Source organism: Tenrec ecaudatus, chromosome 8, assembly GCF_050624435.1.
Source record: "Tenrec ecaudatus isolate mTenEca1 chromosome 8, mTenEca1.hap1, whole genome shotgun sequence".
NCBI lineage: Eukaryota > Metazoa > Chordata > Mammalia > Afrosoricida > Tenrecidae > Tenrec > Tenrec ecaudatus.
The window spans coordinates 134098343-134159290 of NC_134537.1; the positions used below are offsets into that span (position 1 = coordinate 134098343).

At 40.6% G+C, this 60948-nt stretch overlaps 1 protein-coding gene and 1 pseudogene across 1 annotated transcript; one reads left to right on the forward strand and one right to left on the reverse strand.

Moving 5' to 3' along the window:
* Positions 1 to 13807: 13807 nt before the first annotated feature.
* ADAM29 (ADAM metallopeptidase domain 29) lies at positions 13808 to 16093 on the reverse strand. Its single transcript, XM_075557243.1, has one exon. It carries the CDS (start codon positions 16091 to 16093, stop codon positions 13808 to 13810), a length of 2286 nt encoding a protein of 761 aa, XP_075413358.1.
* A 15-nt stretch (positions 16094 to 16108) lies between these two features.
* Positions 16109 to 59980, forward strand: LOC142455541 (rho GTPase-activating protein 17-like; annotated as a pseudogene).
* Positions 59981 to 60948: the final 968 nt, after the last annotated feature.

Consider the following 60948-nt stretch of genomic DNA (forward strand, 5'->3'; position numbering starts at 1 on the left):
TTGTCACTGAGTTGATTCCCAGGCATAGAGACTCTCTGAGAGAGAGTAGATCTGTCCCTGGGGTTTCTCTGATTTTAAACCTTTACCGGAAGAGAAGGCCTCGTTTTATTCCCCCAACAGTTTTAATGGCCCATAATTTACATATCATAAAATTGAATAATTCAGTCATTCAAACATATCAAATGGGAATTGTACAATCACCACCACATGCATCCTCCCCCATGGTGAATTTCACTTGCTTATTGAAAAGAAAAAGAAAAAACGAATCTGAAGAAATCAGTACTGAAAAGCATAACCTCTGTTGAATGTAGCTCATATATGTTGTTTTGTGCTCTCCTGTCATTTTCAGACAGAGTGAGTGAAAATAGGAAGCTTTAAGTGTGTCGATGACCAGGTTTTTCTATATAGAGCCCCTGGATGGATTCCAACTGCCAATCTTCAGGTTAATAGCTGAGCAATTAACCATAGCACCATCAAAGAATTTAAGAATGGGTTTAAATTTATTTATATATATACACACATATGAAGTGAGGTGTTTCTAAAGAGCAGTTTGCATGCACTCTTAGGACAAAAGAAGTTTTCTTACTTGAATTTTATCACATACCACTCTAGACCTTCCAAAATATGATCAATCAAATGAAATTGAAATGTCAATAGCTCGTAACCAAGGACAAAGTCCAACCTGTAATTCCTTATGGAAAGGGTTTATTTATGTAGAGTGCTATTTACTCCATTACACAAAATAGCAATATGTATATGCACTAATCTAAAAGAGATACAAAAAATAAAATAATGGGACAAGAGAAGTAATGTTATAAACCCAAACCTAATCCATTTTCACCAGTTGATTCAGACCCATTGTAACAAAATCTTGACAGGAACAGATAGTCTCCTCTTTCTTCCATGGGGTGGCTTGTCAACCTGAATTGCTGACCTTTGGTTAGCCCTCTACTGCTTCTAGGGACATACAGAATTTAAACGAAATAGAAATCCAGACTGACTGGCATAAATGTATTTCCTTCATTGAGCTGCTAACTACAAGGTCAGCAGTTCAGACTCTGCAGCTGCTCCAAAGGGGAAAGAAAATTGAGGAGGCTCATTCTACAGATTTATAGTCTCACCCTAAAGAATACATCCATCCTCTGCCCTGTGGATGCACTACGGGTCTTAGTTACCTCCATGACAGTGAGTGAGATGATAACATTGAATTGTATTGCAGTATTTAAATGCTCTCTAAGGACAGTTCATGGGTAAATGGGACTGAGAGAGTGTGAGACACCATGTGATCTACTGGTATGATAGGACCTATCCAGATTAGTTCGGGACCCCCCGTGGTGCGAGGCTGCTAATCCAGAGGTGGCAGTTCGGGGGGGGGGGGGGGCGGGGGGGGGAAGAAGGCTGACTAGAAACCCGACAGGCAGTCCCTTTGGGGCCTGAAAGGGCTGCTGTGAGTCCGATTTCGCTACAACAACAGGCTTGTGTTTGTTCTACTATGCATTTGTTCTTCTTCAGTACAGTTCTAGCAGAGTCCTACTTTTATTACACACACACACACACACACACACACACACATTAAGAACAGCAGACTATAAATCTCCTTGAATTGTTGTCTGACATCATCTTTTTATCTTAAACATAAATTTCAAATGATCATTTTTGATAGCAATATAGTAAATTTTATTCAAGAATCAGCGGTCTATAATTTGAAAAGAATATACGACATTTAGTTAGACCAAATTCTACCCAAACAATGTATCTAAATTTAGATAAAGTAACCTTTCACTGAATCCCTCTGTGTCTCAGCTTTATCTGTAAAATTAAGGAGTTGGCACACATTCATAATAACCCTGACATATCTAGATGTCTCCATTTAAAAATGTGCTAATTGAATTCTTACTTGAAAAATTATTTGAAATATATCATCAGTTCAGTACTCTATTTGATTTTTCTTTACTTTTAGTATTATTCAAAGTTTGTAGATATTTATATATTCTTTTAATGGAAAATTTCTTGGATTTGGGAGACTGACATTAATTTGTACCCAAAAGGTAGAGCAGTGTATATAAAAAGAACTGGGAAAATCAATACAATAAACTAATTAAGCCCAGAAAGAACTTAGAATCCGAGGTAACAGGGAATTTAAGGTTTCCAATATTCCACATTACTTGTCTGGATGTGTACAGGGGGAGTGATGGAGCCTGGATTTCATAGCTGAAGGAGGAGGACTGCCTAACCAAAAGACAGGAAACCCTAGGAGAAGGTGAACTTCTGTGAGAGGGAGCCACTTCCTTAGTGTTTGACAGGTTGAGGTTGAGTCATGTCATGACATGCACAGAGATGTCAACATGCACATAGATGTCAATAGAAAATTTGACGTGGTTCTACAGTCTAAAGAAAGTATATTGCTTGATTTTATTTACAAATAAAATAGTAAATGAACTGACCAGTTGAATAACATTTGCTAGGAAGAGTGCATCATTTGAAGAGAGTAAAGCAGAATATAACATTCTGGGGAAATGTCAGGTACAGGATGAAGAAGGTGAGGTCAGGAAATGAATGAGAATTACAAATAAGCCTCAGCGTTTGTTGTCTATTTTTATAAACATTACAACTCTGGGACCTCTATGGGACAGTTTAACTCTGTTCTACAGGGTTACTCTGAGTCCCAAGAAAATGGATGGCAGGTGGGGTTTTATTGTTTTGTTTGTTTGTTTTTAAAAGAATGTGTCCTTGGAGTAAGAATAATTTCAGTGCAGGGGACTCTGCACGCAGCTGCCAACCACAAGCTGCAGTTCTAATGCATCAACCATTCCGTGGGAGAAAGGTGAAGCTGATAGCGCCCATAAAGCTCTACAGTCCCAGAAACACGGAGGGAAGTTCTACCTTATACTATGGGGTCACTAGGAGTCTGATGTGACTCAGTGGTATTTAATTTGGTTTTTAAGGTAAACAATGCTGTCTCTCATTAGAAAGAGACATCATCAGGAGATAAAAACAGAGAATTGTAAGGGTGAACACATGTTTCAAGATGAGTCATTGAGAAAAACAGAAAAAATATATCAGCAAGAGATAAATGGGGAGTACTTATGTACTCAAGTATAAGCCAAGGCACCTAATTTTATCACAAAAAAACTGGGGGACCTTTTCAGCCTAAAAATGTGCTGAAAAAACTTCGCTTATACTCGAGTAGATATGGTAAGTGTTTCAATAGATTCTGTGTTTGTTTATTAAATTGGAGCATCTTGAGCCTGTTTAAATTTCTGATGGAAAAGAACTAGGTAGGAAAGTTGAAAATAAAGTAATTATGTGGTACAATACATGGAACATTCTCCGGAAGAACTTTGGACGGTTCGGGAGCCTGACTACTAGTGGCAGAGTAATTTAAGGGAGGAAAACACCTTCCTATGCAGTCACCAAAGGAAGGAAATACCAAGGGGCATCATCAAACACATTGATGCTTATAGAGAAGAGCAGCAAGGTGAGAAAGAACAAAGAGACACCTCTTTTTTATTGTCGTTTACATTTGAGCTAGATGATCTGCTAAATGTATGCAGAATGGTGCTATTATTGCTGTTGAGGTTGTTAGGCGACATAGAATTGAGTTGAATTCATAGGGAACCATGGAGAATGCAACACCACTCGGTCCTGTGCCCTCCTCACAATTGGTGTCATGTCTGAGCCCATTGTTGCAGCCATGGTGTCAATCTATCTTTATTTTTGTTAGCAGTCATAAAATCAGTTCCAGCTCCATGACAAGAACAACATGTTGCTCTTCTGTATTATCTTTATAATCATTGCTGTAGTTGGTGATGCATTCCAAAGGATGGGGGCTGAAAATAATGACTATACAGTTAGAGTAACTAAGGAAGCAGAGAATTCATGGGGAAGCCACAGGTTTCAGAAACAGTATATTGAGGGGAGCGTACGGGAAAAAAATCACTCATGATATGTAAACCCTCTGTCTCAACTGTTTTTCAGAGACAAAGACGGCTTAAAAGTCAAAACCAAACCCACTGCTGTTGAGTCAATTCCAACTCATAGCATCTTATTGGAAAGGTAGAAGTGTCTCTGTGAGTACCTGAAACTGTACCTCTCTCCAAGCATAGAAAGCCTCATCTTTCTCCTTCAGAGTGGCCTGTGATTTCAAAGCCTGACCTGCCAGTTTGGCCTACAATGCATAACCCACAACACCACCACTCTTTTTACTCAAAAAATCAAACTCACTGCCATTGAGTCCATTTCAACTTCTAGGACCCACAGGCAGGACAGAACCGCCCCTGCGAGGTTCTGGGAGTGTAACTGTTGTGAAGAGAAACCCCCATCTTTTTGAGCAGCAGATAGTCTTGAACAGCTGACCTTGCAGATAGCAGCCCAATGCTTTCTGCCTGACATGACAGTGCCGGTGCTAATATAGGAGTCTGAGAATAAAGAAGTTGTGCACCTGCCCAACTAGTTGTGTTAAATATCCCAGACACTCTTACTACAAATTACATTGTGAAGTTTGTGCTCCAAATTGGCCCAACATTGCAAACACATCCACTGAAAAGGAGGCCAAGAAAGAGTTCATCAGCTGTATGACTGTGCCAACTGTCCAAACGAGGAACCTTACCCCAAGAAACAATAATGATTTCTGATAAGAGAATAGCCCCACAGAAGACCCTCGCATTTGTAAGCTCTGAGAGACACTGTTGCTTTCAGTGTGTCTTCCCTGCCAGCCCTCTCTTTTTCAGTAAACTCTCCAATGCAGTCTTTCCAGGTGTGCTTTGTTTCCATCCCCCAGCGCTAACTTGGCTCTTCCCAGAGTGCCTCTTTTGGAGAAAGACTTAATGTTGCATTGAAGGTGCATTTTATTGTTTTATTTCCTACCTTTCCTTTGGCTTCAATGGCTGAGAGGACTTCTTTTAAATGTCAACAGGGCCAAGCCCTTTGAAGTTTCAAGGAGGTTTGTGTCCTTGAGCTTTTTTTGCTTGAATGAAGTTTGATTTCTCAGTTCTTAAAGGGAAACTTGTGACCTACTGAAGTATTTGAGGTAGTCGAGCCCAGAACAGATCACCCTGAACATGACCCATTCTGAGGGCCATTTTGAGAACACTTCCTTTAATCATTTACAGATTCAAGTCATGCACATGTTCAATCATATTTTAGTCTTCAACCTTTTTTTGTTTGTTTGAATGAAGTTCATTTCTTGGGTCTTAAGAATCTTACCTTCTTGAAAGACACCACTCTCAAATCCCTCCCCACCTTTATGGACCTGTTTGTCTGCCTTCTCCTTTGTAGATAGGTGCTTTGTGAACCTGATTTTTCTTTCTTTTGCCATCTCTGCTCATCCTTAAATAGGCAAGCTTCTTGTATCTTCTGTGATTTTGGTTCTGTATCCTAAACCTTAGCTCTTGATCTGTGGGTTAATTCTGATGAATCTTTTCAAACTTTCCGCTTCCTTGTCTGTCATTGTAATGCTTGTTAGGAACCCTTCTTGCCTGCCTTCAGTGGAAGAAGGCTGGTCTTGATGGTTTCCATTCTCTCTAGTCTAGAGTACTCACCTTTCTGGGAATTCCTATGCCCTTTGTAACATGAGCACTCATTTTCTCTTTTCCACCCTCCATTATTAGGACCAGAGGGGGAAATTTTACAAAGCCCAGGTGTTATCTGGCTCATCTCTCCACCACAGGATTTTATTTTTGAACACATAATTTATGTTCCCCACAGAGGTACACAGTGCCCTCTTGGGTGGCTGAGATATCAGTTAATAAAACATACTTTGGCTAACTTATTTTATTATGACCATTCAGGGCTGCTTATAATTTCTAACTTCTCTTGTGCTATGAGCAGTATTTTGAACCTCCCTTTCCTGTTTGCATCCATCCCTCCTCTTTATCCCAAATTAGATTTCTAGGTAAACAGAACTCTACAGCGGAGAAATTAGCCACTGCATTCTAAAAGGATTTGAGTCCCCTTCTTTTTCACAGTGAAGTCTGTGATCAGGATTCAGATTGCTTCTTTGTGCTTACGTGGGCCAAGTCTGCCTTTTGATCAAGTAGGCAGTATCACCAGAGTTCATCCCTATCTCTTGTGAATCAAAGTACTTAGCTAGTCATCAAGATTCTGTCAAATGATATGGAAGAAGCAAACCAGCCTACTGGACATGATCACTGAAGACAAAGCAGGTGCATAAGCAAATGCAGTGAAGAAAGCTGATGGTGCCCAGCTGTCAAAAGCTATAGAATCTGAGGTCCTATAGGCTGGAAGATAAACAAGTGGCCATCTAGATGAGAAACAACAAAATACAGATGGAAGAAGCACACCTGCTGTGAGATAACAAGGCTTGAAGGGATCAGGTATTAGGCATCAAAGACTATTAAAAAAAATCATAGCATTGTGAAAGAGGGGGAGTGTCGAGTGGGGACCCAGGGCCCATCTGTGGGAAATTGGATATCCCCTTGCCGAAGGGCTGTGGGGAGAAGACAAGCCAGTTAGGGTTTAGTGTAGCAATGATGAAACATACAACTCTCCTCTGGTTCTTAAATGCTTCCTCCCCTACCCCCACGCACTATCACGATCCCAATTCTACCTTACAAATCTGGCTAGAGCAGAGGATGCACACTGGTACAGATAGAAACTGAAAACACAGGGAATTCAGGACAGATGAACCCCTCAGGGCCAGTGGTGAGAATGGTGATACTGGGAGGCTGGAGGAAAGGTGAGGGAGAAAGGGAAAAGAGATTACAGGATCTACATATAACCTCCTCCCTGGGGGACAGGGACTGACAACGGAGAAGTGTGTGAAGGGAGACGTCAGTTGGTGTAAGATATCACAAAATAATAATAACTTATAAATTATCAAGGATTCATGGGGGACAGGAGGTCGGGGAGGGAGGGGAAAAATTAGGAGCTAATACCAAGGGCTCAAGTAGAAAGCAAATGCTTTGAGAATGATGATGGCAACATATGTACAAATGTGCTTGAAACAATGGATGTATGTATGGATTGAGAAAAGAATTGTACAAGCTCCCAATAAAATGATTTTTTAAAAAGCTAACAAAAAAGATTCTGCCTCACCTAGCTAAAATGAGCCATTATTGTAAATAATACATCAACTTCAAAAGCACCTGAGGTTTGCACCCCTTTGTTTATGGATGTTTTATTGTTGGTAATTAGATGGATACAAGATGGGGAGAAGCTGTAGCATCGTTATAATTCTCCTTGGGGACAATTTTCATCCATTAGAATGATCTCCCTCCAGAAGAGTTTTAGAGAAAGAAATAGATCTTTTCCCCCCTGCAACACAATGTGTATCCAGTATAGCCTTGGGGATCTGGGCCAGTGGCTGTGAAATGGCTCTCTCTCTTTCAATAAGACTTTGCAACTAGACATGTATTGAAAAAAGCAAGAGTCCATTGGGGGAAATGTCCTCTGTCACGATTTGTACGGCCTGACATCCACATTCGGATGAGGAAGGGCTGCTGCATGAGGGAGTAAAGCAAGGACATCTCCAAGGTTTGCTTTAAAAACCAGAAACCACGGACGCTCCCGAGGACCTGCTCTAGAGGTCTTGCTTACATGAGGGAAACAAAAACGTCTTGCTGTGAATCTAGACCCCAACCATCCTCAAGAAACTCCTGTAAATGCTCCTCTTCAAACTCTGATTCTTGATCTAGAAATTGTCCTTCCCCTTCTCCTCCCTCTGTGTACTACCCCTCTCCCCAACCCCACTACCTCTACTATGTAACTGCTCCTTCCATCTCAAGACCCAGAGACTGAATATGGACACTCACCAGTAACACTCAGGTTACAGGTAGAATCTACACAATCTGTATGATTTCTCTAATACCTTGGGTTTTGAATTGGATCCCCTAAAAAAGTGCCAAGTGCTACTGGAAATAGGGGTGGCAAGGGAACGTGTCCCCTTTTCTAGGTCAGAACTAAGCCAAGGTAAGGAAAGGTTAGAAAATGTGTCTGTGGATTCGTAAAAGTTTAGAGACAAATTTCAAAAACTATACCTCAATTTTACTTTCACCAAAAGAAAGATTGTGACCATCCTGATCCTTTTTTGCTCACACCTGATGAGAAGTATAAGATTAAAACCAAAGCGAGGGAGTACATGGATGCGGTGCACAAGGCTAATCCCACAGCAGCCTTTTTAGTACCACGATGAGCTGCGATGACAGATCACAACCCAGAGTGGGAAAACGACATTGGTGAGGATGGTGATCAGAGCAAACATCTAGTAACATGCATACTTGAGAGTACTGAGAGATGTACAGTGAAAGCTATTAATGATAATAAAACTAAAGAAGTTACCCAGAGTAGTGATGACAGAGCCAGGCTGATGGAAGCATTAAGAAAGTATACTAATGTGGACCTTGAATCTGACACTGAGAAAGCTGTCTTGAACATTCACTTTTTATCCCACACATGTCCCAGACATTAGGAGGAAATTAAAGAAAAATGACTTGTGACCTGACACCCCCTTGACTAAATTGACAAAAATTAATAAAAGGTCTTAAAAATAGAGATAGGGCAGAAAATGGAGGGAGGAAAGAAGATAGAAAAAGAAGCTCACCTACTGGCAGCCATTTTAATCCACCCAGAAATTCTTAAGGTGTCTTTCACCTGGAAATACCCCATCTTGCTTTTGAGGTAGAGGCAAAGGCAGATGAAGAAGCTATATGATGTTAACACCCTCCCTAGTGGCAGGCACCACGACTTGCCTGCCAGCTCGTCATTCTGCGATGTCTTGTATGTCGCTGTGATGCTGGGAGCTATGTCACTGGTATTTCAAGTGCCAACAGGATCACCCAAAGTGAATAGGTTTCAGTAGTTTCCAGACTAAGAACAAAATATGAAGAAGGAGTCTCTGCCAGCCTTATGCATAACTTGGAAGTGTTGCCAGTTACTGAATACCTAAAGAAAAGGACAAATGTCAGAGATAGGGTCAGAGGATGGGCCCCTTGAACCTGACCACACTAGAAACGTGACTGTGAGGTGGATTTCTCCTGGTGTCAGCCATGGTGACATGAATGGGGTAAAACCTGTGGCAGTGGAACCTTCAGGATCTTCTTTTGCTGATGGGCATCTGTTCCCCAAAAGTAAAGCGAAACAGTTACAAGAACTGCAGATTGGAGCTTGGAATGTGCAAAGTATGAATTTAGGAACATTGGAAGTCATCCAAAATGAAATGGAAAGCATAAAAATCAATATGCTAGGCATTAGTGACCTGAAATGGACTGGGATCGGACATTATGAATCAGAAAAGTATATGTTCCTATACTGAGACTAACATAATCAAGAGGAGTGGCGTGGTGTCCATTGTCAAAAATGACATTGCAATTTCAATCATGAAGTCCAATGCTGTCTACGATATAATATATTTATCTCCCTCCAAGGATCCAATCATTACAACCATTTTTCAATGTATGCACCAACCAAAAAAGATAGTAATAAAAAAAATTGAAGAATTCTACCAAGAACTTCAATCAGAAATGGATCAACCATGCAATCAAGATGCATGGTAAATGTTGGCAATTAGAATGCAGAATTTGAAAACAAAGAGGACAGAACGGTGATCGGAAATTATGAACTTGGTTATGGAAACTGAGATTGCATAATGGAGTTTTGAAAAACCAACTACTTGTTCATAGCAAATAGCTTTTTTGTAACAACAGAAAAAGTGACGGTACATATGTACTTTTCCGGATGGAAAGTACAGAAATCAACTTGACTGTATCTGTGGTATGAGACATTGGAGAAACTGATAATGAACAGCCTACAGCAGATCAGGGAGGACCTGACAATGGAAAAGATCATCAGCTGTCAATACGAAATTTCAGGATAAGACTGAAGAAAATGAAATGAGTCCTCAAGAGGCAAAATACTACCTTGAGTCTATGCTACCCGAATTTTGAGATATCTCAAGAACATATTTGCCGAATTGAACACTGACAGAAATTAGATGAGCTGTGGGAGTACATAAAGACCATCATTCATGAAGAAAGCAAAAGGCCAATAAAACACAGGGACGAAAGAAAGTATCAAGGTGGATTTCAGAAGAGAATTTGAAACTTGCGTTTAATCATAGGCAAATGGAAGAAATGATGAAGTCAAAGAGCAGAATAGAAAAATTCAAAGGGTAGCCTGAGAAGACAAAACAAACATTATAATGAAATGTGAAAAGGCCTAGAATTAGAAAAACAAAAAGGGAAGAACTCACCCAGAATATCTTAAACTGAAAGATTTCCAGAAAAAAAATTCAAGCCTGGAGTTGCAGTCTTGAAAGGGTCTGTGGACAAAATACTGAATGATGCAGGAAGCATCAGGAGAAGATGGGAAGAATACGCAGAGCCACCGTACCAGAAAACAGATCCAGAAAAACCTACTCAACATTTCACCCTGCCAAGAGGTAGCATATGAGCAAAACCATGCTGAAGATGTTCAAACTGCGCAGAATGCATTAGCGAAAAACAAGGCTCTAAGAATTGATGGAATGCCAAGCTGTTGGGGCACAGGGTGCACTGACTCTGGGAAATTTGGGAACTAACTACTTGGTCAACTGATTGGAAGAGATCCATCTTTATGCCCATTCTAATGAAAGGTGACCCAACAGAATGCTCAAACTGTAATAGAAGATTATCCAACAAGAGTTGCAGCAGTACATTGACGGAGAGCGGCCAGAGATTTAGGCCAAATTCAGCAGAGGACATGGAACAAGGGATATCATTGCTGATGTCAGTGGACTTCGACTGAAAGCAGGATGCTTATTTGTATTTAATTGATGATGCTGAGACATTCCACTATGTTGACACAATAAATATGTATGACCGTGAGAAGAACGGGAATCCCAGAACACTTCATTGTGCTCATTCAGAACTTGAGCATGGATCAAGAGGCAGTTGCGTGAACAGAACAAAGCAATGCTTCATGCTTTAAAATCAAGAAAGGTGTGTGCCAGAATGGTATCACCTCACCACATCTATTCTGTTTTTATGCTATGGAAATAATCAAAGAAGATGTATTCTATGAAGAAGAATTGGAGGAAGGATTATTAACACCCAGAGATATGCAGATAATGTGCACGACCTTGCTAATTGCAAGTGAGGATGACTTGAAGCACTTGCTGATTGAAAACCAAAGATTGCAACCTTCAATATGAATTACTACTTAATGTAAACACAGCCAAATCCCAACAAGTTGACCAATTGGTAACATCATGGAAAATGGAGAACTATAGAAGTTATCAAAGATTTTGTCTTGTCTGGGTCCACAATCAATGCTCATGGAAGCAGCAGTGAAGAGATCAAAGATGAGTTGCATTAGGCAAATCTGCTCTTTCAGACCTCTTTAAAGTGTTGAAAAGCAAGGATGTTACTTTGAGGACTAAGGTGTGCCTGACCCAAGCCATGGTGCTTTCAGCTGCCGCATATGCATGTGAAAGTTGGACACTGCACAGAAGTTTGAAGAATTGATGCATTTTAATGGTGGTGCTGGTACATAATATTGGAAGTACTATGGGCTGCTTAAATGACAGACACATCTGTCTTGGTAGAAGTAAGACCAGAGTCCTCCTTCTTACTGGCAAGTATGGTAAGACTGCGTCTTTCATATTTTGGATATATTGTTAGGAGAGACCAGTCCTGAGAGAAGGACACCACTTGGTAACGTGGAAGGCAGCTTAAAGGGGCAGGCCCTTGATGAGATGGATTGACACAGTTGCTCCCGCAATGAGCTCAGGCCTCAGAGCGGTTGTAAGGATGGTGCAGTGTAAGATCAAGTGGAGACTGGCTCTTATCTTTCAAATCAAGCGGGTTCAGGAAGGTATGCTCTAAAGAGAAAACATATATAAAAGAGACAGACAAAAGTTGGGGCAGCGGAGATGCCCCAGAGCTTTATGAGGGGCAGGCTTATGTAGTCTTTAGGCCACGTAGCCAGCATGCTCCTGCTAGGACTGCACAAAGGGCAGCGCACAGTCCTTGAGGCATACAAGGAAGCATCAGCGCTTCAGGGGAGTTGTACACAGACGGCATGGAAGGATAAGGCTGGGAGCATGAAGTAACTGGTAAGCCTGGAGGTGGCTGCTTTCTTCAGCCTTTGCCAGGGAACAGGAGCCAAAGGTCCATTTTATCTCAGGCGGGGAGAGGCAAACCAACAGCTGACTCAATCAGCTCCCCAGAATGAGCTGTCAGCATCCTTTCATGACTTGGGCCTAAGGAACAAACAACATCCCCCATACCAAAGTGCAGGCTGGGGCAGTTGCAGTTCTGTTGTGCACAGTGTTACGATGGGTCAGAACTGACTGGAAGCCATCTAACCATATCACTACTTTAAGATGTAACTGGTAATCAGAAAAATGGGTCTACCAAGACTTATTTTTATAAAAGAACATTTAAAAATGTAACTTAAATATTATATATAATGCACTGTTACCAGAATTTTTTTTTCTTTTTTTCTAACCAAAAGGTCAATATTCTCTGGTTAGATACAGATAATGCTTGAGATCTTTATTAGCAGCTCTTTGGAGGAAGGGACAAGAAAGATAAGCTTTCTACTCCCGTAAAGAGTTACAATCCCTAAGACCAACCAAAATCCTTCTACCCTGTCCTATAGGCTCACCATGGATCAGAATTGACTCCCAGGCAGTGGGCTGGGTTTGGTTTGAGGAGCAAGGAAGCCATATAACCATTCCAGTCAACATATTGGCTTCCCCGCCCACATATGTGTGAGGGGATCAAGAGAGTCTTACTGGGCACATACGATTCCTGAAACTTCTGTCCAACATGCTTCTGTTCCCACCAGATGACATGAGGTGCATTCTGGGGAATGTGGCCGAGGGTGAACTGTAGTCCAAAAATGGCACCGGCACCCAGGCGATGAGGCAATATCGATATGACATAGCTTAAAGACTTTGCCGGGGAGGATAGCCTGATTCTAGGCAGGTCTCTGGCCTCTGATCCCATCCATCCCATTGCCCAAGCAGACCTCTCTCACCTCTGTCCTCATGTGGTTAGCTCTACTCGTGCTGTCTGACCTGGTCTCAAATGATACCAATGATGATTTTTATGACAAGTGTTATTATCCTTTCTTTTCTGATTTCAATCTCGAAGGATTTCTAAGGTCAAAGCATTTCCCTGTGGTGAAAAATAAATGAAACAAATGCAAACTCGCATGCTGCAATCCCATCGTCTTTGTAGGTGGTTCAAAGCGCCTACATCAGCATCCTGAGGTGTAGTCACTGGCCAACTTTGCTTGTGTATCTGAGGTTTACAGTGGTTCTGTTTCTGATAGTTCTAAAACATAGCAGAAGTAGTCTGCTGTTTTCAACACCGGTACTGAGGCAGCATTGGATAAACAGGAATCAACTAGTACTTTCACCTTTCCAATCTCCACATAGCATCCTGTCTTGCCAAAACTATTAGTAGTACTGGCAAAGAAGACATTTGATTTATGACTTTCCAGTCTTGGTGTGATAGGGAAATCAATAGAAGAAGGAAGTTTGCAGCTGAGAAAAAAACATGTTCAAACCTTCATACCTGTCACATGTTATGCTTTTATTCATGAAACAAAAAAAATGTCTCACTTCATAAAAAATTAACTTAAAGTTGATTAAAATAATTAAGAACTTTTGGCATGCCTGGCAATTACTTTTGCCTAATGCTTTTTTATGGTCGTGAAGTAGAATATATGTATGGGATTTTCTGTCTAGGGTCTCTGACACATTTCAATGGACAGAAGACTAAGCTGAAGACATAACAAGTTTAATAAGGACTTTGTTAATTTTCAGTAATTATGGTTGGTGGCTCTTGTTTTCTGTTTGTTGTTAATTGATTTCTTCTGAAGGAAAGGAAGGTTTCTCTTCTTTTTCCTCAATTCTGTCTGAAGGTTTCAAAGGTTCCTCATTTGCTTTTCTTTCTTCCTGTCTATAGGCTTTGAATCCCCTTCTTCTTCTTTTGTGCTTTTTCCGAAGCAAATAGGCAGATAAACAATAGAAACATATGTAAAATAAAACAAAAAGTAACAATAGTATCACCAGGTATCTTATTGCCTTATTTTGTTTTCTGAATTTCTTCTGTTTTCCAGTGGGTGGACCGCTGTCAAGACTACCTCCATTGCCTGGTATTATGCAGTACGGTGGGGCCCAGTTCTCGTTGCAGTGGCAATGGCCTTTGTTGTTGCAGACTCCCCTGTTTCTACAGGTTCTAGTTGAGCAGTGACTTCTCAGGGCAGCCCTGTCAACACACTTCTTGTTGATGCACATACCATTTGGGCCACACTCTGTGCCATTTTTCACAACGCCAATATCCGGTATGGCTATCCCCAAATGAAAGTCTGTTCCCCAGCAGATGGCGCTGTTGAAAGAATTCGCTTGTACCTCAAAGTGCTCTCGCAAAGGGGGGATCTCTCTCACGTTCTCACACTGAACCCTCCCACACAGGATATCCGAGATATTGCATTTTACGTATTTAGAGTTTTTCATGCCACAGTTACCAAAGCGATCGCCTCGCGTGTTTACTTCTTTGTAGCACTGCTCATTTGCACTCTTTGCAGGTTCCCCAAAAATCTCCCTGCACTGTAAGTTGTGGGTGCTGCACGTTTTTTCGTAGCAATAGCCTCCTCCTTCACAAGGCACCCCGTTCTGCATATATACATCTTCGGGGCACTGGTGGGATGTCCCGTTGCACCACTCCGGAAGGTCACAGGCGTTGGCTTCTTGTCTACATAGTTCTCCAGTTGCCATGACCTTGCAGTGTTTGCAGCAAAGTCCAAAAGCACATTCAGCCCGAGGATCCAGAGTGCAGTTGGACAGACAACAGGGATCTTTTACACAACGACGCATGGATCCACAGTCACACTCTTCTCCTTCTTCAACCACGCCATTGCCACAGGACTTCAGGGTGAAGATGTCCACCGAGTTCGGTGTGTTGTAGACGCATGGTTTTTTGGTGACCATTTTCCACCAGTCAGCATAGCTACAGTTGCTGAATTTAGTACTAAAGGATATGACCTCACTCATGACACAATTCTTTTGTCCACATGTACACCACTCTTTATCTTGCCCTAACCCCAAAATGTGACCAAGAGCACGAACCACGCTGGCTGCAAAATGTCCTACCTTAGAATGTTTGTAACTTGAAATTCCACAGTTAAATGAATCCTTACACACCGTGGCCAAATAAACGAAGCCCGTGGAATTACCCAAGGACTGGTTTGTAAATAGAAATGCAATGTCATGGTGTACACGGAAATTAAAGTTACTTTTTTTCCAAACACAAAAATCCTTCAAAACTGACTTTTTGTCATGTATGACAAATGGATTTCCTTCATTCCAGATTTCAATTGTTAGTAAAATGATGCGGATATCCATGGCACCGTAAATGGAATCTACTGTATGGATAGTATTGAAAACAAATTGCTCCACTAATGAGATATTGCTTTCAAAATGTAGGAATAGACTGTAGTCTGCCACCACAGCTAATTCAACAAACCAATTGTGGGTCCGCCCGCCTTTATAAGCACGTTTCATCAGAGCATAACTATCACTCTGCTGAAGCATCAATTGTCTTGAATCCTCTTCTTCTGTTAAAACATAGCTGATGGAAGGAAGTTGTGTTTCCTCGAAGTCCACCTTATATATCAGGTGTTCAAATGTGGCAGAAAGCCTTTTGGGCTTGATTTCATATGTAAAGTCATTGATCTGTATCATTCCATGGAAGCCCCCCAAACAGTTACTAAGAACAACAAGAGATTCTGATTTCCCTTCTACATAGCCATGATAGTAGCAGTCTTTCTGGACAAAAGGATGATCTTCCAGGAGAGCACCCTGGTCTGTGTAGGTGAACACTGGTAGGTGTCTGGATACCAAAAGCTTCTTAATCTTCATGTGCATGATGTATCTCTGACCTCCAAAGTTCAGATGGTAGGAAAACCAATCAGAAGCCTTCATGCTTGACCCTGAGACAGCTACCTTCAAGGGAATCACCACTTCTGGGGAGGTTTGGTATTGGGGGGACCCCACCTGGGATAATTGAGAAAGGAATAGAAATACCCCAAGCCTGAACAACCAGAGAGTGATCATCGAATTCACTGGGGCCTTGCTCCCAGCCATTATGGAGCCGGCCTTATGGGGCCATTGGTGAGAGCAGAGGAAGGTGGGGCAGGAGGCTCTGCTGGTTGGGCTTCTCCCTCTGAGCTTTGGGTAGCAGGACAGACCTTAAAGAGCTTTCTCTTGACAGAGGTGAACCATCACAGCGTTAACACTAAAAGTGAAAAGAGAAGGATCATCAGTAAAGGAGTTTTGTATGAAAAGGGGAAAATGAGGGTAAAAGAAAAGGATATGGCATGAAAAGAGATGTGTTTGGTTCTAGATATGAACCTTATATTTTAACATCTATATTAGTGAAGAACAAAGCAGGGGGTGAATAATGACAACAACAAAGGTTACTGTCATATTGTCCTCTAATAAGGAGACCTAGTGGCACCGTTGTGTAATCACTGGACTGATAACAACAAGGGTCAAGCCTACATGCCATTCTGTCATAGAACTTTCTATCTCGACACCATCTAATCAATACCATCTAATCAATTCTGACTCACTTCTATTTTAACACCATCAAATCAACATCTGATCCTAGATGACAGGACAGAACTGCCCCTGTTGGCTTCTGAGTATGAAGGGTTTTTTGTTTTGTTCTGTTTTTATAGGAGTAGAAAGCCTCATCTTTCTCCTACAGAGTGCTGGTGAATTGAAATCACTCACCTTGCAACTAGCTTTCCCAAAGTGTAACCCACTAGGCTACCAGAGCTCCCCCATAAAATAAAGATAGGGGTATTTCTTCCTGAAAAGGTTTGAAGTCTCAGGAATCCTATATTGGATAATTATGAGTTTGAATTGATTCTGTGGCAAGAGAATTTTTTGGTCTTTGAAAAAAATGTCCTTTCTCTAAATTAAAAATATTTGTGAGCGTTCACGGAATGTTATTATTGTTGTCATATCTGACTTCAGTGTATCGCTAAGACTCCTGGGGCCACTATGTGTTATTGAGTAGAACTCACTCACAAGATCAGCTGGGCTCTAAGATTTATAGAAGTAAATGCCTAGGAATTTCTTCTGTCGAACCCCTGTTTGCTAGCCAACTAAGAATAGTTTGACCCACTTAGACTCCATACAGCAGGCTAGGCTGTCTTACAGAGAAAAAAGCATCAAAATCCCCAACAATTTTAAAGGATGTAGTGCAACATGTATCAAAATCAACCTTCAAATATATTTCTACATGGGAAATGAGAAATGTACTACTAGCTCGGTACCTGGTAGTTAAACCTGATAATTGCTTTATTCTTTCAATACAGAATTAAAAGAATTGTAATGGACAAGACAGTGTGGTAGGCATTGGGAAACCAATGATAGATACAGGTGTAAATAAAATCTTTAGAAATTGAATTCAGTATTGTACATAGAATATTCCAATTATTCCTATTGGTAAATAGAGAGGATTCAATGTCTCCATCAGATCAGTAAGCAATGAAATTATTAAAATATTGCTTAAGGCCTAATTGAAACCACAGAGTAAAGTGAATTCAACTGAGGAGAACTAAGACACACTGAGCAAACACTTCCCCCAGGAGGCACTATCTAAGATAAAGATGACTGAGTGAGCATGTGTTGTCTCTTGACTTTTACCCATTTTGGCTCCATTCTTCTATGGCGATCTGAGTGCCTTGATCTTTTCACTTTGAAATCCTTTTCTTTTGGTTCTGTAATCTTCCTTTCAGTAAATAAGGAGCAACAATCACCTTCTTCGTCGCATGTCTCATGAAACATCGTTTATATAAATTTTGATCCTAAGTTGTCGTCAAGTCTGCTGTACCCCATAGCAAGCCTGTGCGTAGCAGAAAGAAAGATTGCCCCGTTAGTTCTGTGCTATCCACACAATTCTTGCTGCTCTTTAGCTCATGGCTGCAATCATTGGTCAAGCTACCTCATTGCATCAATCTACCTCAATCTATCTCCTTAAGCATCTTCCTCATTTATACTGCTCTTCTACTTTCCAAATATGATGTCTTCCTCCAGGGACTGGTCCCTCCTGAAAGCATGTGCAGAATAAGCGAGATGGTATCTCACCACCCTTCCTTCCAAAGAGCCTTCTAGTTATACCTCACCCAAGACAATGGTATTCCTCTGATAGTTTATTTTATCTTCAATATTCTTCACAAACAACATAAGTGAAATGTATCAATTCTCCAGCCTTTCTTATTCATTGTTCAAATACCACTAGTTGGGTCAGGCTTGAATCCCTCCAAGTAATGTCTTTGAATTCTTTTTTAACACTTTAAAGAGGCCTTTGCCGGAGTTTAGGGGGCCCTGGTGAAAGGTCAGCAGTTTGAAACCACCAGCCGCGTTACAATCTTGGAAGCCCACAGGGACAGGTCTCCTTTCCCTATAGGGTCACTGAGAGTTAGAATGGACTCCTTGACAACCAATAATAGCAGATCTGTCTAAGGCAGTATGTTGTTACTTTCTTGGTTACTACTATCATGGGCGGTGAGTGGGGATCCAAGTAAAATAAGTCTTTGACAATTGCTATCTTTCATCTATTTATTATGATGTTTCTTATTAGTCCAATTATGAAGACTTTTCTTTCCTTATGTTGAGGTGTATCCAAATTTAAGACTGGCAATTTTGATCTTCAAGGTGATTAGTAACTTCTTCAAGTCCTTTTAACTTTCAACAAGCAAAGTTGTGTCATATGCCTATCATAGATTGTTATTATGTTTCTCTGTATATCATACACCTTCTCAGTCTTTCACCCCCCAACCAAACAGATCAAATAATGAAAAGATATAACTGTAATGCAAAACTTTTTTTAATTTTAAGCCTCACAATATCCTATTGTTCTGTTCAAACCACTCACTGCCTCTTGGTCTATGGACAGCGGAGTCAGTGCTCTGGGATTCCTATTCTTCACATTGTTATTCATTACATTTTTATGATCTATCCAATGTCTTTGAAAAATAAATGAAATATATATTTCTAGTATTATCTGCGTTTGGGCAAGATCTCTCTGACACAGACAATGTCATTTCACATCTTCTCCTAAAAGCAGCTTGACCTTTGGGCATTCCCCACTGAGGTACTGTTGTAACAGGTTTTGAATCACCATGGGTAAAAATTTACTTGCATGATTTATGAATAAAATTGTTCAGTAATTTCTGAATTATGTTGGATTTTTATTTGATATGGGTAAAAATACTTTACTCCAATTTATTGAAAAGGTAGCTACTTTCAAAATTTCTTGTCATAAGTGAAGGCTTACAGCATTTCATCAATTTTTTGAAACCCCTCAACTGGAATTGTCTTCATTCTGGGGTTTTCCTTCAGTCAATGCCTTCAGTGCGGTTTGAACTTTATTCTGTAGCAGCTGCTCATAACCAGTTTTTTGGGTGTGTGTGTTTTATAATGGCTCTGTGTATTTTGCCCATATTCCATGAATTGTTCAATATCTTTCTCACAGAATTCTCCATTTCTATTTGGTCTTGCATTTTTTTCTGCAGGTCATTCAGATTCAGAAATGCTAAACACGTTCTTCCCTTTAATTTTTCTAACCAAATCTTTAAACATCTCATTATAATAACTTTGTTCTCAAGCCGCTCTTTGAAATCTTCTGCTCATCTCTCTTACTGTCTTATTTTTCATTTCCCATCAGCTACTCTATGTTCAAGAACAAGTAACTAAATCCCTTCCAGCATCTATTTCACACCTTCATTTATAAATAATATGTGATAAGTTATATTAAAAATTTACTCTCAGCATTATGAAACCCTAGAGAGTGGAAACTCCCCATTGTCAGGAATCACCTGTGTGACCCAGATAATAAGTACTCAGTTGCTTTGATTACTAAACACATTGCAAATTCCTAACCTGTGGTCTTTCATTACACAATTGTTTACCTTTCTTTTTTACACTTATGCAATTCTGTTAAATCATTCCTACATATATCTCAAAAGGCTTGGTGTTTGATTCACCAATTTCTTCTCCAACAGTCATTCTAATCACATTCTGACCGTGCTTATCAAATATTTAGTCAACCTATATGGCCTTCATTTGATTTTACCGATGCAATGACCCAACACTAACCTTTAACCATTGTCCTACTTTTCTGACCTCTATCTATCAATTGTGTAAGATTGCAAAATAAGCATTATAAGAATGGGCTTACTTGTGCTAATTTAATCGTCTGTAGTGAACAATTCAACATGCTTTTCACCTTATATTTGTTTGCTATTGATTTGCATGTAATAACAAATGAAACTGTGCTTATCTTGCTTATTGAGTAACTTACTCCTAATTATTACTATTGACTGTGCATGTTTTGCATCTTAGTTAAAACCAGTTTTATTATTAATTAAAACTACTCATTAATCCTATAGACTGTCATATAGACAAATAATTTTCCATTTTGTTACATTTTAATTCAGTTAATTAGTTGTCTTACCATCTGTAAGAAAGATTATATATGTGTGTGCGCACGGATATATATATATATATATCCACACACAAACATAGAAACAAAAACCAACCCCCTGGCTGTTATGTTGATTCCTATTCACAGTGATGCTATAAACAGAGAAGAACTGCCCCATCGGGTTTCCAAAACAGGACATCCTTAGGGAATCAGACTGTTACACTTTGCTCCCACAGAGTGATTGGTGGATTCAAATCACTATACTTTCTGTTAATATCCCAGAGGTTAGCCACTGCGTCACCCAGTCACTTAACTTTATGCTAGACTCCAGCTATTCAATCATTATTATCCAAAATCTTCAACCCAGAGTGAATGGATTCTTTCCTTTCTATGCTCTACTATAACAAACTGCAAGCATTACTGAGAAAATAAATAGACTATGTTTACCCGATGCCATTGAGACAGTTCTGGTGCAAAGCAACCCTATACCGGGGAGTGGGGAATTGTGTCCCGACCCGTACATATTTAGGGAAGCAAACAGCCTTCTCTTCCTTGGAGTAGCAAGCGGTTTTGAATGGCCAACCTTGCCATTAACAGCCCAAGACTTACCACCCAGTGCCACCAGGGCTCGTGCAATGTGTAAAGAGATGCTAAAACTGGAAGAAGATTCCGAAATGGAATGAGACATCCAGACACCTCACCTCAAGGCAGACGTCTTGAACAGATATTTATTTTATACACTCAAATATCTTTAATTATGTATCTGTTATCTAAAATTGTTTCTTAACTTTCTCAATTTTAAATATCCTCATTTAAATGTAGTACCCTAGACTGAAAAGGAAATTATCTTTAGTTTTCCAAGTTTTTAAAAGCTGATTTGTACCCATGATCATTTAAATTATAAAAACCAAGAGCTCTTCATTTTACCGTGTTTTATTATAGGATTATATATTTGTCCTTTACATTTGACTCCAGACGCATAGGGTGATTTTGTTAAACATTATTCTCATCCTTATATTATAATGACAAAAATAAATAGTACTATGGCTACTTAAGAAGCCTAACTGGGTTATACTTTAGACTGCTATCTCAGGATCAGCAATTCAAAACCACCAGCCACTCTGCTGGAGAAAGAGGAGGCTTTCTATTATAAGAAAAATCTACAGTCTCAGAAACCCACAGGAGCAGTCTTATCCCATCCCATCAAGTGGCTATGGGTAGGAAATGTGTCCATGGCAGTGACCTTAAATGATTTCTCGGGCTAAAAATAAGGAATAGTAAGTTCTATGAATCCACAAGGAAAATTAAGTTCAACAAATATACTCTGAAAACCTATGTCTCTAAATTCTGAATCAAATCCTAATTTCCCAGGTGTGTTTCCTCGTTAAAACTAAACTCTCAAATGACTTACAAAGAGAAAAGTGAAGTTTCCATAGTCTTTTAGTTCTCACCATAAACACGGAGTGTTCAGACTATCTCACAGAGCAGATTTTTCTTAAGACCGCACATGACAAAGAGAAGGCCAGTCTTATTCCTCATTATTTGATTAAGTTCTAGATTCAGCTGCTTAGCAACAAGACCTTCAGTTCTATAGACCATGGCAACTAGTCTTCAAGTTCTCTTCCCTGTGACCCCTATATCTAGAGTGAGCACTGGAACTGAAGGTAATTACACAACTCATTTTAAAGGTGATTTCATCATGGGGGAAAAAGAGAAAATGTTCTGAAATTGATAGGGGCAATGATTACACAATTCTTATCAATATGGTTTGTGTTGGGCAGGGTTCTTTGGATAAATAAAACCAGGACACTGATGCTATTAGATAGATAGATAAATAGATAGAGCATGAAGGAATATAACAACTAATTAGTCCACATAACAGTACAGAGGGCTCAATTCAACTCACCTCCATGGAACAGTTAATATTCTGGACATCCTTTAACTCATGTGGACTGCCGGGCGGGTCACCAAGAGTCAGCAGCTCATGAGCTGAGCAAAGCAGGCCAGGGTGAGATATCGAACACAAGCAATGCAAGATGACAGGATGCACCAGCCTCAAGCTCAAGCGATGTTCACACCAGCAGTGTGGCAAAGCAGGTCTCAAAGGAACTTCAAGCTCTACTAACATCATCCATGGGTTGGCTGTCCCACAGGTAGTGAAGAGAACTCACTAAAGCAGCTGCATGCTGGTCCAATCACAAGAGAGCAAGAAAACATGGGAAAGGCCTTGCTGAGTCATTTTTCTCTTTGCCTTGTAATCAAACTGTCACCTGATTGATTAATCCCACACGTTCCTATTGACCGGGATGGCACAATAAACCGACCTATCACATGATTGAACTATTGAATTGTGTGATATGTGGATTAAGTGCCAATGAAACTGTTAAAAAATTCTCCAGTTCAACACATATTAAAAAAAAAAGGTTTACAGTCCTAGACACCCACAGGAACAGTTCTACTCTGAGTTCTAAATATTGAACAATGCATGAAGCATTAAAAGAAAAGGGGAGAGATATACAGTCATGTATATCTCAAGAACTGGTTGAATTTGAACAAATGCAAGAACTGGTTGACTTTGAACAAATTCAGGAGGTCTATCTGTACAATTTCACTTATTCAGTGTATGTAAGCACACATTTAGGGTGTTGTTTTTTTGTAACAAAGCAACTTGGACATGATTAATGTTTAAATCTGAACATCATCTTTCCTTTCCAGTGAAACAAAATCCACATGTCTATCTTTTCCTTAGACATGTAAGCTTCTGGTATCATCACCCATATCTGTTTTGTTTGTTATATTATGCCTTTTTTTTGTAGAGGATCCGGGTAGTGTACTTACCTACTCCATCATCTTCCTGGATGCCAAATAATGTTCCTTATTGTGTGAAAACTTTTACTTGGCATTTGGTGTCCACTGAGGCAATTGAATTCAAGGTAGGCAGGCAAGATGGGGTGATGATGACTTCCAAGGTAAGCAGGCAAGGCAGCCAGTTGAAGTCCAAGGAACAGGAGTTCCAAGCATAATCTAGATACAAACAAGCCTTTCCACAGTGTCCACAGACCACATTCATGAGAAAGATTCCTAACAATTAATTGGATGAATGCTGTGATCTGAATAAGTGTGTTTTGCTCCACCTTAAACATCTTATAACTGATTGACTGCTCATGACAGATCCCTTACAGAGGAGACTAGATTAAGGGAGATCACATCATTTTGGCGTTTACTGTCAAACCATTTAGACTCCTGTTCTAGTCATGTTGATATAGAACCTTCAAGTCACACCATACTGACTTGACATACAAGGAAATTTTGTTCTCCCACCTACAAGGGATCACTGTATTCTGTGCCTAGCACCTCAAGGATTCACATGTCTTGGTGGCATTGTGAGTTAATTATTGGACTGGTAGTGCATGATCATTGATTAGAATCTACTAGTTGCTCAACAGGAGAAAAATAAGGCTCTCTGTTCTCATAGATATTTACTGTCTTAGAAACCCAATGTAGCAGCTCTACTCTGTCATACAGAGTTGGGGCTTGATCATGTAAGCGGCTAATTAGGAAAACTGACTATAGGACACAGGAGGGCCATGTAAAATCCTTGCAGGTCTGCTATAAAATTAAAATTGTTTTACAAAATAAAGTTTACTTCTGTCACCTTTTGTGACCCCAAATTGTAACCCCACTCAGATGGTGTGGCAGCCCTCAGCCTATCACCTGTCTAGTATTTAATGAGGCCACGGAGACTGTATAGAGATTAATGACCCCAAATCGAGTCCAGCCTTTCTTTCTCCCTCTCTCTCTCTCATTCTCAATTGTATTAACATCCAGTACTATATAAATTAGTGGAGAACTTGGAATTAATGACACAAGGGTCCTCTCTTGACTTTGAGGTGACTTAAGTAAAGTGTTTGCTATTGTTGTGAATATGAAATGTTGGATAGTCAATAGGTGGGGAGGAGGGATACGTGATTTTCATGGAAGATCTGGAAACCTTACTTACTATGCCAGTTAATTACTTATAAAATTAACCTGAGTACTGAAATGTACTTAAAATGGTCTTAGGCAATCAAACAACATTGAAAATATCAAGCATATATTTGTAATTCTTCAGTTAGCCAACTGAAGAAATAGTCATAGTTGACTTTATTTCTCAGAAATTCCCCCCTTATGGAAGAATTGTACTTTGGAACTATTATCTTTCTAGTTAGTTAGAAATAAAACCAATTCCACATTCTAAATTAAGCGGGTTTAATTGAGTGTCTGATGATTATTTGTGTAGGACACATAGGGATCTTTGATGGTCTTCATGTAAGACTAGCAAAATCACAGTAAGTAAATATTTTTAAATGTACATGAAAAGAGGTATATCTCCCAATAAATTAAGTATTTTCTTCTTCCTAATTTAGCAGGGCCCTTTTAAAAGAAATTTTTGGACAAAAATTGAGAACCTGCCACTCTTAATGTGTGATCCTCCAATAAATGACTTGTGGACCTGTTGTGACCAATTCCATGCTCTTTTCTTTCTAATAATTTGAAGATCATCTGGAATCAATTAGTCTTTGTGCTACTCTGTTCAGGTCACTGTGGAAACAAATAATCTAACAGGAAGCAAGGACATCTTTTCAATTGCCCTGTGCCAATCTGATTTTTAAATAGCTCCAATTACCTAATTATCACCATTAAAGAAAGGTATTTTTAGAACTGATAGCAGGTATACATAATGTACCACTTCAAAGTGGTGGATTTTAGACAGCCTGCTTCAAAATGCTTCACTAAATAAAATATGTAAGCATTGATAAGAAACATAATTAAACAAAAATGTTTTAAAACAATGCGTGTTTTTAAAGGTAAAAAAAGATAATTCTGGTATTCCATACTACCGTATTTTTAGAAGAAAGCTTCTGCTTTGTTTTTCTCACCTGTATGTTCTTCTGGACATAATATACCTAATCTGTGTCTTGAGTATTTACAATTACTTGTAGCTACTCTCTCTCTAGCTAAAATAGCTCACCCAATGGTAGACACAGGTTCCAAGTTCATAGGCTAGATGTTAAGGAACCTACATCATGACCAAACAGGATTCATTAAATTAAAAAAAAAAAAAACCACCCCAACAGCCTTGGATTTGAAAGCCAATCAATGACTTCAGCATATGGACAGAATAAGGAAGAAAATCTGTATGTTCATCTCAGTAGATAAAGAAAAACATTTGACAAAATGGAAAACTCATTCATGCTACAAACTCTTAGCAAGCTTAGAAACGAATTTCTTTAATTCGACAGATTGCATGTAAATATCACCTAGTATTAACATTAGGGCTGGATAGGACAGAGGCTGTACACTGGTACATATGAGGGTTGGAGGTACAGGGAATCCAGGGTGGATGATTCCTTCAGGACCAAGGGTGTGAGGGACGATGCTGGGAGAGTGGAGGGTGAGTGGGTTGGAAAGGGGGAACTGATTACAAGGATCCACATGTGACCTCTTCCCTGGGAGAGGGACAGCAGAGAAGGGGGTAAGGGAGACTCCGGATAGGGCAAGATATGACAAAATAACGAGGTATAAATTACCAAGGGCATATGAGGGAAGGGGGAAAGGGGAGGGAGGGGGGGGAAATAAAGAGGACCTGATGCAAGGGGCTTAAGTGGAGAGCAAATGCCTTGAGAATGATTGGGGCAGGGAATGTATGGATGTGCTTTATACAATTGATGTATGTATATGTATGGATTGTGGTAAGAGTTGTTTGAGTCCCTAATAAAATGTAAAAGAAGAAAAGAGAAAAAAATGATTAGGGCAAAAACTGTACAGATGTGCTTTATACAATTGATGTATGTATATGTATGAACTGTGAAAAGAATTGTATCAGCCCCAATAAATTGTTAAAATAAAAAAAATAAATAAAATTAGGAAAAGATGCAAAAAAAAATTAAAGGTGAAAGACTGAATGCTTTCCCATTTGATTAGGTAAAAATCAAGGATGGATATGCTCCTCATGTCTACTCAACATTGCCAGAAGGTAAGAAAAAGAGAAAGGCACAGCGATTGGAAAAGGAGAAAAATAAGTAAAACTATAAAACAGATGTTAAGATTTCACTCATGAAAGTACATGAGGGGTTCTAATTTTTTGGTTAGAACACTATGAAACTTTTCATAAAAATAGATTAATTTTTTCAAGGAAAACAACTAATATGAATACAATGATGGATACAGTGAGCAAGCTATGTTTAAGTTGCCAATTAGATGTTTTTAAAATTAATATTCCTAAAGTCTGGATATACCTGAACAACTATTTCTGTAGTCTTATGTATATTCCTACTTCTCTCTTTTGCTTATGTTTTACTCGGTATGATAGTTACGTAATCTGGTGTTGATTTGGGACATGAGAGGATTAAGAGTGAAGGGGTGGAGTCTAGTCTGTCAATTGGGTCATAGTCAATGAGGTCTCTGTGTGAGTATGATCTTCTGAGAATTCTGGGAATTCCTGTATTTCCTCCTTGGAGGTGGAAGATACACTCTCTTTCTACTTAGTTCCTGAGAGACATCCCTGAGTAGAAGCCACATGGACCTACCCTGATGCAACCTTGGATGCTGGAGAAGCCACGTGGAGAGCTCTACCAGCGCTGATATGCTTACACCACTGGATCCAGGAGACTTTCTACCCACTGGCCTGTTGTCTTGCATTTGGCATCATTACATGTGTTTTGAGAGTCTGAAGAGGACTTTATAGATTGGTATTGGACATATGGGCTAATATTGGACTTATGGACTTGGACTGGAATGAGTTGGGTTGCTTTCTTAATGTAGTTACCCTTTATATAAACCTCTCTCTTATACACATATGAATTTCTATGGATTTGTTTCTCTGTCTAGACTGACACATAAAGACTAAACTAATATAGAATTACTAGAAGTCTTGTCTAAAAATTATTTTTCTGATCTTATCTAAAATTGTTTTTATGAACTATTTAGAATAATGACCTTGCAAATAAACAGAGAATACTGATATGATGTTTAATTATATTATATATCAATACAATGTACATATGAATCCTATCATTTCTCTTGGGCAGTCAAAACTTAATTCTCACAAGATTTTTACCCTTCCCACCGCCATTTTCCCCACCACCAGTCACATGATGTTTTCAAGCAGCATTTTTATTGTATGCATGGAGCCCTATTGTACAGTGGTTAGAGCGCTGCCGCTAAGTGAGAGTTCAGTCATTTAGCCTCACAAGTTGCTCCCCAGAAGAAGCAAGCTGCAGCACTTTGCTTCTGTAAAGATCCACAGCGTTGGGAAGCCTGTGGGGGATGGCGTTTGTCTGTCTTGGAAGACAGCTCTGAGTTGGGAATGACTCCATGGCAGTGGGTTGGACTTGGGTTTTACTTTACACGCAAAGTGCTGGTGGCGCAGCTGGTCAATGTTCTCTTGGTGTGCACAGGGAAAGGTTGGAGGGACCAACTCCCGCAAGCCACCATTGAAGACAGACCTGGTTATCACTTCTGAACAGAATCTACCAGACCATGACTTGGAATGAATAGGCTTACTAATTTACCCTCCACTCATTCTTAGGTTCTTTGTATAGGATTGATGACCAATATTTGAAAAGTTTCAAAATAAAATCACAAACAAAAGCATACCTCTGTTCTGCTTTCTAAACCCAATGGTTTTAGATTTGTGATCCCGTAGACACATTTACAGATTAATATGAACAGGTAGCGTTTTCCAAAATCACTTTATAAAAACAACCTTATCCCTTGATTTCAGAATCTAATTTATCTTTGAACTCAGCAATACATTAAACCATGTTTCCTTCTCAGCTGATGTTCAAACACAGATTTCCTGATGTCTTTAATGAATGATTTAGCATTTATTTCCCATTTATATTTAAGCTCTACTTACTTGGTTATGATGGGATAATCCTTATGCTGAGTCAAAGGAAATTATTTCTGAATTCATAAACATGTATAGAAAGATATATATGATCTGTTCTAGAGACAAGCCTGGCACCAGAGTACTGCCAATCAGGCCAATTTTATACCCTTTATTTTGGGCAGAAAAGGAACAGCTAATATTATTGAGTCCTTGTCTGGAGTTTATTCACTCACTGCCATTGGGGTGATGCCGATTCAGATCAGTTTCATAAAACAGGCTATCATTGTCCCTTGTGAGTTTCTGAGACTAACTATTTGTAGAAGTAGAAAATTCCTTCTTTCCCTGTAGAAGCTGACTGGTGGCACTGAACAGCTGACATTTCAAAGCACAGCACAATTTGTAACCACTATACCCCTAGGACTCCTTCTGAAATACACTGTAATCTGAAAAATATAAGGTAATGCTATATTTTTTAGCAGTAAAATGACACTTTAGTGATGGGGAGAGGGGAATCAAAAAAGAGATGAAGGGTAAAATACACTAACCTTATAGTTTTTTATATCACCTTGTAATTTTTTTACTGTAATTATTCTGCAACAATAGTTACAATGTTTTCTTTAAATTGTCAAGTTCTCATTAGGAGTTGAGACATCCATAGCATTCTCCCTTTGAAACATTATTAACTACAATAAAAATAGAAAGAGGTGGTTTGCTTCTGACTGAAATATCTCCTGGGGTAAATGAAGGGGGAGGAAGAGATTGGAGTACTTCCTGGCCCACCAAGCCCTAAGGAGGATATCCCCACTCAGAGCAGCCAATGCCAGAGAAGACCATATGGCCAGCCCCACTATGAGACATGACTTCCCTCACTGACACATAGCCCTACAGGGGACAACACTGGAGACACAGTGTGGGTATTGTGCCTGATCTGATCCCACCACACAGAGGCAAAACACTAAGGGTGTGCAACAGAACACCAAGGGGAGCAAAACAAGGGAGTCCTGAGGGAATAACAAAAATAGACTTTGGGCCAAGGCATGGCATCCCATCAGACTCAACCAGAAAACACTCTTAAAGGTCAACAAACAGACCTTGAGCTATTTACAGGATTTTCTTTCTTTTTTTATTTTTTGTGGTTGCCAATGTTTTCTTTTGTTGCTTTGTTATTCTGTCTTGTTTTTATGTGCATATTATTATTTCTGCAGGTCTATCTAGATAAGAAAAGCTGGATAAAAAATTCGGAGGAGAAAACATTGAGACTGATGGTTCTGGGGGGACATGGGAGAGAAGGAGGTGGGGGAAAGGAAGTGGTGTTAACCAACCTAGAGAAAAAGGGACAACAAGTGATCCAAAATCAGTGACAAGGAGGGTATAAAAGGCTTAGTAGGGCTTGAACAAGGGCAGTGTAATCAAGAGGAATTACTTAAACCCAAATGAAGGCTGAGCATGATAGTGGGACAAGAGAAAGTAAAAGGAAATAGAGGAAAGAACTAGGAGGCAAAGGGCATTTATAGAGGTCTAAATACAGGCATGTACTTACGTAAATATATTTATATATGATGATGGGGAAATAGATCTATGTGCGTATATTGTTTAGTATTAAGGTAGCAGATGAACATTGCGCCTTCACTCAAGTACTCCCTCAATGCAAGTACACTCTGTTCTATTAAACTGGCATTCCATGATGCTCACCTTCCCGACATGAACACTGAAAACAAAGTGGGTACATAAGCAAAGGTGGTGAAGAAAGCTGATGGTTCCCAGCATTCAAAAGATATAGCATCTGGGATCTTAAAGGTTTGAAGATAAACAAGCAGCCATCTAGCTGAGAAGCAACAAAGTCCACATGGAAGAAGCATACCAGCCTGTTTGATCACGATGTGTCGAAGGAACCAGGTATCATGCATCAAACAACAAAAAAATCATATCATTGTGAATGATGGGGAGTGCAGACTGGGGACCCAAAGCCCATCTACAGGCAATTGGACATACCCTTATGGAAGGGTTACGGGGAAGTGATGAGCCAGTCAGGGTGCAGTGTAGCAACAATGAAACACACAACTTTCCTTTTCTCCGTTATCATGATCCCAATTCTACCTTACAAATCTGGCTAGACCAGAAGATGTACGCTGGTACAGATAGGAACTGGAAACACAGGGAATCCAGGACAGATGATCCCCTCAGGACCAGTGGTGAGAGTGGCGATATGGGGAGGGTGGAGGGAAGGTAGGGTGGAAAGAGGGGACTGGTTACAAAAAAATACATATAACCCCCTCCCTGGGGGATGAACAACAGAAAAGCGGGTGAAGGGAGACATCGGACAGTGTAAGATATGACATGATAATAATACTTTATAAATTACTAAGGGTTCATGAGGGAGGGGGATATGTGCATGGAGGGAAAAATGAGGAGCTGTTACAAAGGGCTCAAGTAGAAAGTAAATGTTTTCAGAATGATGAGCAACAACTGTACAAATGTCCTTGACACAATGGATGTATATATGGATTGTGAGAAGAGTTGTAAGAGCCTCCAATAAAATTATTTTTTTAAATGCCTGGGGTTACCAGGAACAGGGGCTACAACCAAGGATCTTCACTGAGAGCACAGATTGGACAACACCCAGAATTCATCCCCCAGACTTGTGAGGCAATGCAGTTCTCTTCCTGTAAGTCAGCCAGTTTGAGTACTTTTAAACACAGCAATAGGTGACAATACACATTTGGGTTCCAGAAGCAGGTGCCACTGTAACAAATACCTAAAAATAGAGTCCTATTTGAGAGTTTGCCCAATGAATAGAGGCAAGAAGAAATTTTAGACCAAACCAAAATCAAACTCAATGCCCAATTCACTTTTGAATCACAGTGGAACAACTGTCCCTGTGGGTTTCTGAGCCTGAAACCCTTTATGGGACCAGAAAGCCTAGATTTGTTCACACTTGAGAGTAAAAGATTAGAGTGCCTTGAAAAGACAGTTGGTAGATGAAGGATTTTAAAATTGGTTTCTTTGAGGGATCAGAAAAAAAGTGAGGAAAATATATAAGACAAATATCTGTTATTTCAGGGAATTCAGATATTGTCAGGATCAGAATGTTTTTATGTGTGTGCTTTTATAATTTTATGTGTGTGAATGTTAATTGTGCTTCACTGAGGACATAAAAAGAAATAGTAAGCATGCTATTGGATCATCAATGTGAGTTCATCCTTTAAAGGAAGCACGCTTCAGTGTGCTTCTTTAGAACTTGTATGTGGATCAAGAGGCAGTTGTATCAGCAGAACCAGGAAATCCTGCCTGGTTTATGGTCATGGAAGAAGTGTGTCAGACTTGTATCTTCTCACCATACATGTTCAATCAACATGCTGAGCAAATCATCGGACAGCCTGGATTATATGAAGAAGAGTGTGTCAGGATGGGGAGAAGGCTTATTAAAACCTATGGTATGCAGATGACACAACCTTGCTTGCTGAGAGTGAGGAGGAATTGAAGCACTTCCTGATGAAGATCTAGAATTGAAGCCTTAATATGGATTACAACTCGATGTAAGGAAGACCAAACGCTTCACAACTGGACCAATTTCTATCACGAAATGTGGAAGGCAGGTTGAAGTTGTCAAGGATTTTGTCTTCTTTGGTCCCCAGGCAATGCTCATGGAAGCAGCAGTCAAGAGATCAAAAGACGTGTTGCATTAAGTAAATGAACAAGATATCTTTAGAGTTGGAAGAACAAGGGTGTTACTTTGAGAACTAGCGTATGCCTGACCTAAGCCATGGTGTTCTCCACTGCATCATATGCATGTGAAATTTGGACATTGAATAAGGAAAACCGTAGAAGAATGGATGCATCCAAATTGTGGTGCTAGAGAAGAATATTGAAAGTATCATGGATTGCAAAAGGACAAACAGATCTATACAGCAAGAAGTAAGGCCAGAGTGTCCCTTAGAAGCAGAGATGTGAAGACTTGGTCTTACATACTCTGGACCTATTGTCAGGAGAGACCAGCCCTGGAGAAGGGCACCATGTCTGATAAAGTTGAGGGGCAGTGTTGAAACAGGAAGACCCTCGATGAGATGGATTGACACAGTCAGTGGCTGCATCACTGTGCTCAAGGAGAGGAGCCACTGAGAGGATGGCACAGAGAGGCAGAGATGAAGACAGTAAATCAAACCACGCCGAGGCCTAGGCAATACGTGAATAATCTTCACCTCAGTTTTTGGAGAGACCGAAATTCCCTGAATTCAGACTTCCAGGTCCTCAAATCATATATGAAGCATGCATGCTTTTATAAATTTCCCAGTTTGTGATACTTTGTTTATGGAAGCCCTGGGAAACCAATACAGACACTGTTTAGGAAACTGTACACTTTTTTTATTGCTTAGCTTTTATTTCATAATCATAAACTTTACTCTGCTTTCCAGCTGGACTCAGGGGGAATAAGGAAAGTAGGAAACCCGAAGCCTGGAGTGAGAGCCCAAGAATTTTGCAGTGGCTGCAACGCTGGATCCAGCCGCAGGAACAGTGGTAAGGATGGCGCAGGAGCGCCCCCTGTTTTGCTCGGTTGAATGTAGCATCACTATAAGTAGGGAACCAACTGGACACCCCCTAACACCAGCAATAATGCTTCCTGTTGCAGTGTGGTTGGTACCAGACAACTTGCTTCAATATAGTTAACTAAATTGAAAAAAAATTTGATAAGGGAATTTATGTTTTTAATGTTAGAAGATTCAGGATATATTTTAAGGTAAAATGAGATAATTCTGACTTTCCATATCATGGTATTTTTTTGCAATTCCAAAAGAAAGCTCTGACTTCTTGTTCCTCGGGAAGTGTCACTGGCATTTGAGATGTTCTATTGCTGATAAACTAAAAAAGGCACATGTAACTCTATTGACATTGAATGGAAATTGTTACTTTGATAGCTTTAGTATGCATTCTATTTATTGAAAAAAATAACCTTAATACATTATTACAGGATTTAAAAAATTTATTTTATAAATGCCATTGAATTATATATCTTTATTTATGCTACCTCTCATTCTTCAGTTGGCATCATACTCATTGGTTGCTGATTATGCTTTCCCATGTAGAAAATGATCCACTCATTTAGCATGTAAGCATCCGTTCATTTTCATAAGATGCTGGCACACTCCTTGGCACCGGTTTTCACGTTACAGTTGTTAAGGCTAACCTACCACTGTCCTCACACCAAATCCCTAGCCTTTGTTAATTAAATATCTGACTTTATTGAAACACCCTAATAAATTTACTGCAGCCTTCCTAAAAGTCCATATTTTATTGTGTGTGTTAAAGAGCCACACATTGCTCACACGTGTCAGATGAATGACACTATACTGGATCGCAGGTGTGTTCTTTTAGAGCATAAGCTCCCAAGTTAATTCGGCCTAAAGTCGCCTTAGCAGAAAAATAATTATTCAAAAAAAAGAATTACTCCGTGAGTCCAACTCCAGCAATTAAACCATTTAGTCTGATAGCCCTTCATCCAGAAAAAAAGTAAAAGTATCTGCTTTTCAGCATGCCCCCCCCCCATCATTCCTTTGCTCCCCAGGGAGGCGAATCAATTGCTTCAGTTTCTGCAATATTCAGGCCCTCTACCAACTTTCAGATGATAAAATTATTTCCTCCATTGAATATTTACCTGCTAAAAGTTCCCTTTCTTAATTTGTAATCTTACTGTCTCCTCTTTCCTCCCATCTCAAAGAACTAGCTTGTACTCTTATTTAATTTTTTACAGTTAACACTTCTCCTGAGCCTCAATTTTTGTTTTTAATTACCATTACCTTGTGAGTCTTCAATTATCCTCCTCTTTTTCTTCAATCCTTGCTTACAAAAGATCTATTTCTGCTACTGGCAACAGGTCAAAGTCTCTTTTATCTAGAAGCAGCATCAACACCAATAGAAAAGAACCAATTAAGCACACAAAAATCAAATTAACAGGCAAACATGTGAAACTTTAACTTCGTCCTCTTTTAATTTCCTTTTCACTTTATTTCCCAAGCCACAGCAACCTAGTTTTAAAATGCTCTCATATTTTATTTAATTAAAAGAGGGAAAATATAATGGAGGTACTTGAAAAATAGTTGGTAGAAATGTGTGGAATTAAACTGCACTTAACACAAACAAAAATGCCAAGCCCCCTGCTCATAAATTGATGTTGACTCATCCTGATTCAACAGGACAGAGCTGCCTAGGGTTTCCATGGCTGTGAAATGGAAGGAAGTAGACTTCCGCACCCTTTTCCCCAGGAAAGGCTGCTGGATTCACTCTACCAGCCTTTTGATTAGCCACCAGCAAAAGAAGAAAGATAAGTAATTGAGAATCTGAGCCACCACCTCGGGAAACTGGAAAAAAAAAATGAAATTTCTTAAGAAGAAGAAGAAGAAAGCAGGAAGAAAATAATAAAAATTCTAAAGAAATTGGTGAAATTAAAAATAATGAGGGAAATCACAGGGGGAAAACTGCTTATTTGAAAGAAATCAATATAAAGACTAAAACTCTATGCAGGTGTGGTGAAGTGAAATTATCAATCCACACTCTGTGGGGGTGAAGGGTGGGAGAGATATGCAGGGCTCTCTCTCTGGGACTGGTACACTTGGCCATTCCACTGGAAAGAGTGAATCAATCAATAACTCCGCCCCCCCTCAACTCCTCCTCAGACCCATCAAGAAAGAGGGTATTATTCAGTTGGAATTGTTCCTTGTCCCAGTCATTTTGAGACCACACACACCCAAGAAAGTTGCTAAGCCATCAAAATTGATCAATTATTGAATTAGGTTCTGTGGTAGTTATATAATTTGTTGTCAATTTGAGAGGTTTGCAAGTGAAGGGGTAGAGTCTGATATAAGGAATAAGGCCTCTGTGTGGGCATGGCCTTCTCTGAGAATTCTGGAAACTCCTGTATTTTCCTCCTTGGAGGTGGCAGTCTCTCTCTCTCTCTCTCTCTCTCTCTCTCTCGCTCGCTCTCTCGCTCTCTCTGCTCACTCCGATGCTCTACTCCCCGACGGACAAGACACGTGGCACTACTACACTGTAGACCCGTGCCCTGGGAGCTGGAGGAACCACATGGAGCTCCCTGCCAGCACTGAGATGTGTCACCACCACTGGATCCACCAAACTTTGCACCCACTGGCCTGTGATCTTCCTGCATTCACTGTCATGCATGTGTTTTGCGAGTTGGAAGAGGACTTTATAGATTGGTATCGGACATATGGGCTAATATCAGACTTAGGGACTTGATCTTGACTGGGATGGGATGTTTTCTTAATGTACAATTACTGTTTAGATAAAGCTCTTTCTTGTATACATATGAGTTTCTATGGATTAGTTTCTCTAGTCTAACTAGAGAACTAACACAGAGTCTTCTGTAACTTATTTGTCATTCTCATCCCCATGTTAGATATTCAACTTATAAATTACCTGTTTCCATCAACCCAGGGTTCTGAGGAATAAAGCACATTCTTTGAACTGAAAAATCGTCATTATAGTTGGAATTTTGAGCCACTGTAGTCTAGGACAAGCAGTCAGAATTATATGAATATACACCAGCTCACAATATCAATCAACTTTCTAGTTTTGATAAGTCCGCCTTATTCAGCCAAGCAAAGTCAAATAGCAAGCAAATTCAAGAGCTCCCACACATCTCCCTGAATTGCAGACCAGTTGGCCCCTTCAAATCTTCTCGTCATTCATAGGCCTCTGAGGTCTAGGTAATGCCCATAGGTTCAGGAATCACACAACTATTTAAACTTCAGGACAGACAGCCCTTCCTCTCTTCTCTCATCTATAACCTCTAGAGGCCAGGGTACTAAGTACCAATGGAACATTTCCAAACGCCGTCTACCCCTTTATCACTGCATTTCCTCAATTTACGCTGCACAAATGGAGCCAGGTGATAACCACAGCAAGCAGACCAGGCTGTTTGATATTCCACTGCAATGATCACACAGAGCTTACAGATAATAGCCTTGGCTATGGTGGTTTATTGGGAAAGTTGGCAGGTTACTATAAGTCAGAATCAGAGCACATTACGTATGCAGTTGTTTGCTCACAGCAATGGCTTTTCTCAGCTAGGTCATAGCCATGTCTCTTCTGGTCTTCAACCTCTCAGTCACATAACTGTAAGTGATTCCAGTGTTTCAACAGCTTGTCAAAATATTTCAATTGATATTACATACATTTCTGAAGCCTTTTGGTTTTTGCTAATGTTTTCGATGTAGCATACACGTCTTCTTTAAGTACCACTAAGTCTTGTTTTATATATATGCTATCACTTGGAATGGTTGAATATCAAGTAGTTATTTTTGGTACAGTGACTATGTGTTCTTTTCATCTTTTGATGCTTCCTGTATCATCCAATATTTTACCAAAAGAATCTTTCAGTGTTGCCACTCAAGTTTTGATGTTTTTCTGCGGTTCTTTCCATTTAAGTTATGCTGAGTGTGTTCATCCATTTTGACCTTCTAACCCGAGGTCTCTACATATTTCATTGTAATAGTCTACTCTGTCTTCCCCAATTGTCTTTGGAAATTTTCTGTTCAGCCCTGTTTCCGTGTCATTTCTTCCACTTACCTACGATACTCCACAGCGAAAAGAGAGTCTTAGTCTCTTCAGATAGCCACGGTCACCTTTTATTTCCTTTATTTGTCTGTTTATTTTTAATCCTTTTATTGGGAGCGCATACAACTCATCACAATCCATCCATCCATCCATGTGTCAAGCACATTTGTGCATTTGTTGCCATCGTCGTTTTCAAAACATTTTCCTTTAAAAAAATTATTGGGGCTCCTACAATTCTTATCACGATCCACACATCAACTGAATCGGCATGTTTGTACATGTGTTGCCCTCATTCTTTTCTAGACACTTGCTCTCTATTGAGTCCTCGGTATCAGCTCCCCCCCCCCACGCCCTCATAACCCTCGATGGATTGTACATTGTTATTATTTTCATCTCTCACACTGACCACTGTCTCCCTTCTCCCATGTGTTCAGGTGTTCTTTCCCCTGCAGAGGGGTGTGTGGCTGCGTGTCGATCACTGCCATCGGTTCCCCCTTTCTTCCTTCCTCTCCCCCTCTTCCCCCTACCCTTCTGGTATCACTATTCCCACCCCTGTTCCTGGATTCTGTGTGTCGTGAGCTCCCATCTCTTTCTATACCTGTGCACATGTTCTAGTCTAGTGACTGAATTGAGAAGCAGCCTGGCGAACCAAGAAGGGAGCATCCTAGAACAGCTTCTGGAGCAAGGCAGAGCTACGAAGCCCCTGAGGAGCCCCCAAGGGGGCACTTCAGGCCAGGAGGGGCAGCTCCTGGACAGTCTTGAAGGCCAGTGAACACACCCAAGATTTCTGCTTATTTCTTCTCTCTCTTTTTCAATTTTTTCTTATTTCTTTATGATTTCCTTGTAAAAAAATCAGTTTGGGCTATGTCCTATTCGGTATACCTAACATTTGCTTTCTACTTGAGCCCTTGGTATCAGCTCCTCATTTTTTTCCCTCCCCATTTCCCTTCCTCATTCTCTTTCCTTTTTAATGACCCTTTGCTTCATATTGCATGATTTTGTATGTGTGTATGGTGGTAGTGGGTGATTTTTAGTCTCTGTAACTGTGGGAAAATCCATTTTTATTGTTCATCACCATAAACCTGGGGTATTTTTTATTGTGACATCATGAAGTAACAAAAAATCACTCATGGCCATAGAGTTCATTCATAATCATGGCAACTCTATAGGCCAGGGTAGAACTGATCCTGTGTATTTCCAAGACTGTAACTCTTTTTTTTTTAATTTGGATTTAATGCATAGAACATATCTTTCCATATTAAACCACATCAAGTAGAATTGTACAATTGCTACCATATTCAGTCCCCAGCCATTCTTTTCTGCATGGTCTCCTTGATATCGTCTCCCTTTTACCCCCAACACCTCCACTGTACCACCCCCTCCTGCTGAACCTCTTATTCTACCTGCTGTCTCTATAGGTTCATCAACCCTGGGTTTCACATCCTGAAAATGGAAAACCATATAGCACAGCTTCAAAAGGGTGGCCTCCATTGACTCAACACCTCTACTATGAGTGAATAGAAACCAGACCAAAACTACAGAAAATTTTGGAAATCAGATCAGGTCCAGCCTGCATCATAGGGGGAATCTACTGACCAAGTTGTAAGTAGTTGTGTCAGATTTATGCCTTTGATCTTCTGTACTCCTCTCTCCCAAGTATTCTGTTGAGTGCCCACTTTCCTCCCTTTCCTCACTCTCAGATAGGGGAGTTCTCTGGAGGCTTATTTCCTAGGTAGTTCCATAATAGAATCTTCAGCTCCCACTGTTATCCCTGGCCTTCTGCACATGGATTCCTACAATTTAGGCTGTGATACGGATCCCTCCTTTGACTTCGGATTATATGGATTCTAATTCTTTGGTGACTGATGATGCTGTGCTTGTTCCATGTGGACTTAGTTGACATCTCTCTTAGATGGCTGCTTGTTTGGAGACAAGCCTTTAAGGCTCCAGACACTATTTTACTCGATAGCTGATCACCAGCTAGGTTCTCCACCACATTTTGCTATAGCACCAGTATCTTCTGTGTTTCTTTCTTGAGGGTGAATATGTTCAGAGATTGATTATTGAAGCAATTGTATAATTATGGGGTTTTGTGTGTGTTTCTACATCATCTGTTATCTCCCTTCACCCACCTTTCTAATATTGTCCCCCTAAGGGTACGGGGTTATATATCCAACCTGTGATCAGTTCCTCCTTTCTCCCCTTTCCCCCCATCTATCCCATCCCCCCAGGGTATCACTACTCCCACTCCTGTTCCTGATGGGTTTATCTGTTCTGGATTCCCTGTGTTGAGTGCTCTTATCTGTACCAGTCTACATACTCCAGTCTAGCAGATTTTGTAAGGTAGAACTGAGGTCATGATAGTGGAGTGGAGGAAGCATTCGAGAACTAGAGGAATGCTGTGGGTTTGGCCAGTGCTATCCTGCACCCTTGCTGAATCTTCCCTTCCGTGTGACCCTCCTGTGAGGGTATGTCCAGTTGTCTACATATGGGTTTTGGATATTCTCTCTGACCCCCTCATTCACATTGATATAATTGTTTGGGATGTTTTGGTACCTGATACCTGATCCCATGTACACCTCACGGTGATCGTGTGTGTGCCTTTTCCATGTGGGCTTAGTTGCTTCCCTGCTAGATGGCTGCTTGTTTAATTCAAGCCTTTAAGGCCCCAGACACTATATCTTTTGATATCTGAGCACCATCTGCTTTCTTCTCCATATTTGCTTATGAACCCATTTTGTCTTCAGTGATCATGTCAGGAAGGTGAGCATCACAGAGCGTCAAGTTACTAGAACAAAATATTCTTGAGTTTAGGGAGGTCTTAAGTAGAGGCTCAAAGCTGTCTGTTGTCTCAATATTTAACATATAAATATATGTTCATAGACCTATATCCATATCATTATAAATCACTATATTTCCATATATTCATAGCTCTAAAAATAGCTTGTGCCCCCTAATTCTTTCCTCTATTTCCTTTTACTTTTCTCCGGTGCTACTAGTGTGTTCGACCTTCACTCACCTCTTAGTAATTCCTCTTGGATACACTGCACTTGATGAAGCCCCACTAGGTAGTCTACACCCTCCTTGCCATCAATTTTAGATCCCTGTTGATCCCTTTTCCCTGAATATATTGATTGCCCACTCCCTTTCCCCCGCCTCCACCTCTCTCATGCTCCCCCATTCCCACCAGCTATCGGTCATGTTGCTTTCCCATTGGGATTGTTTATCCTGACTACCTTATATTGATAGATATAGGGAAAAGAAAAAGAAAGGGGGGAAAACACCTAAAAATATTTCCAGGTCTGTCTGCTGGCCCTTGTGAATGTTTTCTAATCGGGTCTGGTGAGGTGCCAAGCCCTGCCCCCAGTCGGAAGTCTATTTTCAGGATTCCTTGGGCAGTTCGTTACTTTGCTCCCCTTGCTGCTCTGTTGTGCTCTCTTCCTATTTCTCCCCACTATGTGGGGTGAAGATCAGGCACACTTTCTGCACCGTGCCGCCAGTGTGATCCCATAACGTTGTGGGTCAGTGAGGGGACATTGTGACTCATGGTGGGGCTGGCCCGAGGAAACTGTGCATTGGCTTCTCTGAGCAGGGATGCCATCCTTGAGGCTTGGTGGGCCGTGATTAGGTTCTATTTCTCTCTCTCTCTCTCTCTCTCTCTGTTTGCCCCCAGGTGGTCTGGACAGACTCACCTCTCTCCCTGGGATATAACTCCAGTGTTCCTCTCTGTGTTACATTCTTCTGGGAGTGGTGGGCAGGGGGCAACATAGCTTGGCTTGGGTCCAGCCTGCATGTCCTCCCTATTGGTTTACTACTTCAGGTGAGTGTGTTGCCCTCAAGGCTTGGTGCTCAGGATGAAGTCTGGTCCCTGTCCCCCTTTCCTGTGGAGACATCAAAAATATCCTCCCCATGGGTGGATTAGTGCCCTTTGAAGGCCTTGGGTGGAGAAAATAGTTAATATTATTAACTGATCAAAATTCAAGATCCATCCCGAGGCACCTTGAAACAGAGACTTCATAAACTATTTTTCAAAAACAGTTATTGAAAACCCCATGGAGCACAGTTCTGCTCTTACGTGTGCACCAGGTAGGCTTGAAACTCCAGGAGTCAAAAATATGATAGAAACCGATGAACTTTTTCTTGTTATATATATGATTATCTGGCTCAGAACCTAGGACTGTAAATACTGATTCATTCTTTATTTTTATGTCTTTTAAAAACATTCATTGTAATTGTTTCTTTTAAACTTAATTTAAAGTTCAGTATTTCATAGAAAAAATACTAAATTTGTTTTAGTTATCGCTGTTGAAGTAATGAGATTTTCTTGCCATTTCTGTTACGTTTACAATTATTCCTCTTAGCTTCTACAGATAATCAGCTATCCTAACATTAAATTAATATGGTCTCCTCTTTTTATCAGTTTAAAGCATTTATTTATTTTTTATATAAACATAAAACAGAAATGTTAGGCATCCTAAAAATTCATATTTTAAAAATATACCAAAAACATAGGATCAGCTATATGTTGCTAGGTTTAATTCTTTAATTATGGAAATTTTATTGTTTAATTTATGCTAATTCTGAGTATTTTATTCTTTTATTTTTTGGTAAATAAATAAAAAGAACTATTCAACTCAAACCAACTAAATTTTGTTATATATCATGAAAGAAAAAATTAAAATAAATATTTGGAAAAAAGTTAAATCTCAAGATCATAGTAGAAGAAAAAAATACCACCGAATTACTGATAATATTCTAAAATTAAATGAGAGCAATTTAAACTAAGTTAATAAATAATAGCAGATAAAACATAAAAATGAAAATTTCTAGTGAGTGAAATATTTTATAAAAATAAGTCTAGACAATGTGTAATTCCTAAAGACATATAATTTTACTTAGATATAATCTGTCAACATTTATTTAACATGTGTGCCTTAATAATATTTCTTGATATCTCTAGAGTATATATTTTCTAGCAGGTACTTCTATCCTAGATTTAGAGATTGATCCTGATAAAGGGTTTTCATGAAAGTGCAACTAAAGAGAAACAAACTCACGGTCCTTGAGTTGATGCCAAGTCATAACAACCCTGTAGCGCAGGGTAGAAAATTACCCCTGTGAATTTCCAACACTGTAACTCTTTATTGGAGTAGAAAGTCCCATCTTTTCCCTGAGGTGCCGGCTAGTGGTTTTGAACAGCTGACCTTTTAGATTGCAACCCAACTCATAACTACTACTCCACCAAGGCTTCTATTAATATGTACAATTATGATCTTATAAAGAAGGGAAAGTACGGGAATGCAAAGTGATAGAAAACTGAAATTTATTGCTTCTAGAGGAGCAAAAATTCAGCCACAACTTTTCAAGCTTTCTTTTTTTTTTACTTTTCAAGCTTTCTAACAACTAAATCAGTGTTGAGATTATTCACCGCATTTCTAAATGATATGCATCTTTTGAGCCCAGAACATGTTTTAGTAGCATATAGCAAAATGTATTCCTGCAGAGAAATTGGTGGGGGGGGGTGCCCCAGTTTAGTAAGCATAAAGCATTATCCTTTATTTCCCCAGAGACCCTTGCTTACATACCAACATTACATACCTAGAGAATTCTTCTCTCTCTTCCCGTTAGAAGACGTGGGTACAGGCCGCAGTCAAGACTAATTTTCTTCTCTCTCCAGAGGAAGGAATAGGCAGATCACCACCATGTTACCGACAGTCAGGCGGCTAATTTGGGGAATCCCCTCTTGTGATGTGCCTGCTCCTTCGTAATCACTGCTAGCTCTCACCATATTGCTTTGTGAGAAGTGGGGCATACTAAACACAGGCTGGGGTTATTCTGATGGTTGTTTTTGCTGGGAGCCATACCAATTTACTTTTCTGCACCGCAGGCCTCAGCCCTTTGAGATACATAAACTGGGCAGGTGAACTTATTACAAATAGGATTAAATTTCAGACCCTGTGCAATTTTAAACTTACTGATTTATTCATATATTTTCCTTTGTTCCAGCAATACTCCAGAAGGGACCCCCTCAGAGTCTATTAGTACTGTTAAAGCTTTGATTTTTCCCTAAGAAAAGGTCCACCACACAAATGGAACAGAACTAGCATACAAAAATTGGGTAGGCAAATTATTTTCATTCAAGAAATCCACACTTATCCTTTCCTTTTTCTAGGGACAAACAACATTGGTGAGAATAACAATTCTGCTGTAAGTAAGGGGGCTGTGAGGCAGGGGGAACTCATCACAGTAGCAACGATGCAGAAGCACGCGCACACACGCATATAACGATGCAGAAGCACGCGCACACACGCATATAACGATGCAGAAGCACGCGCACACACGCAAATAACGATGCAGAAGCACGCGCACACGTGCATATAACGATGCAGAAGCACGCGCACACGTGCAAATAACAATGCAGAAGCACGCGCACACACGCATATAACGATGCAGAAGCACGCGCTCACACGCATATAACAATGCAGAAGCACGAGCACATGTGCAAATAACAATGCAGAAGCACGCGCACACACGCATATAACGATGCAGAAGAACGCGCACACACGCATATAACAATGCAGAAGCACGCGCACACACGCATATAACAATGCAGAAGCACGCGCACACACGCATATAACGATGCAGAAGTACGCGCACACGTGCAAATAACAATGCAGAAGCACGCGCACACGTGCATATACAAATGCAGGTGGTGACACAGTTTGCTTTCAACGAGCAACCTAAAAAAAATCAAAGGTAAAAAAAACACAACCACAGAACAAAACAAAAACATTGCTGTCTTACTGTCATTTCCAATTCATAGTGCCCCAATAAGACAGCAGGGGACTGTGCCTCAAGGCTAAAATATTGATGGAAGCAGAAGCAGTCTATCAGTACTTTCTCACACAGAGCATGCTAACGACTCAATTAGGAGCCAAACTCTTTAACCGCCCCACTCCCAGGACTCCCTTAATTGATATCTATCTATCTATTTATCTATCTATCTATCTATCTATCTCTATCATCTATCTATATATACTTATATATATGCTTACATAGATAGATAGATAGATAGAGAGAGAGAGAGAGAGAGAGAGAGAGAGAGAGAGAGAGAGAGAGAGATTGACATTCTTGTGTGTATGTATATGTCTTGCCTAGCAGTCTATCATACTGTGAAAGTTGGCAAGTTTCGGTGATGTCGGAAGCTATGCCTCTGAAAACCCAGTTGGCCATCCACGACGACTAGGTCTCAGCAGAGCTTGCAGAATGGGAAGAAGGGATCGGCTGCTCACGTCTGAGCGATCAGAACGCTGTCAGAGTAAGGGTTCAAAGATGAGCCCCTCAGAGTGGCAATTCCTTAAAATACAACTGAGACTCGTTCAATGTAGAATTGATTTGAATAACTTGGATGGAGCAACGTTTTCTGGGCCTTCATATAATGATGGAGCATATATCAAAATAAGATGAAACAGCTTCAAACGTCTACTAATGAAAAATTGGAAGATATGAAGTATAAATCTAGAGAGATTGGAAATATTAAAAATAGAACAGATAATGATCACTGTCCTAGGTATTACTGAGCTGAAGTTGTCTACTCTTGACCAATTTTTAATAGAACTGTCACATGGTTTACTGTGCTGGGAAGGAAACAACTCAAACAAAATGGTATCATATTCATTGTCAAAAAGAACATTTCAAGATCTATGCTCAAGAACAGTGCTGACTGTAATAACACAACAACTGTACACCTGCAAGGAGTTACATGAACACAATTACTACTCAAACTTACACACCAAGCACCGATCCTTTGACAGAAAATATTCAGTCTGAAAATGACCCAACACACAATCAAAAATGTTGCAACAAGCGGATGCAACATCGGAAGTGCTTAGAAGTCTATGCCAAAAAACACCGAAAGACAGCCATCTGGCCAACCAGGAGGAACCAATCAAAAGTAAACTCACTTCCACGTCAGTTCTGACTTCTAATTATTATGTCGGGTGGAGTGGAACTGACCCTGTGAGTGTCTGAGACTGTCCAGTGATTCAGGAAACAGAAAGTTTAATTTTTTGCCTGTAAAATGGTTGATGCATTTGAACTAATGACCTGGCTGTTGGAAGTTCGATGCATAACCCATTAAGCATGAAGGCTCCATAAGTACATGGAATATATCCATATCTCTGCTCATACAAAGTAAAGGCAACCCAATAGAATGAGTTACATTATCAAACAATGTAATTTTACATGCAAATAAAATTGTATTGAAGATCATTCAAAAAGGCAGCAACAGTACATTGACAAGGTGTTGCCAGAAGTTTAAACTATTCAGAACATGGTACCAGTAATATCACTGATGACATCAGATTCACCTTAGGTGAAAATAGAGAATAACAGTGTTATTGACGGTGGAAAGCTATTTGATTGTGCAGATCATAACAAGGAAAAAGAATGGGGACCTTGCAAAGACTGGAAATTCCAGAACAGGTAATTATGGTCATATGAGACCAGGACAAGTTCCACAAACAGTCATTCCAACAGAATAACAGAATGCTGCATGCTTTAAAATCAGGAAAGATATGCGTTAAGGCTATATTCTTTAAGGATGCTTATTCATTATGCATGTTGTGCAAGTAGAAGAAAGTAGAAGACATCAACAGATATCAAATTAGCAGACAATACCAAAGATATTTCACTACCAACTTCCAAGGTTAGGAGCTTTCTAAATAGTTAATTTTGTTTCTGTGGATAATTTCAACTACCCACTTCAACAGCTTGGATAACAGTTAGCTAGACACATTTTCTCTTAAATTTACTTCCCCAGGATTATTTTCAACTATCCTATATTCTCCAAATTTTATTTTATCTTTACTGGCTAGCAATAAGTGCAAAGCAGCTTTCACTTAGGAAACAAATGTGTACGCAGATACTGACTCCGGGTTGTTCTTTGGTATAATGAGGTTGACTAACCTTTGGTGCCTGGATTCATTAGAAAAGCACTTACAGATTTTATTTTTAATTCACAGTACGTGTTGTGTTTTACACTGTGGCTCGATGATGGTGAAATTGTCTAGGACCCATGGAGCGATCACGCAAAAGCACTGAAATTGAAATGAACAATGGGTAAAATGTTGGACGGGCTCAAGGAAGTCAACATTAAAAACTAGAAATGAAGCTGCACACAGATGCAAGAGTCACAATAGTGAGAAATTTTACTTGTCATTTTCTGTATCACTGAGACTTGTTGCTAAGCAGCGAGGTCTAGAACTTTATCAACAAAGGAGAGGAAATGTAACTTTCTCTTGGCCATGAGAGATATCAAATAAAAAACCTTGTTAAAAAAATAGGCAGTGACTGAGGCAATGGCTAGAAAGAATCATGGAAACCATTAATTCTTTTACAGGTAAGTCTGACTGAAAAGGAAAGAAATGGTAAGTATTTTTTCATGTGTGTACACAATCCTGAATTCCCTGTTACAAAAACACAGATTTTGTTGATAATGCATAACTTTTAATGTTTTAAACTTTCTTGTACTTAAAATTGTTGAGATTTACTAAAGCGACCTTCAGTGATTCACAGTTGAGAAAACACTGAATAAGAATGGGCAAATGGTAATTATAGTACAGATTTTTATGTTTTTGATGGAACTGTGAGGAACAGGACATCTATGAGAGAATGTAGCAGTCTGCCAGAATATTCAGAAATATGTGTATTCGTAGAGAACATGGGTTTTTATTGGCACTCTAGCACATCAGTAAGTACACTGTGATATTCCGGCAGTGTATGTGGCTTCTGCTGTTTGTTCTTAGGTGTCATTGAGTCAGTGAGGAGGACTCGGTGACCAATGTACAACAGAGCAAAACACTGCATCAACCTTACAAGTGATCGAATGAGCTCGTTGTTGCAGCCACTACGTCAATCCACCTCAATGAAGGTATCAATGTTTTCACTGACCTGTTTTGCCAAGTATGATGTTCTTCTTTATCTCTTCTAGAACATACCCCAAATACTTGAAACAATTTCACCATCTTCACCTCTAAAGAGCATACTGGTTTCTAGACAAAAAAAAAATGTTTGTTGGTTAGTTATCTGGGAACCCATAGTACATTTAATAATCTTTGCCAACTACAATTAAAAGGCATAAATTCTTTAATCTCCCTTAGTCTAACCTTCATCTTTCTTAGTCTTATTTCTGTATTCATATGAGGTCATTGAATACACCTTGGCTTAAGTAAAGCACATGTTAGGCTTAAAGTTACAGTTCTAGTCATGCGATCTGATAGAGTATAACTGCTTTCTGAGATCAGAAACTGTTATGGGGATAGGCAGCTTCATCTTTCTCCCTCAGAGTGGGGGTGGGTTGGAACCTCCTACTTGTACTGCAATGCCTAGCCCACAGAATCACCAGAGGCATGAGACAGTCACTGATGGTGAGCTTTTACGATTCCGCATGCTGCTCACCAAACTAGGATGTAGAGTATTTTCAATACGCACTATGTCATGCCAATTAATCTGGCGCTCCCCTTAGACTGATTCATTCACCTGACCCTTCTCATTTTGGGGAACTGTTAAAAAAGAACTTCTTTCTGTATGTATACTTTTTCTTGACATTTTATTTTAATAGTCTCATATGCATTTGTTCTTTTTTATCGACTCTTTTTCTCTCAGTATAATATCCTCTACATGAATCTATGCTGTGAGGTGTTTCATAGATTCATCAATACTTTTCTATAGTTTATTGTTGGGTCCCAACACATATGCTACTACCGAATGGCAAACTCTAAGGTCCCTATCAATAAGGAGGACAAAGTTCCTTTGGCTCAAATGTGTTTGGAGTTTTACCTATTATCACCTTTTCTCTAGTTGTAGTCAAATGTACATTTCTATTTGACGTGATTGAACTATGGAATTACTTGATATATGTATTCATTTCAATTAATAAAAATATATACATATTTATATTAGCTTTTCAATAATATGGTATATCTCACAATCTCATTCATACAAACTACACTACACAAAACTTAGCAAAAAAAGTAAAATCAAGGAAAGGCACAGGAATTAAATAGTTTGTTCAACAATATAAATGACAACTATATACAGAGACCTCACCAGAAGGAATACAAAGAAGTTAGAGTGACTGTATCTGTGGAAAGATAATGGAGAAGACGAATATCATCAGCTTAAACAAGGCCTGGCTCTTCTTTACATTGAGTTGTAATCTATTCTGAAGACTGCAATCCTTGTTCTTCATCAACAAGTGCTTCAAGTCCTTACTTTCAACCAGCAAGATTGTATCATTGCATATTGCACATTGATAATAACCCTTCCTCCCATACTGATGCCTGTTTCTTCTTCCTACAATCCAGCTTCTCTAATTATTTGATTAGCATACACATTTTATAAGTCTGCTGAAAAGGTACAACCCTGACATAAACTTTTCATGATTTTAAACCATGTGTTATTCCCTTGTTCTTTTTGTACAACCGCCTCTTGGTCCATGTACAAGTTCAACATAAGGACAATTAAGTCATCTGGAATTCCCATTCTCAAGGCTATTCATAATTGGGGTCAACACAGTCAAATGCCTTGGCATAGTCAACAAGATACGAGTAAACATTTTTCTGGTAATCTACTGTCAAGCAAGATCTATTTGATATCAGCAGTGATAGACAGTGTTCCATGTCCTCTTATGAATCTGGCCGGAACCTCTGTCAGTTCCCTTCCAATATAGTGCTGGCTCTATTGTAGAGAGGCAGCAAAAGGTGGAAGACTGTCAATAAAAAGGATCGACACAGTGCCTCCTAGATGGGCTCGAACATAGGAACAACTGTGAAGATGCACAGGACATGGCAGTGCTTCATTCTCTTATACATAGGGTCACTGAGTCGAAACCGACGGCATGACACCTCAGGGCAACATTTAGATATTGCCATTCAATATCTTTACTCTTACTTCATTGTAAATAAAATTATTAAAATATATTTTGTACCTTATCTGATAGTGTCAATTTGATTCAACTCCCCCCCCCCCAAGAAAAACATGACTTAGAAAATGAAATATATGAGGTATATCCTATTCTCTTATGTTTAGCAGTATTTTAACACTTACATTTTGGTATTTTTTTCTCCTGGAAGTCCTGGTTTCCTGCTCTTATTTGTCTCTCTATTTTCAGTCTTCTTAATCTTTCTTACTATCAACAAAGTCTTTTGCTGTTACTTTGTATATGAAAATCTTTATTTCCACTTAACTCCTGAAGGAAAGATTCACTTTGATCTCAGACAGCAGTTCGCAACCTGTGGGTTGCTACCCCTTTGGGGGTCAAAAGATTCTTTCCCAGGAGTTGTCTGATTCATAACAGTAGAAAATGACAGTTATTGAGTTGCAATGAAAATCATTTTATGGTTGGGAAGTCACCACAACATGAGGAACTGTACTATAGGGCCGCCGCATTAGGAAGGGTGAGAACCACTGATCTAGGATATGTGATTGACCTTTCATTTCATTCCGCACCAGAAAAATGTTTCAACATAGTTTATCCTGGTTTCCTAGATTCCCGATAAGAAATCATGGGGTTGGACTTGGCATTCTTCTGGAGATAAGGCATTGTTTTTCTCAGAGTTTAATTAAGATTAGTTTCTTTATGCTTCATTGTTACGAATGTAACCAGGGTTGTGCCATGTTGTAGCTTCCTACGTTTGGCCTATGCAAGACTCGATAGCTTTATGTATTTCATCAAAGTATGTTAGCTTATGTATTTCATCAAATTTGGAAAGATTTCAGTCATTTTTTGAATACTCTTTAAGTCCAGTATGCTTTCTCCTCTACCTTTATCCAAAGATAGGAATACAATTTTAGATGTTTTATCACAGTCTCATAGGCCAGGTGTTTATGAACGTTTGATTTTCAGTCTGTTTTCTTTCTTTTCTTTAGTTTGAGCAAAATACATTGATCTATCTGCAAGTTCATCAATTCTATTTTGGTCATCACCACTCTAAAACTGAGCAAACCTATTGTAATATATATAATTTTGTAATTCATATTTGCTTATTTTAGAATTTATACTTTTCCGAGATTTTCTATTTTTTGCATTTGTGTCCAAATAATTTGTGATTGCATATATGTGTCTTTTCATTTGCTTATTTGTCTCCAGATGGTTGCTCAGTTCTTCCCAGGTAATTCCAAAACCTTATTCATTATTAATTCATAATTGATTCATAATTTTTATCAAAATAATGTTTTTTTTAGTATTTAGTATGTCAAATGATTTTGTATTATATTGCAAACATTTGTTTGTGCTAAATAAGACAAAACTCAGAAAACTCTGGACCCTACTCAAATCTCCCATTTAGTTTATGTCCACACTATTCATGTGCAGAGACTATATGCTTGATATCTATTGTTGCTTGAGTCCAAATAAAGTTTATGTTCAGAGTTCAGTTTTTAAGGCCTGTGGATCACCCCCCCCATAATAGTCAGCTCTTCTGGGTTCCTCCTTTTTCATGGAAACTTACACACATTTGTAGCTTAGAAGTTTTATCAGCTTCCTTACTCCCAATAGAATTTGTAGGGTCTGACATTTTCTACCATTTCACACTCTATTTGTCCTTTCCAGTTCACAGGGCAAAAGTAAAAGGATCAATGGTAAAAGAAATCATAAGTTTCAGAAACGTTCTAGGTCACCCATGGATTTCATTGAGGTTAATGCTGTTCGACAAACTCCAGAACCTCACATTTTTTCAAAGTAATATTTTCTCTATTTTGGTATAGTCTGGAAAAGGGTGAGAATCAATGACCTTATGTCTCCTAGTTTCCATTGAAAGGATTTGTGAGGCACATTTGTAATCTCTTCAAAAGTCTCTGAAATTAAAAATTTTTTCCTGAAGTTTAGCAAAAGTTCTTACAGCAACACTTGGCTGGTAAGAGGTAATTTTAAGGTAACATTATTATGGGAGGATCTTGTGAGGGTCAACATTAATTATAAGAATGTGATTAGAACTCATTTCTAATGCAAAGGTGTGAAAGCTTCCTCCACCCCAGAAACCTGGACTACTGACCCATAACCACCACCACCACCCACCAGGGTCTAAGAGGCAGGTCAGAAGCAGCTGGTAAAGGCCATGGGATCACGTGTCAGCATGCTGGGTACTGTTTATTGGAAGATGTCCCGTGGTTACCACCTCAAAATGTCTTTGGTGATAATGTGCTTTCTGTGGCCACATTTGGTGGCATGCCCTAAACGGGAAGCCTAGTCTAGCAGGAGCTGATGGGTGAGGGTTAATGACTGGAAACAGGAACCCTTATAGCCAGTATGGACTGGGCTACATACCATAATATTTGTAACCCCAACTGCTGTTAAAGTTACAGGATACACCTGATAGAACGGTAAGATAGCAAGAAGCAGGGACCAGGGGGTGTCCCTTTCCATTTCTGAAGAACCTCTACCAGAGGCTGCTGTGATGAACCAGGCAGGTGGGCTTAATTCAGCAATGGGGTCAACCAATACCTTTGACCATGCCTCCCAGCCAATGGCCCCAAATATTGGGAACATGAGATCGCCAGGCCTTTCTTTTTCATCTTCTTCTCCCTTCCACTGAGCTGTGCCATGGTCTCTCTGGCCTCAGGCTACCATGTGTGGGTGTGTAGTCTCATGAAGGTACCGGTGTTCAATGACTGTAAAACCTGAAACTTCTCCCATCCTTTATAAAAACTCACTTGGATCACAAACCAGGCTTTGACATGAATTCCTTCTGGTGTAAGAAGCCAAGACCAAGGTATTTTCCACCCGAAAAACCTAACTTTGTGGTGCCGTGGCTCGGGTATATGTAGCTTTTGGACTCCATCTCAAGGTAAGCGCCTTCCAGACTGTCATCTCACTACCCTCGGGAGACTGAGGAAACAGCTGCTCAGTTGAACTTTAAAAACTGTACAGCTCATGGTTAGAAAGGACACCAGCCTGGATGTTTCCTGCAAACACATGGCTGCGATGTCCCTGGGACCTGATATGGGGCCACATGTAATGTATAGCGAGAGTTCTATCCCCTCGTGTCTGTCCTTCTATCCGTGTTTCCTGTTTGTAGGTGAGGTTGAGAGTCTACCTTTCTGTGCTTCCGGGGGCTTGCATGTTTTCCCCAGCCTTGCTTCCTAAGATGTGAACCCCAAACACTGCAGCCTGCAGTGTGGGAGTTTTGGTCCCCGCAAACTTGTGATTCTCAGTGGTCTACTTTGTGTCCAAGCCAATAAGATGGACACACAGGCACGTTGGTCTGTTGGTCTCCTTTGGTCTCAGCAGATGTCTGGTTCCCATTGCTTGTTCCCCATAACTCTCGACTTAGGCTGCACTCAACACCTGCCATTTTCCCGACCACGTGACTCTCTACTCCCAAGCAAGGTGACACCACCCGGTGTCCACCACCATTTTTGTTGTGAGACAGCTGAGCATGGGACACTGGACAAGATGGTGCCCAGCACTCCAACCTCATGGGAGCAGTACTTAGTGGGCTGGCCTGCTCCAATCCCCGGGACACTAGCCCTGCATAATCTCTCTATGGTTGGAAACCCCCTTCTTCCTTCCATTCCCTTCGTTTTCTGTTTTTCCAAACAAGCTGCTTGGTCCTGTTTGGTGTTTGCTTTAGCATCTTGCCAGTATGTGGATTTTTTTTTCTTTCTACCAGCTAGTTCTCCTTTGCTGAAGCCTCATCCAAAAGCATTCTAAAGCCAGGCCCCTGAGTAACTGTTAACTTTTGTCTCCAAAGGCTTTTCAGCAATATCACCTTCAGCACATTCCTGGTACAGGTCTGCTGTGAGAATATGTGCCCTGCCAAGGATCTCAATTTCCCTAGAATGTTCCCCGAGCCAAGTGACGGGTCTCTACTCCCCTTCAAAGGTTTGGAAGATCACTCATGCCAGCAGTTGCCTTTGAAGGTTATTGGGGCCACTCCAAGCAGTGGCCCACCTAGCTTGCTGCCTAGAAAATTGTCGGACCTAGTTTGCCGGCAAAGACTGGATCCCTGACCCCCTCCCTCAAACAGGGGCACCTGGTGAGGCTCAGGTCCCACAGAGAACAAATGTGGTTCATACCGGAACCCCAGTTAGAATCTTGGGGCACTAGGCTCTCTTAACTTCATACTGATTGTATTTTCTAGATGGGGATTGGTGAATTGGTGCTGAAGGGAACCCTACTTCTGTGTATCTTGCCTAATTCAGATAGATTTGCTCACAGACAAGGGAGGAACAGAGACCAATTTCATTTTGCAATTCCATATGGCTGAAGTACATTCTAGGTGACAGGGAATCCTGGCCAAAGAACAGCACACTTTCCCTTCTCACCCTAATTCAGCTAGAACATTTCTGCAAATGGATGGGAAAGTGGGAGGAATTCCCTTATTGAAGCCCTTTTTCTTTTGAGAAACAGTAAAAGACCTTCATTCCCAATGTACCCAGGACCCCCTAAGGGGCTCTGAAGCTGAAGGCTACTATACTCCCAGCCTCGACACATCACTTCAGACCCTGAACCTGGAGAGCAGTGGTTCTCAGCCTGTGGGCCACGACTCCTTTGGGGGTTGAACAACCCTTTCACAGGGGACGCCTGATTCATAACAGTAGCAAAATAACAGTTTTGAAGTAGCAACGGAAGTAATTTTATGGTTGGGGGTCACCACAACATGAGGAACTGCATTAAAGGGTCGCGGCATGGGGAAGGTTGAGAACCACTGCTGTAGAGACTGGGGAAACAGGTAAACCAGCCAATGTTCTACCTTTAGTAGAGACAGCTGGAAGTTTGGTCCCCAGGCAATTCCCAGGCCTTTCATCCTAATTGAACTCAGGCAGATTAAAAATGACCTGGGCAGTTACTCTGACAAATCTGAACAGTACCTTCCAGCTCCTCACCTTAGCCTATGATTTCACTTGGAAGCGTGTAATGGTCACATTGGGACAGACTGTGACAGACTTTGAGAAAGAACGAACCTCAAAGGTGCTAGGAAGTTTGCAAAGAGTTTCCAAGTGATGAATGGTAAGTACACAATGGGAGAAACAGTTGTTCTTATTACTGACCCTGTTGAGATTATCATGATCTCAAGGATGGGTGGGCATGGGGACATTTTGTGGTCTGTATCACAAGTGGATGAAGTCAGGCAGCCAAAAGGCCATTAATTATGCCACAGTGACAGCTATTCTCCAGGGGCCTGAGGAAAGCTCCGTGGCTTCTCAGAGCGGCTAAAAGAGGCCCTGGGGAATCACACTGCTGTAGACATAGATTTCTATTAAGGGCAAGCCTTGCTCAGGGACACATTCCTCACACAGGCTGCACCAGACATTCCAAAAAAGCTCCAGAAGTTAGTGCAGAAGCCTGAAGGAGTTACCCTAGAAGAGATGGGCACTAGTGCCAAGGCTATCTTTTACACTAGGGAACAGGAGGGGGAGGAGCAGGCTCAGGAGAAGGAGGGAAGAAAGGACATCAGACATGCCCAGGCACTGGTCACACTTGCTAACCACTGCCCATCAACTGCCTCCCAGGTTTCCCAGATCTGTGAATAAAATGCCATGTGCTATGTGTGTCCTGGGCCTGGGCACTGGGCACAGAACAGCCCTAAACAGAATAGCTCCCTCCACCCCAAGTCCATGCTACTACTTTGAACAAACGGGCCACTGAGAAGCCCTCTGTCTTGTGGCAAATAACCAGGAGGGGAGGTGCCCACAGGCCAGTGGGCAGCTGCTCATTGAATATTGGTCCAGCCTGGCCAGGGATTCAGCCGGGGACAGCTGTTATGGGTCTGACACCTAAGGTGAGCAATCAATGTGACAGGAAGGTCAGTACATTTTAACCTAGATCCTAGGGCTGCCTGTCTGTCCTTACCTTCTTTCCTGGACCCCGGACACCATTCATGGGTGAAACCGTGGAAACCATTGCACCCAGACTCTTCAGAAGCAGAGCACACAGACCAGCACCCCTGAGACCTGTTGGGGTGTTTCACTGCTACACCAAGACAGATAAGTGCTCCACAGAAAAGGCTACCTCAGACCCATCAGTCTTGCTCAGACCCATCAGTCTTCCTCAGACCCATCAGTCTTTAAGCCAGTAAATGCTTTTACACAATTCCTGTGTTTAAAGTAAACTGGCACCCAGGCCTGTCGGTCCTAAGATTTTCTTTTCTAAATTTCCCATCACACTGACCACGACCTCCAAGACACTGCTATCTCACAGCACTACCCATGCCTTACCTGAACTGTTCACCTGTTGTGTTTCCTCCAGAAGTCGTCAGAATACCAATGTCTCAGCCAATTGTTCCACTCCAGACCCACCAGCTCCCGGCCCACCCCAACCTCACCCATTGTGGACCCTGAGTAGACAGCCCTTCCAACAGGGTCAGAAGGGTGTGTCCCTTTTCCCAGTAGGAAGTAGCTAGAGAATTGTCACCTAGTTAGGTAGTGAGTAGCAGGGACCAGGGGGGTTGTCCCGCTCCATGCCTGGAGGACCCTACAGGAGGTTGCTGCAGATAACTAGGTGAGCCTCAGTCAGCCATAAAGACCACTGGGCATGCTCCACCTGAATTTCAATAACACTTTAGGAATAGATTTGACTCATTGAACACTAATGACAGTTTGTTACTTGAGACACTCGGAAGGTGTAGCCAACACCAAGCGGTTGTGACAAAGGAAGTATTTTATTGTTGTGCAGACACATGACTCAGTGGATTCCTATCCCCAAACTGAGTCCCTACCGCACCTATATGGTGGTGGTGAGCTTGCAGGGTTTTTTTGGAGGAGTGATGGGAGATGTGCAGGGTTAGGTTTAGCTGATTCATACTGCGACGGCAAAGGGCCCATGGGTAAGTAAGCTGGCAAGTTATGGGAACAGAAGCTTGAAGTATTAACTCTATGGTTTTTGAATTCACCCTATGGCTTTGTTCTCTCCTAGACATGAGTTGGCAGCAAGAGGACCTGATGCAAAGGGCTTAAGTGGAGAGCAAATGCTTTGAGAATGATTGGGGCAGGGAATGTGCAGATGTGCTTTATACAATTGATGTATGTATATGTATGGATTGTGATAAGAATTGTATGAGCCCCTAATAAAATGTTTTTTTTTTTTAAATAGCCCACCAATAGCATGAGACTGAAGCGGTCTGTGTGCTCTGACTCTTGGAATGGGGCAGGTCCCAGTCTCAAAACAACTTGAGAAGCTATGAGGTGATACCAAGAATTTCATATACGAAGAAAACAAAAGGTCGATACAATGGCAAGAATTAAAAGATCAAGATGAATGCAAAAGAGACTCTGAAACTGACTCTTGAGTAGCGAGAGCAAACAGAAAAAAATGATGAAGAAAAGAATAAAATAGAAAATTTCAAAGGGCCGCTGGGAATGTCAACATGCTCCGCATCTATCAAGCTGAAACAGTGAAGCCAAAAACCAAGCCTTAACTTGCAATGTCAAAAGATTCGGTGGGCACAGGTTTGACAACGCAGGAAGCATCCAAAGAAGATGGAAGGAATACAGAGAGACACTGTAACCAAAAAGAACAGGTGTACATCCAACCATTTCAAGAGGTAGCATATAATTAAGAACCAATGATACTGAGAAAAGAATTCTAAGCAGCACTATACGCATTAGCAAAAACCAAGACTCCAGGCATTGATGTAATGCCGACAGATATATCCTAACAAGTTGATGAAGCACTGAAAGCATTCATTTACTTATGCCAAGAAATTTGGTAGACAGCTACTTTGCTACATGATTGGAAAAATATCCATATTTGTATCCATCCTGATGAAAGGCACCCAAACAGAATTAAAAACTTATCAAACCATATCACTAATATTACAGGTACATAAAATGTTGTAAAAGTAATTCAACAAAGGTTACAGCCATACATTGAGAAAGAGTCACAAGAAACTCAACCTGGATTCAGAAAAAGGCATGGAATACAGAAGATTATTACTGAAGTCAGGTAGATCTTGGCTGAACACAGATAATTCCAGAAAGATACTTGTATTTTTATAAACTATGAAAAGACATTCAACTGTGTGGATCATAAAAAATTATGGGCAGCATTGAGAAGAATAGCATTTCGATGACACTTCATGTGTTCACGTGGAACCTCTACCTGGATCAGAAGGCAATTTTTGAAGAGAACAAGAGAATACTGCATGTTTAAAATCAGGAAAGGTGAGTTACAGAGATGTGCATCATGTTACCATACTTATTCTATGTGTAACCTGAGAACATATTCTGAGAAGCTGGATTAAATGAAGAAGAACAAGGCATCGGGTTTGTTGGATGCTTATGGACTACCTGTGGTTTGCAGATGACAAAACCTTGGTTACTGAAAATGAACAGTACTTGAAGCACTTGCTGATGAAGATGAAATCTTCAGCCTGACATTGAAGGCTCAATGTTAAAGCAACTAAAATGATCACTATCAATAGGTAACATCAGCAAAAGTGAAGAAAATATTGAAGTTGTCAAGGATTCTGTCTTGCTTGAATTCGTCATAAATGCTCATGGAAGCAGCAGTCAAAAAAAAAAAAAAACCAAACTGCACATTACATTGGGTAAATTTTCTTTACAAGGCTTCTTTATAGTCTTGAAGAGCAAGGATGCCATTTTGAGGACTAAGGTGTGCCTGACTCAAGCCAGGGTATTTTCAGTCACCTCATCCACATGTGAAAGTAGGACACTAAATAATGAAGACAAAAAATCAATGCAATCACCCTATATAAGTACTTACACAAAGAGAAAAAATTGAGAACAACCTTCAATATATAGCTTGTTATTTTTAATTTGCACAAAATTTCCACACTGACAACATAACAAAATGTTTTGGGCTCTGCAGCATCTTCATGATCATTGCTAGAGGAGTCCACTGTGGAAATAAGAGAGATGCTTCCAATGTAAGTAACAGGACACTCGCTGTCATAGAGCCTTTTCAGCTCCACAGACTCTACAATATAGACTAGAACAGCCTCCTTCTCTTTTTAATGCTACAATCCCTCCACAGGGGATTATCATGTCTTTCTCCCGTGGAGCAACCTCTGGGTTCAAACTGCTGACAGTTTGGTTAGCAGCGGATCACCTCCCTATTACACCACCATTCTTTATAATGTAAGGGGCTCATATTCCAGCACTAAAGAGAGCAGGATATAAACACGTTTAGGAAAACAATACTATCCTCGATCCTTAGGGTAGGCCTTTTTTTTTTTAATAAACATTTTACTGAGTACTCTTACAGTTCTTGTAGCAAGCCATACAGCAAATGTATCCAGCACATTTATACATATGTTGCCATCATTGTCTTCTAGACATTTATTTTCTATTGAAGGATCTAGGTATCAACCCCCCTACCCCGACACTCGTGGCCCCTTGATAAATTATAAATTATTATTTTCATATCATACATTGACTGCTGTCTCCCTTATCCCACAGTTCCCATTATATGTCTTGAAGCTACTCTGAAACCTATCCCAAAGGATGACCGTGACATACTGATGGCGTAGATAGAGCTGCTCACTCTTCATTTTGGATGGTCTGTGGTCAAGCCAGGATTCCTTTCCCATGGAATGAGATAAAAGTATATGGAACCGAAAGCACCACAGCAATTCTTTGTAAAAAGAGCGTAAAGTAACACCAACAGATGGAATTGAGCTCACAAATCTTCAGGAACCAACTTGCAGGGACTTCCATCAAAAATAGGTTCCCTCCAGAAGGTAGTGACTGAAGCTGAAGACAGAGCGTGTGTGGAACAACATGTACAACTTTATGGCCCCAAAAGGAGAGTCTGGTAAATTCTTTGTTACGTTATTAGAAGCTCAAGCAGATCACCATAGAGAAGCATTGTCAGTCTTAGCAAAGGCTCTTCCTGCAATGTGAGCCCATCAGCGAAGTCAGCCTTTGGGAGAACGCCTGAAGCAGAGTGGGTATGAAATTGCAGTTCCTGTCGAAGCCTGTGTCATTCCGCTCCTGGAAATGCGCATACAGGAGCAGGGCCTTTTCTTCTTTGGGCCTGGGTTTCCAAGTTAGAGAAACTTAAAGCTGCCTTAGACTGCTGGGTGAGTTCCAGTCCGACCCCTATGCTGTAGCAGGTGTTTTAACGTCCTCTTTAGGGGCATAGGACCCTGAGCCCTTGATGACCTTTTATCTGTCTGAAGAATAGGCCCAAGTTGCCAGAGTGCAAGAGCAAGACAAAAGTCGTCAAGCTTCATGGAGAATATGTCAGAAGTTGCCACCGCAACATTTTGTTAACTTTGGGTATGAATCAAGTTCCTCGCAAAGCTGGCTCAGACCAGTGACATTCATAAAACGACTCCCAGCCATATGGCAAATGTCTTAGGCCCTAACTTATCATGGGCCCCACACGAAGGAACATGTTTGAGAGTGGCAGCAGCCATATCCGTTCAGGTGGTTGTGGCAATTGAACCTATCGTTCAGCATGCCCATTGGCTCTTCCCTGCACAGCCCATTGGCTCTTCCCTGCACAGGTCGAATTTAACCTCTCAGACACATTTGCACCTCTCAGTATCCTGAAATCCAATCACTCATCCCACACTGGAAATGATTCTGACTGGGGACTCGAGAGAAAGCAGCCTGCCAGCATGGCAGTCATGGAAGGGAACTTGGTTAAGGAGTTTGGTGTGAAGCTTATGGACTTCTAAACCCACTGGCGAGGTGACACGCTAAATAGAAGCACATTAACCCAGTTTTCCAGCACGTCTCCCACCTACAGATGGTAGCACTTTGGCTCCTGCAGGCCCAGAGTCCTCTCCCCAGAGCTCTGCGCTGAAAGTAGCACAGGGGGAGGGGCTGTCATCTCATCCGTAGGCACACTGGAACAGGGGCTGAACCCTGGCAGAGGCAGTCTTCCAGTGTGCAAAGATTCCGTGTCTGCTGCGATGCCCGCACCAGGAAGGAGCAGAGGCCACCTAAGTACTGACCCAAACCAGGCTGAGGCGCCTGCAGGCTCCCACCAGCTTTCCGTCAGCCCAGCTCAGAATTCTGCTGCTCCCTGCCCTCACACTCTGCTCGGAGCTCTTCAAAGCCCGGCTCCATCACTCCGGAAACCAGCAAACCACCTCCCAGGCATCCTGGGGGCCGAAGTTAGGCAGGAACATCCCAACATCTATTCAGTTTTTCACTGAAACCATCCCACTCAGCACCCAGGCCAGCGCCCAGCCACTCCCCTGCTCTCTGCTCCCCCCCCCACCCTCACCTGAGAGCTACTCCAGTAGCTGGTCTCCAGCATAAGCTCCCAGCCACCCACTCCCACAGCTGGGGAACCAGGCAGCCTCTGAAGCACCCCCTACCAAGCAGGCTGGCCTTCATCGCAGCCTGAGGACAGTGTGGAGGCCTACACATATAGCTGCTTGGCCCGTGTCTGGAGGAAGTGGGCTTTCTTATAATGGGAAAGGAGTCATGCCCCCCCCCCCCCCAAATTAAAGATACCTAGAGTTGAAAGTGTGTTACTGCCAAGGTATGGACAGGAAACATGGGTCACTCTTCTTAATTCAGGCAGCACCAGCCACAATGTAGAAGGAATACAAAGCAATACCTTCACTGTCTGTTGAAGGAAACACGTTAACTGTACAAGTCGCTAACTTCCTGCTAGTTGGACTTTCATCCTTGTATCTTGGGAGAGAAGTTCTGCTCCTTCAGACCTGCTACAGAATTATTTTGTGGTCCCAGCCCGGGTGGTCCAGCGGTTACGAGTTGGACTGTGATCTGCAGAATCATTTTGTATGAAGGATGTATGTGTCCTCATTCCCTCAAAACCAGGAGGGTCGACAGGGACCACTGGATGCATCTCCTCATCAAACTAGAAAAGACATCTTCCTTGTTGGATTGCCACGTGAAGAAAAAATATATACGATTCTCTTTTTTTTAAATGGCACTTGATAAGAACTGAGTATCATTCAAGTCTCATGTTTAATTTGAATATAATGCACGTTTTTTAAAGGAAATAAAATAATTGGTTCTGCAACCTAACAATTACACTTATAAATTCATTTTCCAAACTTTAATCCATTATGGAGGCTTTTAGTATTCTAGTATGTCATTGTCTCTGATATATTC

Bases quoted from the DNA above. Each gene is read 5' to 3' on its own strand.
- ADAM29 (XM_075557243.1), bottom strand. From the start codon at position 16,093: ATGGCTGGGAGCAAGGCCCCAGTGAATTCGATGATCACTCTCTGGTTG.